This window comes from Passer domesticus, chromosome 1, assembly GCF_036417665.1.
Source record: "Passer domesticus isolate bPasDom1 chromosome 1, bPasDom1.hap1, whole genome shotgun sequence".
In the NCBI taxonomy this organism is placed as follows: domain Eukaryota; kingdom Metazoa; phylum Chordata; class Aves; order Passeriformes; family Passeridae; genus Passer; species Passer domesticus.
Genome location: NC_087474.1, coordinates 121,816,793 through 121,888,881, shown reverse-complemented (window position 1 = coordinate 121,888,881; position 72,089 = coordinate 121,816,793). Strand labels below are relative to the sequence as shown.

At 38.8% G+C, this 72,089-nt stretch overlaps 1 protein-coding gene and 1 long non-coding RNA gene across 2 annotated transcripts; both read left to right on the top strand.

The window, feature by feature from the left end:
- Positions 1-21,682: 21,682 nt before the first annotated feature.
- LOC135289420 (uncharacterized) lies at positions 21,683-27,671 on the top strand. The gene is made up of 3 exons (XR_010352169.1): positions 21,683-21,786; positions 25,485-25,565; positions 27,543-27,671. It is a non-coding gene; the product is annotated as an uncharacterized LOC135289420 (long non-coding RNA).
- A 6,521-nt stretch (positions 27,672-34,192) lies between these two features.
- Positions 34,193-64,838, top strand: OPRK1 (opioid receptor kappa 1). The gene is made up of 6 exons (XM_064386255.1): positions 34,193-34,331; positions 35,354-35,485; positions 36,733-40,463; positions 40,958-41,270; positions 54,344-54,696; positions 59,258-64,838. Exons 4-6 carry the CDS (start codon positions 41,023-41,025, stop codon positions 59,788-59,790), a joined length of 1,134 nt encoding a protein of 377 aa, XP_064242325.1. The 5' UTR covers positions 34,193-34,331; positions 35,354-35,485; positions 36,733-40,463; positions 40,958-41,022; the 3' UTR covers positions 59,791-64,838.
- The last annotated feature ends 7,251 nt before the right edge of the window (positions 64,839-72,089 follow it).

The following is a 72,089-nucleotide window of genomic DNA, read 5'->3' as shown; positions in this document are numbered from 1 at the left end:
TATATTCCATCTCATATATGTCTTTACATATAACTCCATAGCAAACAACAACCTTTTTAAAAAAGGTATTGACTTTGTGTGTTTGTGTGACAAATGTAGCCTAATTGACCAAAATTCCCTATTAGAATCACAGAATAGTTTGAGTTGGCAGGGACCTCAAAGATAATGATCATCTGTTCCCAAACACCCTGACGTGGGCAAGAGCACCTTTCACCACACCAGTTCTGCTGCTCAGAGGTCCATCCAGCCTGGCCTTGAACACCTCCAGGGATGGGAGGCAGAATAATCTTTGACCGTCTTCCAGAAAGATTTTGGAAGTTAGGATGGTGTGAGAGCTTTCCCCTTCCACTAAACCAATTATGTGAATTATTAGTAGTGTGAAAGATCAGCCTATTACTTCTAAAATTGTTCCTGTGTAGCAATTATTTTATTAATTGATATACAAACATTTTGCATTTTGGGACCCGTATTTTGAGTAGCTGAGAAAATCAATCTGTTGGTAGCACGCTGTCAAGTTGATCTATTTTGTTACAATAACATAAAAGGCTACTTTAAATGAGCTGCCTGATGTTTCAGGCAGGTATCCAAAAAGAGCTGAGCACTTTTTTGCCACAATAGGAGGAGACCTGCAGGCTGTGAAGGACTCCAGGCGCTGTCCCTGGCCCCTGTGGTGAGTGGATGCTGTTGCCTTCAGAGCTCTAGAGGTCTCTTTACCTCCAAGGTAAAGCTTGCTTGAGAGCAGAGCTGTTTGCACCAGGGAACACCTGAGCAGGGAACTATCAAGTCAATGTGGTCCAAGAGTAAAATAAACTTCATTGGTAAGTGGTATTATAATGGAATAAGTCTCTGCCCTTTGGGTGATATGAAGCTTATTCCAAGAAAATGTTCTTGAATTTAAGCAAAGAGCAAAGGATTTACCTGCATGTGCCTGCCCTCCCTCTTACACTGCTATAGTGTGGTAGAGGCCACAGTCTCTGGTGGCTTGGGCTCTCTTCAAACAAAATGTGTGTAAAATCATCAGGTTGCATTAGAGAATCTTGAATTTTGTGAATTTGCTCTATTAGCCGAACTTAGTTTGATTTTAGATAAAAAAATCTGAAATTAAAGATGGATGATTGATTTCCTCTTGTTTTCTCAGCCAGGTTAATTCTGTTATGCACCAAAATTCTCTCCCAGCGCTGATTTTCAATTGGGTCAGAATGCCATAACTGCAGGATAACATAATGTCTCATACACCCCAAGCTGCTGGCTTGGTACAGAAGTGGAGTACAAAATTAGAACTGTACCATACAGGGAATTCTCCTAGAACTTAGTTTGCATTAATTATAACTCAATATAAAAAAAAAATCAATATAAACTAACGTAGCACGGAGCTGGATCTGACAAACCCTGTCTTGAACAACATAACAAGCAATGAAGGATCAGAGCAAGATTTTCATCTCCACTCTCTGTGGTCCCTATCCCCTCTTTTATATCTGGTTTTCCATAAACAATGGCATTGATATCTGTTGGTCTGGGTTGTAGCAACTGAACTCCCTTTGAATACCCTGAAGGTGGTTGATAGGATTTTATCTAGACTTGTTTTTTGGATCCTAAACTTTGGCATGGCCTTGAATCTCAACAGTAGAATGTGTTCTACTTTATATATAATTCTATAGCAAAAGATTTCATGCATTGCATTGTTTTTCATTTTTTTCTTGATAAATTTACTGGCTTATGAGTTCCTGGGATTTGGCAATGATTTGCAGTGATGAGATGGACAGCAGTCAGAAGATGAATCTGATACGTGCAATAATTTTGGCTAGTAGGCAGGGTAGGACTCTGATTAAAGGCTTAAGATAAAAGGATGTGATTTACCCAGAATCTAATAATACCGTACTCTAAATATGGTGTTATTAAACATTTTTCATTTTTATTTGAAAGACATGGAAATAATTGCATCTTGATGAAAAGTTAAACTTATTCATATTTTCTCCTATCTTTCTGTCAAATTTTCTGTATTGTCTTTGTACACACACAGGGTTATTTTTCCTGTACTAATAATGCCCTTGTAAATTTTAATAATGATCAAATGAATAAAGGAGTTACTTTTTTGTTAACTTGATGAAAAAATTATGTGGCCTTCATCTTTAGATTACAAGAGAGTTAAGTGAAGTTAATGAAGGAAAATTACATAATACCACATTAAAAAGGAAGTTCTTAAAAGCCCAGAGCTGTCTGAACAGGAATCCAATTGAGAATTGTATGTGGACAGGAATTGCAAAGCTTATAACCAGCAACTAACTAGTGGCTTTTGGGTTGAGAGAGGTATTTCAATCCTGCTTCTCTCTACAACCTAAACCTGGAAGACATCCTGCTTTGTGTTTTCCAGTGGAAAGGTTACCACCACCAGACCATTCCCACCAGCTCTCTGCTTAGCATTCAAGCAGGAGAAACTCAGCTGGGAAGTGTTGGCAGCCTGTCATAGTGCTCTGAAGGCTGTATTGGAGTGTCTCACATTTTGGTGCTGCCTTGCTCAAAATCCTGACTGCTGGCAAAGAAGAATGACATCTATGTAAAAGTAACCCAAAAAATTATTTATTTTACATACACAGAGTCTTGGTCTTTGTCCCTTTTCTTGGGGTTATTCTCAACCTTCACGGACAAAAGGCTGGCAGCTTCACCCAGGGGTTTGGTGTGTAAAGGGCTGTTACAGCAGATTGTAATTTTTGGAGGAATATGGAGTTTGTATTGCTGGTTTCTTCTCCCACAGCCAAACTCCACCTTGGGGAACAGCCTCCTTGTCCTCCTAGAAGCAATCAAAGAAAGCAGAAATTTCACTAAGATACTAAAAATAATTGTTTATTTTGCTTATATGTTTCAAACTCTTAATCTCACAGCAAGGTTGCTACCCCAGTTTGTCAGCTCTGTGAGAGACTATTGTGCCTACCAGACCCATAAATAGATGTGGGAGAAGGGTGGGTCCTGTATCATTCAGGCATTTGCCATGTTTCACACCTGGCTTATTAACACCAGCTTCAGCTGATCAAGCTAGAACTTGAATTTCACAGACAGGGAACAATCCTGCATCTGTGCACAGCCTGCAGAGCCACTCTGCTCCCTGTGCTGCAGCTCCAGCACTGATGAGGATCTAATTAAGAAGCTGAGCTCCCAGTTGCTGGAGCTTTTCTGGCTCTGTCCCACTCCTAATGCCTCCCATCTTGAACAAAGGAGGGCTGAGAGAACTGTCTTGGAGTTGCAGTTTTTATTTAGATGTTGTCTTCCTTATTGCCAGAGTGGCTCCCAATTATAGATATATAGATTTGAGTGCACTTATACACAAACATATACACACACATACATGTATGTATCTATAAAATTTCTCGTATTCTTATTTCATTTATGTTAAGCAGACATCAAGCTCAAAACCAGAGACTTTCACCAAAAATTTTATTGGAAATGACTAAATTTTCAAAGACATTCAGAGTGCCTAAGACTAATACTGGAAAGCACCCAAACATAGTTATTGCTTTCATCCTACAGACATTGGTAGGGGTTGAATATTTTTCTATGAATGTACCTGTTATGGAATATGGCAAAATATGTGAGTTGCTGAATCTGCACTGCAGTTGGATCATTCCCACTGGCCACTATGGGTCATGCAGGATTTGGTTATGCTTTCCTGCTTATTGTCTTTATGGACAGTGGTTACAGCCTGAGGGATTTTGTCATTGACATGATTCAAATTAATTTTCTCTTGTATATGCTAAGGATAACAGATGCATTGGGAGATCTTGGTGTGATCTAAAATCCCAAGCAAGTTATTTCTAAGGGTTGCAGCACACACTATGAGCAAACTGCTGGGTAGGGACTCTAAAAGTGATATTAGAAACAGTTAAAATGCAAAATTCTTCATACAGTTTTTATTGAGTGGTATTTCAAGGGGTTTATAATTGCAGTTCTGACAGCTGTTTCTAACATTAGCAGTAATCTTTCCTTCCTCTTTTGTGCATGACATACCAGTACAATCCTCATAAAGTCTGTAATGCATCTGTTAAATTTCTAGGTGAGGTAGCACAGTATAAATAATTAATCCAGGGAGAAACAAACGTTCAACAATGTTTCCTTCCCCATTTAGAAAACCACATTTTCTCTATATAATAGAACTTCATTGGCAAGAGGCACACCAGATACTGAATCCACTTGTGAAGACAGTCCCTGTCCTCCAGGTTCAATTGAGGTGATCTTGAAGCAGGAGTAATTAATTTTGACTAGCTACTGAAATCTTTGTATTCAGAATCTTTAGCTTGCTCCTATCATCTATGGATCAAGAATTGTTTGTAAAATTCTTTTGCCATCAATATGGCTTTATTGTTGTATATTTAAAAACTTTTCTGTGAGGCCCTAAATTTCAGGATAAATTTCTCAAGTCTCTCTGCAGTCCTAGGAAAAAATAATTGAAATATATTTCTAAAATCTATGACGATACCCCTCCAACAGTGTTATGTCAAGTGTCTCCACAACCAGGTATGTTTTTTTCCCACAGCTCTTGTTTACTGGAGAAAGTTATTTTGCACTTAACAAGAGTGTAATTATTTATAGTGAGCTGGCTGCTCTGATTTAACTTCTGTGATGATCACTGATGATGCATAAGGCAGTTTTCCCCATTTTCAAAGGAGAGCAAGGTCCCTCAAAGTGTGGATTCTCTCAGAGTTCAGGTGCACAGTCAGATGATTTGTTGTAACACACTTTTTTCATCATTGAAACTCAGGTGTAATGAAAACTACATGTTCAGCCTCTCTTGGTATCAAAGTGAAAATTCTTCCAACTGTTGTTTTAAGGGGGCATAATTATTGAATAATTAAAACTTAGATACTATTTTGACATTGTAAGGTAATCAAGACACCTGTCTGTTATTTTAGGGGGTCATAATTGCTGAATCATTAAAACTTAATCAAATAATGTGATATTTTTGGGGAAAAGTTATAGTTGTCCTCTTGAAAAAAATGCAAAGAAATGAAGTATATCCATACGTGGGTGAATATGAAAGCAATATCTAATTTAATTTCAGATACCAACTACGCAAGGATCTTGCTCCTAATAACAGCTTTTCTTTATTAAGACTTTATGGTAGCATATGCTACTTATACACTTTTAAAATACAGAATAGTCTGTTGGGAAAGCCTCTGTCTTTGGGATTTGTAATGTGTTCCAGCCATACAAGAACACACAGTCCTTGCAATGACCAGACTAAATTGCTATTATTATAATAATCATTATTATAATAATTATCATCATTTTCATAATCATTACTATCACACAGTAATTGCACAAGGACTCCTGTTCCAAACAAGTGTAAGGGAAGTGAATTCTGGAAGGTCACTAGGATGGTAATTAAAATGAGAATTCCTACCAACAATTGCTGCATCATGTGGCTGCCTTGAGTCCTGTTGTGATGCACAGAGCTGTTCAGGGAGGGGCTGAATGGCTGTGAGCAGGAGCTGCCAGCCCGAGCCTGGGTGGTGTGTAACACGCTCTATTGTATCCTCTTCCAAGGACCGAATCTAACTGACGGACGTGGAATTGCAGAAATAGGTTTGAAAAGGTACATTTTCTGATGTTTATCAGAAAATTAGAAAGGATCAGCAAAAGGTATCTAAAATAAGAGAGTAATGCAAAGATGATCCTGAGAGAGATGTTTTGCTGGTTACTCTTCCTCTGGTCTGTCTGTCTTTACTCATCTGTCTGCTCAGGCTCTCTCAAACACATAAGACCTTATTAGTCCAAGAGTTACTCACCATAGAAATAATGAATGATGTCTGTGTGAGCATGACAATGTATTTTCCTTTCATCATAAAAAAAATCCCAAAATCTTTCTGATGAGATTCAAGTTTCTGCAGTATGGAGTTTGTCTTTTCAGTTATCCTTTGCTTTGTTGTCATTGTTTTTACAAAGCATATAAAGCTTATGTTTTCTTATGGGACAGAAAGAAGAGTAGATGATCAATTTCTCCAAAATAAAATGTAAAATTTCTATTGTAACGTAGGATTTGTTGCAGTCTTCCATGAACGTTCATGCTTACACAGATCTAGACTGTTACCCCTGTAAAGGTGTACAGCTTGGTGGAAAGGGATGATATTCAGCACTGGAGGGGATGATTTCCCTTCAGTTCCTCCTTTCACACCAGTAACCTAGAGTCATCTAAATGGCACCAAGGAGTCCATACCTTTTAACTGATTAAATGTGTGACACAGAGGATGTTGCTGTGAAATTGTTGGACTAGAAACAGTCAGCTTGTCTGTTTGTAGCATCAGAGAAGCAGCTGTAAGGAATAGTTTTATATTCGGTCTTTTTATATATTGATAGGAAAGAAGTATTCTGTATAATGGACAAAAAATAAGATACTTCAAAATAAGATAATTCAAAACATTATTTGATTGATTATGTTTAATATGTCATTAATATGCTTCTGGGCCAAGGCTTTAGCTAAATCTTCTGTATGTCTCTATTTCAGTCATTAAAACTGCATCCATCAATAATTACTTCTCCCAGCATTTGCATTCGAAGCACAGTCTGGACAAAACCGATGCAGGAAACCAGAAGGGCTCACAGGAGGTCACTTGTCTGTCATTAGCATTCAAATATTAGCATTTTCAAGATGAGAAACTTTTACTGCACAGTGGTAACAGACACATAATCTAGTCTTTGTACTTCATCTTGTATACTTATGATTGCTTTTATTATTGACCCAAGTTTATAAGAAAAAGCTGAACAGAGGGAAAATGTCTTAATGCTCAGTGCAGTGCTTTTTCTGCACAAAGCACTGACCAGGTGACAGGAAGGGAACATGCTATTTTTGAAACAAAGAAGCAGCAGAATTATCTATTATCTTTTTTTAATATTGAATAGGTAGGTCATCAAATCCTTCTTAATAGTTATAGAATCCTTCCTGGTAAGAAAAGGCTTCAGGAAGATCTAAGTGCAAACAGTCTCACTGAAGCTTAATCTTTCAACAGGTCAAAGGAGAGTAAAGCAGATGCTGAATATAAAAAGGAAAATAATCTCCCTTCCTTAGTGCAACATCTGCTCCTTTTTATTTGCCAGAGGCTCCTACATTGCTGCTTCCCACTTTTAATAAAATGAGCTAAATAGATTGAAAAAGTTCACTGCTATTTTTTTCAAATATGTGCATTTTATACCATTAAAACTGTATGTGAGTGACATGCTGAGAATGAATTTCAGACGGCCTATTTACATGGAGGCTGAAATTAAAAAATTCCTGTATAAAACCTTGTTTGCAAAGATGAATGTGAGTGGTCAGACAAGAGCAGGTGGATAAGGCGGAGAAGAACACGTAACACACAACAGTTTAAAAGAAATCTTCTTTGTGAACTAAGCTCTTTGAATTAACTGTTTGTAGTGAGGAGTCCATAAAATGGCAGTTTCTAAGGAATTTGTTCTTTCTCTGGCCAGTAAATCTTCACCAGTTCCATATAACAAATCCGGGAGGGAACTCGTATCCTCATAATACTAAAGGGTGAGCACTTGTACTGTGTTACTACACTGGAGACCTCCGGAAAAACTTTACATGGGAAGTTGCTATAGTTTTAGTTACTCATAACATTGGGAGTGAAGGGAGATGAAAGAGTGAGGTGAACTGGGAAAACAGGGAATTCAGTAAAAAGTTACTGGATTACAGTGAAACTCTGAGGTATGCAGCAACTTTAATTGCTGACCCCATGCATCTTTCTACAGAAAAAAGTCTGTAGATGTAAGTCTGTAGATGTACATATATACATATCTATAAACCTCCTAAATATAGAATAAACTATTAATTATTACTATATTGTTTACACATATTACTTATATCAAAATTATCTCACACTCTGTGTGTTTCTGTATACATATGTTTTTCTATTTAAATGCATGAAAGTGTAATTGAGGAATAACTTCCCCAGTTCCTACAGCTTGAATAAATTTGGGAGGTAAAGCAGGAAAGCTAAGGATATTCCTTCTGGCAAAGAAAAATGAGACTCAATAAAAGCAAGAACACAAGCTAACAACAAACATGATTTTGTTTATTGCTCACTAACCTCCTGGGTTTCTTGTACCCACAGATACAATATTTCTAGGGAAGCAGCAGCATTTTCCAGCCCCACCTGGTCTGTGCTCTAGTGTGTCAGGACAGAAAGCATTTCCTTCCCATTCCTCTTCCCCTTCTTCTTCCCCTTCCCCATCTCCCAAACAATGGTAACAAAATGAAAATGAAATTAAACAGGGCTATAGCTCTCTTTAGCTATAGTATCTTGAAATACCAATTGTATTTATAGGAAATATGTACCTTCCTCCAGAAAGATTTCTCTGGAAACCACTAACCCCTTCTGGGCTAAAGTATTGATTCACTTTATTTGATCCTATTAGAGAAAAACTCTGTTTGGGGAAAATGACAGTCCCTGTTCACGAAATCATGCTACACAATTCCTTCTTTTATGGCTTGCAATTTCTCTCCCAGAAGTTTCTCATTTTTACTGAGATAGAATAATAGAATGGTCAGACACTGGGCACTGGTTCTTTACACTTTTTTTTTCCCCCAGCTGCATCTGATCATGGAATGTCTTACTGTTCTCTGTTATTAATCTGAAGTCAGAAAGGTGCATGTGCAGCTGGCCAGACTGGGAATTAATCCATGGTTATGATGCCAGTCTAGGTTTTGCCTTTTTTTTCTATGTTCTCTGTATTCTTCTGACATGTATTTGTACCTTTGTAGCCTACTGTATTAGTGACTTGTTTTCACAGTACTTTTCCATGGCCTTTTCCTAGGCAGAAAGATAAAACAAATTCCAGAGCTCCAGGCCCTGGGGGTACAAGACCCTGTGCTATCTTGGTTCTTCCTGGGAACCAAGGCCAAGAACAACTCTTGGAGATACCTTCTCATGGACAAAGCACAACTGGTGCTGAATGAGGGGCTCCAGATAAGGGGCTGACCTGGGGGGGGAATTGCATCACCACTTGTCCTCCTAATTGGTGCTTTTTATCAATTATGCTAATTTCCTAAAATCTATAAATATGTACTCATCCTTGCCCGGGGGTTGGGGGAAGGCCTTCAAATAAAGATCCTCTTCAATCTCTCTCAGTGCCACTTTCAATTTTATGTGGCTTTTGTGTAGTCTTGTTCAAGATGGGAAGGAACAGATTTATGCTAAAATATGGAAGGAAATGCAAATATTGCAGCCACCACGAGGGTGCTGGGCCCAGACAGGACTTCCCAGATGCTGCCCCATGGAGCTGATGGTGGCAGGAAAGGTGGTGGCTGTGTGCCAGCAGGCATTTGGTGTTTGGATGGCTGTATGTGCCATTTTCACATAAGGCTACAGAATTGTTTGTGTGGCAAAAGACCTCCCCTTTGTCTACTCTGAACTCCCCTGTGCAGTCTGTCCCTTCACAAGCAGGAGTCTGGAAAACATGCATATGGGATGAATAATGCATTTATGAAAGGAAATTTGGGTGGCATTTTGTGCTTTCCCACAGCTTGAAAGGGAGTATTCCTTATCAGCAGTAAAAGGGGACAAGCTCACTGGTATCCTCTAGTGGCACACCAGGCTTCTGTCTGCCCAGCAGGGCCGAGAGCTGGGCCCCAGCGTGTGGCAAATGTGATCCTTGTGCTTCTTCGCTGTTGCCCCTGTGCTCCTTGGAGAAAGCCACTGCAGTGCAGGATGGCTTGGAGCTGGGCAAGGACAGGAGGACACTTCCACTCCAAATGGAGGCTGAGCAAGAAGTCCATTGTATGGGGAGAAGACTGAAGTAAACTCTGTGGATCATCTGATATTCAGAATGTGATACTTTGCTCAGTGCAACATAGGTATTTCTGTAAAAAAGCACTTGGAAAACTGTTTGTCCTAAAGCAAAGGCATTTTATTTATTGAGCAGGTTCTATACAAGCTGATGTTTTTACAGTAACATTGATTTTTCCAGATTCTAGCTTAATTCTCAGCGAGAATAAATCACTGTCACTTCTAAGGACCTAGTATGCTAAAGCCTCTTTGGCTCTCAAACTGTACTAAGTTACAAGTTAATATCTCAGTGATATTAATACAAATTTAGTTGAATGCTGTGCATGCTCTTATGAGTGAGAAGAATGATCTTAATTACCTTATTTCCTCCCTTTCAGCACTCTTCTGACTAGAAGCAAGCAGAAATAGTCCTGCAGAAGTGATAGGCCTATGTCTCAAATTGAATGTGGTGTTCAGTACCAATAAAGGTGGAAGCAATGGATTATGTTTAATTCTGCTCTGCGTGAGTAGATGTGGAATTTTAGAAGGAAACCCTTAAAAACAGATAAAACCCATTTTAGCAAGAGGAATCTTTCTCCTGGTAATTTATGAACCAATATATTTAATGTTTGGAAGGTTATCCATTATCACTTCTGCTTTATTCACTCAAGTGCTGGATTAAAAAAGAAGTGCTTTAGCTGAAACTGCTATGTGATATGGGAAACTTCAACCTGGTATTTATGTTTGTAGTTCTACTCCAGGTTATGGATAACGAATCTCTCAAGGGCTATTAAAGTCAGTACAAAGTTTTTAGCTTTTCAGACAAAATCTTTTTTTGTTGAGCCTTTCTACTGCACTTCTGGCTGGCAGGCTCTTCACCTATTAGTTAAAGGCACTTCTGAACTTCTCCAGAAATGCAGGCTTTACAAAAAAGATGGGTGAAAATTTTTGAAACATTATGTTGTCAAGAACCCCTTGTATGTGTCCTCCTTATCACTCAAGGAACTTTGCTGTTACTTAAATTTGGCTCTGTAGCCTAAGAACATGGACTGAACCTTACTGTGTATTTACATACAGATATGTGTGAGTAGATTTTGGTTATGTAACTGCTTGAAGTTGTATCTGTGGGACAATCAACTTGCCACAAATAAACAACACCTTATCAAATATTCATAATGAATTCTAAGTGATATGCCATGCCTATCAGAATGGGAACATTTAATTTACATTGACAGAGCTACAATGATGGAGACATGTATAAATGAATTAACCCAACTTTCTTTCCCTTCCAGAAGCCCATTTGAATAATCACAGCCCAAAAAGGTACCACAATACCCTGTGATCAGCCTGTCCAGGGTGTTGTTTGAGAACTGGAGCTGATTGTTGAGGGCTGATGCTGATGCTGCACAAAGCTCTGCTTGGAGCAAATGGACTCACTAGGGATTTGGGAGCCTGAATTGGCACTGTGGCTGCCTGCAGCCTGTTTTACCTGCTGAGAACCTCTCTGCAGGCTGTTGGACCCTGCTACAAGCTCCTGTGGAGGACATGGGAAAAATCTGTTTTCTGTGGTCAATTAAAAGCATTAACTCTATTTAGTTTCTGTGGAGAAGGCAGAAAGATGCAGCAGAAATTAAAATTAATTCACACTGACACGAGGTCTAAGCACCTGCTCTGTGTAACTGTGGGCTGAGGTGACACAGCTGCAGTGGCACCTGTAGTTTATATGACAGTTCCACAGGCTCTAAACACAGCTGCTTAATTTAAAACCCCTTTGCTATCTGAACTGAGGCATTAGATGTGTTATGGGAGTACTTTACTTTCAAGGTTTGTGGGAGATGACAGAATGACACAGTCCTAGATTGTGGAGTCTACTAACTTAAAAAAAGGTGCAGGAAGAAGCCAGCCAAGCTTATTTTTAAATTTTTATCTATATTTATATATCTGTATAAACTTAAGTCAGAGCTGGAACATACAGATCTTTGGGAAATACTCTGGTAGCAAAATAATGTCCACAGGACATTATTTTGCAAAAAATATGCAAAAAAAAAATAAATCAGAATAACTCAGTGCTACCTAGACAGATTGTTAGAGACAAAACACTCTAAAATGCATTTAAATTGAAAAAATGCAAATGGGAGTGGAAGGGAGGTTGGAAAGTTCCACACGAAGCACAAACCTTGAAAAATATAATGTCTAAAAATCTCAGTGTGACAGTAGGCAGCAGTTTATCTATGGATGGGGATATTCTTAACCCTTTGCAATCCTGTGATACTTGCTTATGACAAATCATACAAATGCAGAGGAAAGCCAGACAGATTTCTAAAGATACAGATAGCCAGTCTATCTGTAGCCAGTCTAAAGATACAGATAAATGCTATCAGAGGACATAGGTGTTTTTCTACTTAACAGATCTGCAAATGCAGTACACATGACAGTTTGAAAAGAATGCTTTTAGGAAACAGGAAGGAAAAAAGGACTAATTTGCAAGTACAAACCACCTGCATTATTACATGTTCAGCTAGACCAGAAGTTGGACTTGATGTTCCTGAGGGTCCTTTCCAACTCCACAAATTCTATAATTCCATGATTCTAAACCTTTACGATATTAGTTTTATTTTATTTAAAATTGGATTGATTCTACTGAAGGTAAAAATGCAAATGCCATCTGTAATTTGGCTGCTTATGCACTGCATTATATGGAATAGCATTTGATGATTATTTTAATTTAGGCTACAGCATGTTTTTAGCTCTCCCTGAGTCTCAGATGCTTGTAATGGCAGCACAGATGTACAATTGGAGATATGAAATGCCTGCTTTTGAAAGAATGTCTCCTCTCTTTATAGACATTTTCTCCTGAGTCTTAGCAACCTGGGGTGCTTGGGCAAAGAGCAGCTAACTGATATTTTGGCTCCAGGGAAGCAACATTTCCAATGAACAGGAATTAGGCCAGAGATGCTGTGCTCATCAATTTGGCCTTTGGGATGTCTTGAGTCTGAGGGAGGAAAGTTCTCTGAGCACCAAGGAATGCCACAGACCAGTTCCAGACTCAAACCCTTTGGTTTTGCTATTATATGTGGCTGTAAATAAAAGTGGTAGACTGTTTACCACTAAAAGAAAAAAGGTATGTTTAATTTCAAAAGAGCTGCATATGATGGAAATTGCATTGTCCAGGCTTCTAAAATCAGAGCGGTGAAATATTTCAGAGAATTATCCTGCCTGAAGAACTTTGTTGGATGGATGGATTACTGCTTGATCAATTTTGCAACTAAAAGGGCAGTTGTTCAGATTAAATCCAGGTTCTACACTAAAAAGGATAAAACTTGAGTGGTACTGAAATAAACCAAATCCAGTCCAAATCAGGAACTGCAGAGTTTTATTACAAGAGAAGGTCATTTGAGATGTTTGGATATATAAATTGCATATCGAGAGTGATGCTGAGTGAGAGATGCCACTCTATTCCAAGGAAGTCATCATGCTTATAACACCATCATACCAATTTGTTCTTTCAGCTGAGAGAAGAAAAGCCTCGTGACTGAGCATTTGGAGTGAGAACTCTGCTTGACATGAAATTTTGACATGTACAGACAGAGCTACTGATTTGTAAAGCCCTGAATTTGGCACACGTATTTTAAGAGGAATTGAAGCTGTCTGTGAGTATGGATGTCCCTCTCCCTGCTTTAGTCCAGGTACTGGTTTGTCAGGTTCCTTCCCCCCAGGCTGACAGGGACCTTTAAGGGGGGTGTTGGTGTGGTGCACTCTCTTCTAAAGCTTGGGGACTGATAAGGTCATGGAGCTAAAGGCTTTTTTTGAAGGAAAGGTCTGGACATGAGCAGCAGTACTCTCTAGAGCTGTGGTAGGTGTTAGCCTGGAGGACTGGAATACCTAATGATGCCTAATCACCACTGACACAGAGAAACTTACACTACCCAAGTTATGCTTACAGAGTTTACACAGATTACAGAATGCATAAACCATGTTGCATTGTCGTGGGAGCAGGCCTATCATCACTGTATAGTCCTACCAAAACTTATTAGGAGCAGAAAGTAGGTACTGCTCTGCTGTGATATCAGGAGGTAGCCAAGTGTTTCAACAGCAATTGACTGAAACAGTCACTGACCTCTTTAACCAGTGATCTGATGTTTCCTGTGATGAATTCCTTTTGGCCAAACTTATCTGATACACTTGTAGTGCTGTTGTTTATTCTGCTGTCGTACTTCACAGACAGCTGCAGATGCAACCAAAACTATTTTTTTTTTTCCTTTAATTTGCTGTAGAAAAACGGTAATTTAAAGACTAAAACACCAGCAGTAGAAACAGCCCAACTACTCCATAGGGTTCAGGCTGATATTTCTTTCTATTCTGTTTCTCAGTAGTCTTTCATGATTGCTGATTTGTAATACGGGTCTCCCATGGATTATTGGTCACTTGTCTCCCTTTTTTGTCTGAATGTGTATTTTATCATTTAGAGCCATGAACACTTAATGTGGCCTGGCATAATCTAAATAGTCTCATGTGAAAAAAAAGCCTGTTTAGTTTGATTTTTCTCTTTTTGTGACATCTGGAAGGTGCAGCTACTTGGACAAGCAAACTCAGTTAGGAAAAAAATCTCTCCACCAGGAATGGCCTTACATGGACAACAGCTCTGTGCTAATTTGCTGTTTATCAGACTGTTTCTCTGGCACTGCCAAACCCTAGAGACTGGTGGGATGGTTGGGCTCAGAGGTTGGTGGTTAATGGGATGTATTCCACCTGGAGACTGTGAGAAGCAGAGCATCAGAGAGGCCTGTCCTGGGACCTTTACATCTTTATCAATTATCTGGAGGATGCAACATTGCACTCATCAGATGAGCAGATGGCACCTCTTATCTGAAAGGTGTCAGTGAGAAAAACAAGTCACACCTACTTTCTTGGGAACTTGGTGTATTCAGAGACCAGGAGAAAACCCCAGCACAGTACATTTGTATATATTTCAGTTCACCTTTTCCTCTATTTATTTTATTTTATTTTATTTTATTTTATTTTATTTTATTTTATTTTATTTTATTTTATTTTATTTTATTTTATTTTATTTTATTTTATTTTATTTTATTTTATTTTATTTTAATGCAGATCAAACCAGATTCCTTGGCATAATTATTAGAAATTTGCATTACTCTCTACATCTGGATATTTTTTCCAGTGTTTGGGTTTTCTAGTCTAATGGACTCTGTGCTATGTTCAGAATTATGCCTCCTAGATTAGCAAAGACTGCATACAGCCTACATAGTGAATCTGACTTCTAAAAACTCTTTATAGGATGCTTTAAAAATAAAAAAAAAAGGATATATGGTGTACACATACATAAAAGTTTGACGATCTCTTTAGTTAGAAATTATTTTTCCATGATTTAGAAAGATTAACATTTATGCTCTATTTCTAACTCTCAGTCAACAATTCTCTTTAAAATGACGGGAAAAAATTTGCATTCTTATTGCCTCATTGCTTGTCATCTGTCTCTCTCCAAACATATTTTGCACTTCCTCAAGCAGCAAGTGCAAAAAATGTGCCCAAGTTTGTTAACAGGAAATGTATGAGTCTCTTTTGCCTGTGTGAAATGTATTCGATGTCATAAAGATCAACAGATATGTTTAATTCATACTGCAAAGTTTTAATCTGCTCATTTAACCTTTTTGATATACTGTCAATAGCACTGGTGCTTGAATAATGAATTTCATGTGTTCTAAGCACTAAACTGATTTACAGACTTCACAGTGGGTTTTAAAAAAGTGTCTTGTCATTCAAGTGGTACTGAAAGAGAACGATGAAGTGTTATGGAGGAAAATGATAAATATTGCCTTTAGTAAATGTCAAAGATACTGAGGCACATACTTTGCAAGAAGATTGATGAAATGCTTCCCTCTTTTCTATAAAATATGAAAAGAATTCTTCAGTACCTTTTTATGAACCTTCATCTTCTTTTCTTGTATTTCTCTTGAACGCACTGGAGTCTGATGTGTCCTAAAATTTGGACCTAATGTGAACTGATATTCAAATAGAGTGGGAAAGATGCAATAAAGTCTATGGGACTGTGTCTGTGTGGCAGGATGTTAGTGTTGGGGGGCAGCAGGGACAGTGCCTCTGAGAAGAGCTTAGGAGCTGTTCCCGTGTCAGTAAAAGCCAGTTCCAGTGAGACCCACCATGGATCCATCACTGTCTAGAGCTGCAGCCATCAGCTGCTGCTGTTTCTGAAAAAGATATTGAAGTAAGGGTAAAAAATGTTGTGCAGCAGCTCTGAGAGAGAAGTGAAAATATGTGACAGATACAGCTCTGCAGACACTGAAGTCAAGGTAAGGGACAATAGGAGGTGCAGCAGGTGCTGGAGCAGAGGTTCCCCTGCAGCCTGTGGTGAAGCAGGATGTGCCCCTGCAGCCCATGGAGGAGCACAGCACAGCAGATGTCCTCACTGCAGTCTGTGGAGGATCCTGTGCTGCAGCAGGTGGATGTGTCCCCTGCAGACTAGGGAGAGCCCATGCAGGAACAGGCTCCTGGTAGGAACTGCAGCACATGGAGAGGAGCCCACACAGGAGCAGGTTTTCTGGCAGTAGCTGCAGTTTGGACCACTTCGTAAGTGATCTCCTTGTTCTTACCTCAAGCCACCTGCTTTTCTGTGTTTTCTCTCCCTGTGCTCTTGAGGATGGGGAGTGAGAGAGCAGCTGGGTGAGGACCTGGCATTCAGCAAAGATCAACCCACCACAGAGATGCATGACATAAAGTTTCTGTTTAAGAATCAGTTGAGGTAAAGAATAGGCAAAAAATTTAGAAAATAAACCAAATTTCAACAGGGTTCTGAAATGAGGAATTCCTGATCTGAGCAAGGTCAGAAGTGAGTGGATGTTGAATAGATTATGAACTTAATTATGATTTGTACGCCTTTCTTCCTCACTGTGCAAATAGGTAGTTGTGATAGCTGTCAATTAAAGAGCCCGCATTGAGAGGCCACAGGCTTTGTAGTTTTATAAGTACTTCAAGATCAGAGTGAAGAGAGGTCTTGAAACATGGCCCATGCCACTTCTTTTTACTCGGCATTGAATTAAGACCTGAATAATTTATTTTACAATTGTCCAGTTGTGAGCAAATGCATGTTTGCAGCAAGATGCTATTTAATTCAACCTCATCCTTTCGTTGTGAGGTTGAAGAATATTGTTGCCTTTCCCGTAGCAAATGTGATGCCTGGCAGGGCATGTTTAACATTACAAAAAAATTTGTCTCCAAGATTAAATTGGAGAAGGATTAAACTCCTGCAGGATCCCACAGCTGCAATGATGATGTTGAGTTGTTCTTGGCATCAGCTCACATCAATCATAATGAATAAAGCTATACTGATATTTTCACTACATCTCCCTCCTGAACGGGTTCCTCTGCATGAAGCAGAAATCCTGAAGGTAATAACAAAACAGTTAATCTCCTTCAAAATCTCCATGGTAATGCATATGCACAGGAAGGAGAGTTGCACAGATACAGCCAAGTCAAAACCAAGCAATCTTCCTTCTGTCTTTTCTGGCTCTTCTGTGCCCAGCCTGGGGATCTTCCCACATTGAAAATGTTGCATTTAAATAAGTAAATTTCAACCATAGTAATTCAAGATAAATAATAGTTCCTCTGTAATTTGAAAAACGCTGCTGGAATTAAACTCAGCACAAAAAATAGCTTTCCAAATTGTTTTAAAAATGTTAATCAACTCTTATAGGTTTATATTTGCATATTTCTGTTTATGTTTACATATACATAGACCCAGACATGCACATGTATATACATGGATGATATTATGTAGTTTTAGAAGTTATGTGAGACTATTTCAGATCAAAAATACTTTATCAAATGTTTAGTGTTTGATAAATACATTCTAAAAATAGTGTCTGTTTATTGATAACATTTAAAATAGCATTTTGATACCAGAATCAAGATTAAAAATGCTATAAAAATTTCATAATAATTCAATGAGAATTAAGGATCTCTGAGATGAAATGTTTTTTTTTTTTGGTTTTCATTACAAATATGGATGGACTTTATGAGGTGTATGATGTCCTTCATGATCTATGACTTTTTTTTTCTGCTGTTTGGACTGAATGAGTCCTGTGGTAAGGTTCTGTGATAAATGTGACATCAGATGTTTGTTCAAACTGAAATTTATTTGTATAGTATGCAAATACTATACAAACTAGAATTTTTTTGTACATTTTAAAGGACAAGTTAATCTTCAATCTGGGCTTGATTTTTGAAATGTCAAGAATAAACAAAATGTTTGAAAATGCTTGGCTAGCTTTGGAAACATCCATGCAATGATAATAACATTGACATAAACTGGATCAATGTCTTACCTGTTTTATGTGAAGAAGTTGTGGTTGATAGAGTTCTGGTTTTTAATGTGAACCAGAAGATCATAACTGGCATCATTGGTGGTAAGGTGTAAAAGCATGGAAAAAAATCTAAACCCTCTTAAAAACCTTGTTCTCATTCTATGGATTTTCTTTTTTGATATCTGTCAAGATTTGCAATGCTGCCAGTTTCTGTAGCTTGGTCTTTGTGGCATACAGAAGTAAAAGTCACACTTGTGTTCCCTGAAGTATCACAGGGCTGAGGAAGTGCCTAATCCTGGCAGGGGTCTTGCTGACCACAGTAAGGGAAAACATGCTCCAGCACATGAATGTTTCAGCACACTGACTCCTGCTGGCATGACATAGTATAAAAAGAAAAAAAAGAAAAAAAAAAAGAAGATGGAAAAAACCATGACCTTCACCGCAACACACTCACTGCTCCGGTGGGTCAAAAAAAACCTCTTGTGGGGAGTTCCTCTGATGCAACCACTCCTCAACATCCTCAATGATCCAGAGGGTTGTAGGTCACTGCCCTCAGGTGTTTCCCCATAAAATTGGGGTTTCTCCTTGGGGTAATGGAACACCTGAATGCAACCTAAATCCAGTGGCCAGTGGAGATGCTTTGAAAGGAACCAACAAAGGGCCCCAACATTCAGGCACCATTTGTTGTAGCCTGGCAGAGTGGTAGAAATGCTGCAGCCTTCTTTGAAACATCTCCTTCAGAAGCTGCTCACAGTAAGGCCACAAGAACTACCATTTCAAGTCCACGCACACACACACGCCACAGATAGCTCAGCAGAGGAAAGACAGGAAGGGTCTTTGCATGATATATTCCAGGAGGGGCTTATTTCATTCACTGCGCCGAAGGGACCAGAGACAAAAGACAGAACCATGTGGTCTACGTGACTTCAGTGTGGGCCCAGTGACCAACGACCTGAGGGCACAGGGGCAGGCAAAGGGCAGGGCAAAGGGCAGCAACCTGTAGGGGGGATGGAGGATAAATAATTGGGGTAGGCAGTGTTATCTTGCCAGTGGGAGAGGCAATCTAAAATAGATTGGAGTAGTGCTGCAGAGCATCATGGGTTAACTCTACCAGCCTAGGTGGGGACAACTCTATAGTCTTCCCTGAGGGGGAGGAGACAGAGGGTTCCACAACAGCAAACTATGGGTGTCTCCAATCATGGACTTCACCTTGAGGATTGCCTTCAGAGATTAATTCAGTCCAAGCTCTAAGCTCCAAGTCCAAGCTCCAAGTCCAGTCTCTCTCTTTGAAGAAAAGCACCAATCACACTCATGGCTATAAACAGAGTGAGTGATATTAACTCATATAAAAGAATGTATTGTTGCTAAATTCAAATGTCCAGTAAAGTGTTCTCTGAACAATGTTTGACTTTCCCACACTTCACTAGCTAGGAGGTCAATAAAACTCTTCATAGCTTTTGGGATTGCTATTAGGTTTTGATAAATAAATTAGTCTATAGTCATGTAAGCAGGCTTTATTCCTTACTTTCTTTAAAATGTTAATAGCTAGTTTTAACAACCACATGATTCAAGTGGTTTGTGCCATTAAATTAGACAAGTATCTCATGCCTGCTGACTCTCCTAATGCCATTCTCTAGAATGATATTCAAGTTATTCTTAAATGCAAAGGGAAAAATTACTGAAACCTGAAATCTTCCTCCCTGAGAAATCCATCATTTATTCCGTATGTGTTAGACTCCAGTATTACATACAAAAGGTTCAGAACATTTTCACTGCTCTAAGGAGATTATAGTTCTACAGGGATATAAAAAATTATTGGAGTTTCACATACAGCTATTTTTTTATCCTGTTCTGGCTGGATTATATTCTGTCTGGAGAGAATTAAGAAAGGCCTCCTGACTTTCTAAAGATGGCTGGGATTACTGAGTTAAATTCCACTCTTATGCTTATTCAACAGCATCGAATTTTCTTTCTTGTTTCTGTTTATTTTCCCTAAATTTTCATCTTTGTATCTAAAATTGACTTTGAAATTGTTGTAACACTTAGCTTGTCCATTGTGTCAGTACATAGCTACACTACAGTGTAAAAAATTAGAATTTTAAATGAAAATTATTTTTGCCCCTAGGAGATAAAAAATATAAAATATCTCCATAGTTGTTTACTTTCATTGTGTTTGGAATATTCCTGTAATTCACTGGGTACTGCAAGGGTGCCATCATTGATTTTCATGTTTACTGTGTCTGAATGCAGTATACATCGATTTCAAAATAAAAAGGCAGTTTTCTAACCACCAGCACCTTTAACACTCATCACCACCTATAAGATAAGAGGATTTCCTGCTTTTTTAAAATTGGTATTCCATTCTGATCAGAAATTCCATTCCAATCAGAAATTTTTTAGGCCACATCTCAGCCTGTATTTCAGTAATTCTTAAGTCTTTACCACCTGCTTTTGGAGACAGCTGTAACACCATCATACTTTGTACAGTGAGATTCATCAGCCCGTGATTTCCTCCAGCAGTGGGTACATATAATTTCTTCAGTTTAGCCAGTCTTTCTTTGATGTGACACTAACTGTGGCTTTGTTGAATTGGAACAATCACACATTCAAACATCATCAAAAGGTTATTTCATCAATCAAGGTTTACCCTACAAGCTCCTGAGTTTTCTAGCACAGTGAATTTCTGAGGAAAATAAAAGGGATAATTATAAACAAATTATAGTTAATTTGTTTCCATACCACTGCCATTATAGAGGGCAAAGGCGAGGCACCTTTTAATATGCTTTAATAAAATGTGTAATCTAACTGACATTTTCTTCCTTGTTAGAAGGTCTCAGGTTGTGATCCTGGCTTCACTAACTCCAGTCTGATTGTCTCCAAAATTGTCAGTCATAGCCTGCCACTTCTGCCACTCCCTCAGCATATTAAGAATGAAAGGATGTGAGGAAACCAGGCTGTGGTTTCTCAAGCAGCCACACGAGCTTCTGGGAAGTGTTCTTTGGAGAGATTTCATAAATGTTTTCCCTTTGATATTCCCCATCTACACTTTTTAACCTTGTAAACAGCATGTCTGCAGCACCAAAAAGCCTCTTGTTCTTCAGCATTGAGCTGGTTATGCAGCCGGTCTCGAAATAAAAAGGTTTTGCACTTGTGTTGAAAAAATTATGGATAGATGCATTCAGACACACAAGGGCTGTAAAATCTCGATGACTTTACTGTGTAAAGCCAGCAGGAGCTTTCATTCCTCTGCAGTCAGTGTGCTGAAACATTCATGTGCTGGAGCATGTTTTCCCTTACTGTGGTCAGCAAGACCCCTGCCAGCAGAGGCCAGGATTAGGCACTGCCTCTGCCCTGTGGTCAGGCACTCAGTGCAGTGGCTGTCATGGCTGTGGGTGCTGAAACAGGAATGACCATGAGCTGCTACCTGTCCTGAGACTCCTGTGGCACTTTCAGCATTTATAACTCATTTGGAGCTAAAATTTAGGAATTATTTAATTCCCCTTTGTCAAGGAAGCTCTGTCTCAGTGACTTTGTGATTCCATGCTGTACAAAAACAGAGTATGCTATGACAACATAATGAATTTCCTTGCTGTTTGTGTAAGGACAACAATATGGACTGTGGATATTAAATGCTTCTAAATGCTTCTAATAAAAAAGCAGTAGGATGAATTCACACTAGCTGGATGTGATATAGTGGAAAGGTGGGTTAGGCAGAATGAATGCTCCTGTCATTTATCTGGCTGGCTGCAATGTGTTTCTTATCACTAAGTGCAACAAAAGGAACTTGTGGGTAGAGATGAGTATTCTTCATCTTCCTGTTTCCCATCCAGTAATTAGGGCCATGATGTATCAGATGCAAAATGGTCACATCTGCACATCTCACTATCAGTTTTGTTCTACCCACTTTAAGGAAGCTTTATTCCCCATACCAGAACTATCTTTAGGCTGCTAGACTGGGCTGGACTTTCCTGCTGCCCAGCTCATGGGCATCTCATGGGAATCCCTGTTTGGAATCTCCTGAACTTTACTCCTGCTCCACGTGTGGGCAAGTGGGCAGTGCTGACCTGTGCTGGTCCCCAGCTTCCTGGGAGCCCCAGGTGACTACATCTAGAAAAGCTGTGAGAAATTTGTAGGCTCTCCAGTCCAACTACTTGGATATTTTAATCCGCTTACTTGGAACCAAACAGATTTTTTGCCTCAGGACTGGATATGTCTAATAATTTACTTTTCAGAATATTGTATAAGTTTTATTTGCTCTGTTTTCTTTTGCATGCATTACCCTTTACAAAGAAAAATGTCAGTGCAAGTCAGTCATCATTCTTGACGAATATTCCCTTTCCCCTGTGATTCAAGAATACCCTCAGATTTCTGTCGGCTTTTGAAATGAGTTTTATAAAACCCCTCCAATCTGCGCTCATTTCCATAACTAGGAAAATTCTCTAGCTAATCTATTATGTCACTAATTACATTTTTATCAGTGCTGGACAAGGAAAAAACAGTAATCTATTTTTGCCAAAATTATTTCTCTGTTTCAAATCCTCACTTCCAGTTTCCTACTCATCTTGAAACAAACATTTATTTTACAAACAAAGTAAATATGCATTATTTTTTGTAAAGAATCTTTTGGAAGACTTTCAGAGATCTAGTAAATATAATGTATGAAAAATATACCTAAAGTAAAAAGTAATATGTAAGCTTAGTCCAAGTACTGCCAATCCTATTTATCGTAGAAATACAAAGATGCAAAACTAATTTAGTAGGAAGGAAAGAACTTCAACTTTTAGAAAACAAACCCATGGTGTTGAGTTTAAAAGAGGAGGCAAATATAAAACAATTGTTGACTTGAAAACCATCAACATCATGCTGGTTTAGAAAAATATGACAAAGACATGACCTCTCCTTAGGGTAGGCAATGTTTCCAATAGTTTGCACCCCTTTTTAAGTTTTAGCTTTGAATTCAGGTGAAGCCAATGGTCTGATAATTGCATGGTTTTTAACATAGTCAAAATTGTCATTTTAAATAGACTGTGACGGGATAAAATGGATGCAAATGCAAATGGTTGCTGTATGCTAGGTGGCTGCCAAAGACACGTCATACTTTGATTATGATTTTCAGCTCTTTCATGACAGCAGAATGGCCACCAGCTTTAGCCCCTCCTTGACAGCCTTTACTTAGGTTTAACCAGATTTGCACCCTCTGGGGCTCCAGTGAAACAGCACAGTCCTCCAACACTTGTGGCAAAAAGCTCCATGAAAAAATGAATTCCTGCTTCTCTCAGTCATTATCTTCTCATCCCCATCCCAAGGCACCAGCAGATTCAAAGAGGGAGCAAGCAATAAGGTAAGGAAGGTGCAGGAGCCTCTTGGGTTTTTTTTGGTCCAGGCATGTGTATGACAAAATTGCAGAAAATTTGCTCTTCCCAAAGCAGTAAGTCCAGGTGAAGAACAGGAGATACTTCCTGACTCTCCCCAAAACTGGAGCTTGTTAGCTTGTTAGTCAGAAACCACATTTTCTGCTCCATCAATAAATAGAGCAGCATTTCACACGTTTTGGTTCTCTGTGAACTGTTGAGTGCCATAAATGGACAATGTATCCTTGTGTGTGTGAAGTGACACCTTTGACTTATTTCTCCAGGCTTGTCCATGTGAGTAATTTTAATCTATAGCCAAAATAAAAATTTTTAATTTACCTCCTTGTTTTCCACATGCAGCTTTTAAGCAAACCACCAAGTTTGTAAATGTTATTTCAGCCAGTAGATAACTAACAACGCAACACACTTTTCAAGATATGGTAGGCTCTGCAAAGTCAGCTTCTTTCATTGGTAGCTTAAACGTTAGTCCAAATAAGAAACCGACAGGGAAATGAGATGATAGATGTTCAAGCAGATATATACCCCAGTAGCTTGCTTTTACTTAAATGAAAGTTTTATCCCCAGAAATGTCTCTGTGGTAAGCTTCTGTCTTTAAAATGGAGGAAAGGCTCCTCATTCTGCTTTCTCATCTATTTCAAATCACTCAGCTATGTGTCATTGACCATCATTTATTCCATTACCACAGAGACCAAAAGTATTCTCATCACTGTGCTTCCTGCTCCTGTTAAGCAATCTTCTTCCGGAAGAAAATGCATTTATTTCTAAACCCCAGTTATGTTCTGTACTTAATGCTTATTTTCTGCCTAATTTTGACCTTTTCACCCTGAGTCAACATTTCTGTTTTTTCATGAAATGTGCATTGGTTGTTCTTCAATGCTCTTGCCTTATTCCAATGTAGCTGCAATAGCTGAGGAGAGGAGTTCTTTCTTCAGTAACCACAAATAGAGCTTGGGTACAGAAACACGTCTCTTCCTGATAAATACTTCATTTTTTTATGAATAACACTTGTGGTTTTCTTCCTTTCTTCTGGAAACTGATTTTTCTAAACAAGATGTTGTTTACACTGATCTTTCCTGATTACAAGTTTTAATCTTATAAACCTTGGATAATATATTTGATTTTTATTGAACAAGTAGGTTTCATTATTAAATTAGACTGAGAAAGGATAAAAACGATAGGATTGCAGAATTATAGAATGGTTTGTGTTGGAAGGCATCTCTAAAGATCACCTAGTCCAAACTTCTTACTGTGTGTGGCAGGGACACCTTTTGCTAGACTATGCTGCTCAAAGTCCTGTCCAACCTGGCCTTGGACACTTCCAGCAATGGGGCACCCACAGCTTCTCTGGGCAACTAGTTACAGTGTCCTACCACTCCTACCATAAGAAATTCCTTCCAGTGTAAATGTACTCAGAGTTTAAACTGTTTGCCATTATATAGTTTTTATAAGCCCTGCTGGAAAGTCTTTCTCTGTCTTTCTTATAAGCCCCCTTCAAGCATGGAAATGCCACAGTGAAATCTTCTTGGAGCCCTTTCTTCTCCAGAAAAACCCCAACCCTCTCAGATGTTCTTCATAAGATCAATGTTCCAGTCCTCTGATAATTTCCTTGACCCTCCTTTGAACCTGCCCTAACAGGTACATGTCTTGTGAAAAAATTCTTTATGGACTTGTTGTCACATAGTTATTTTTTGTCAACATTTTTGCTTGTAAGGAGTTTATCTTCAAAGGTTTTATTTTGCTTGTTGTTTTGTTTTTGTCTTTTTTTTTTTTCTTATATTTGTAAAATAGATTAGACAGTCATTCATGGAAGATCATTCCTTCCTTCTGCTGCTGTTGCAACCCAGATCTCCAATGCATTTCACTATAGGTACTCATTTTTATGCACAAAATTTATCCTGAAAGAAGATATATTTCTATGCATCTTTAACTTCTCTGAGGTTGTTCCCTACTTATAAAAACCTCATCTTCATGGGACTGGAGGGTGAGATAACAGAGTTTTCAGAATCTTATCCTCTTTTAATCTCCAGCCTTAGGAACCTGGTCAGTTTTGGACGTATGCCATGACTGATATGGTGATCTTGTGCTATGTACAGAGTGCCTACAGTTCAGTAAGTATCAAATTGCATCACTTGTTTTTAGGCAAAATTAAGAAAATTAAATGTCACCTGTATCTTTCTTTCTGTTTCTTTTAAAATTATTGGCCAATTTTAACTCAGTTTGTCAAAGGATTCATCAAAAGTACTTAATTAAAGAGATGTGTTTAGTGGAGTGGTTGGATGACAAAGAGGGGGCACATGAGGAGCCCCATATGAGGCAGAGGCTAAAGAAGAAGGTTTAAAAAAGCACAGGAATTATTTTAGTACCTCTAGGACAGCTGATTTTATTTTTTAAGCATTTATGAGTTCTTAAAGGTCTCCATGGTGATCGCTGACCTGGCTTACTTTGGGTTAGCTGTCTGGGGCACAGTGCACTATTTTATTATTTATATCAGGAAAGTAGAAACCAACAGAATAGATGTAAACATAATTCCTTCCAAACCATGTACACTTAAAAATGTACTATATGATGAAGTGTTTCATAAATTTTTGTTTTCCAAATGCCAGTTTGAGCACCACTTGTCCACTAGGAACAGTGCATTTTTGACAATCTCTTAGCGTCTCTAAGTCTGGATTGAGTGGTTCTCTGGGAATAGAGTGCTAATTAACTTCAGAAACAACATGTTCTTCTACATTTTTTCTTTGACTGGAAAGATGCAATCTCTGCAAAACATACATAAATTAGATAGAATGTATATATAAACTTGATAGACTGTATATAAACTAGGTAGACAATTATGTTGGATTATAATATAATATAGTCCAACAATTATGTCAGATTATATTTTTGTGTTCTAGAGTAGCCATGAAGATTGTGTTGGTGTCATAGCAAAGCCAGTATTTGTTACTTGTATATTTTTTCTAAAATTAAAAATGCCACTTGATATCGATCCTCGGTCCCCCTTTCAAATATTAAATACTTTATTTAATTATGTTCATAATCAAAACAAGCTTGAAAAACTGCTTCCATACTATATTACTGTTATTTTTCTTAGACACTCATTCATGGTAATTTTATGTGGGTTTAATTAGAAGCACTCACATGACAACATAACTGTCCTTTCAAGTAGGTTTATTTTATTACTTAACAGCAAAGAGGCAGTTCAACAAATTCTTCTTACAAAAGCATATGCAAAATTTTCCACATAAGAACTAGATAAAAATCTGTTTAAAGATTTTAAAAGAAGGCAGGATATGTAGTTAGGAAGAATTCAGTGTAGAAAAATTCTATCCTTTGTGTGCCCAAAATTTCCTTTACTATGTTTTCTAAAACCCATGAACACTGTAAATGTCAGATACAGTCATAATGACTGTGAAGAAATCAATGGTTATTATTCTGTAATTATTCTGTAAAATGCTCAGGATTTCCCTTCTATTTTTAGTTTAGCTTTTATTACCTCAGATTTACAGCTAGTCCTATTGGAAGTACCAAAATGGTTTGTGAAATAGTATCTTTTTTTTTTCCTGTAAATACATTCTTGGATCAAAGACTACAGGGTTTTGAAAGGAGGAACTAGAAGGCAAAGGCAGAGAAATGGGGAATAAGCCTTCAACCCAGGGTAGATTTTCTGCTCTTTTGAGCACATCTTTTGTTTTTCTGATTCCAAAAAAGAAGTCAATTTCACAGCGGCAGAGGTGAAGGCAACAAATGTTTATCAGCTGATGGGCCTGCCTGAGTCTGCTCTTGTGGCTTTAGAAGGTCCTCCATATCAGACTACAGAGCAGCAGATAATAAAGGAGTCTAACAAAAGGGGAAAAAGAATTCCCACACCATCTGCAGTGTTGAGTACCTGCAGACATCAAGCAGTGAAATCACAGAACTCCAGAGGATCTGGTTTTTTCCCAAGTCTAAATTCAATTTATTTGGGTGATTTACTTCAAAGCATTTTTGAAAAAAATAACCTTAATGAATGTGATTTTAAAAAGAGCTAATTTTCACATCCATCTTGCAATGATGTGGAAAATAAGTAATTTTATGGTATTTCCTAGGGACTTCTGAAATAAAAAGGCAACATGGAGGAATGCATGAACGTAGCGATTGAATTTTGGAAGCTTGGAAGATGCCCTGCTAAACATGGCTTGTGAAAGAAAAGGATGAGCAGTAAAATAAAATGTAAAATGGTACTAGCAGTAATTCCTGCACTAGTAATTCCCCTTGGTCTGACTTGGAGAGCCATGAGTCTTATGCTTGCTGCAGGCCAGAAAAATCAAAGCTTCTGTATGTTACTGTTCTGTGGCTCTATTTTAGAAAAATATGCAGAGATATCACTCTAATCCTTGTGTTTTCAGCTGCTTTTATTCTATGTCATTCAAAGATTTGTGTGCTGATGGAAAATGTTATGGAAAAAAATGTTAAAGTGGGACAGGTAGAAAAAACTATTAAATTGCTCAGAATTATATTTACTGTCTTTGTTCAGAAGCTAAAAAATAATCACAGGCTATTTTCTTAGACTGGACTCTCTCTACAGACCTTATAAAAATATTTTTTTCCATGTAGTTTCTAGTTATTATGTTTTAGTCTAAAGGCAGAAGGCAAACAGGCATCTGCTTTTGTCTCTGCCTCTTTCTTTGTTCTGTCTCCCCAACCTTATAATATTCCTCTTTGTCCTTTCCCTCTGTGTATCCTTTTCTTTTCTTCTTTACCAATTTGTCTCAAAATCAATAAACTAAAGGCTGAAAATTAACAAGAAGGAAAAAAATTCAAGCTGATCCAGTATTAAAAGTGTGCCGAAAAACTGTAAAACAGTGTCTTAGAGAAGACAACGTTTGAGCATTCTCCTGCTGAAGCAGTAACTTAAAGGCTGATTTTAAACCCTCTGGGAATAGCCCTCCACTAAGAAATATGTTTTTCAAAGGAAGCATATTTTCTTAATGCTTATTCTGGTTTTCCAGGTTTCAGTGAAATATATTTAGGACAGGGTAGGTTGAGCAAGCTTTTCGAATATTCATTCTGGAAGTGTTTTCCTTGTTAGTCAGGCATGACCTGTCTTTTTAGAGTTTGATGATTTTTGACTACGGACAATTTGACTTTACACGAAAAGGGGAATGATAGCATTGGTAAAACTATGCAACTCTCAGAAGATGTTCAATATCATCTACCATTTTCTTTCTTTTCATATAACAGTCTTTATGCTGCTTAAATGAAATTCTTGATGGGTGTAGAACTTTTTTTTTTTAATTGAGGAAGAGTCACTAAGCTCATCAGGATAGAACGAATTTGCTATTTTATCTCACATTGCATCTTCTAATCATGTATATTTCTGTATCTCAAAATTCAAGTAGGTATGTAGTGGAAATCAAGTTTGGATCTCACAGTGAAGAGAGCAGTAGTTATGTATTCAGAATGTAGTTGCAGCAAATTTGATTGTAAAGAAAATATGTCTTTCCTGTTGAGGGAAAACTTCTGAAAGACAAAAGAAAAAATATCCTTAAAAATAATAATGGCAAAAGTTTAATACCTTAATTATTTTTCTAGGTGGATATCCACGTATAGTATTTTAGAAGCAGAAATACATGCATCTTCTATGGTAGAAGAACTATGTGGAATTAAATATTAAGTGCAATAAATTACTCTGGAGCCATTTCTGAAATCTGTTTTAATATTTAGTAGAATTTTAAAGCCCCCAAAATTGAATCCTCCCCAAGAAGAGAACATTATAATTTGGCAGATATATTTCATATCTGTGGTGGTTGCGCCTATAGATAAATTTGTCAGAATTAAATGAATCACTGGAACAGGCTTCCAAGGAAGTGGTAAAATCACCAGCTCAGGAAGTGTTTTAAAAATATGTAGATCACGTTCTTAGGAATGTGGTTTAGTGATTGATCTGGTAGTGTTAGGTTAATGGTTGAATTTAAAGTTCTCAGAAGCCTTTTCCAGCCTTAATGATACTATGTTCTATGACTTCCCATACTTTCTTGTTTTTTTCTTTTTCTTATTTCTTGGTGTTATTGAAAAGATCATAATGCTACACCACTTTGAAGATCCGGGTATCAATTCATACTTAAGAGATATTTTTCAAACCTCAGAGATGTACAAAGCTTACCAAAATGATAAGGTCGTGTGCAATTCATTTACCTTCTGGATACATAATTATAATTCAAGCTGTTTAAGTGGAGTGTACCCCAAAAATCCATTTGTACATTACTCTAAAGCAACACGGGCCAATCACTGAGAGAAAAAGCAGTAGCTGTGAATATATATGGTACATAGGTTCAAAAATGTTGAACCTGGATCCTTTCTCAAAAGCATCTTCTCTCCAGCCTTCTCTCCAGGAGGAATTATTAATCTGGAAATGGTGAAGTCTAATTTAGCCTTTCAAGTGACAGAATCTGTAAAAGAACAATATTCATTAACATAGTCTGCAAAATAATAAATAAAACTGGTGTTCAATTTGTTGAAATAAGTTGTTGCGGAAATGATGTCTGTAGAAAGCTCAGAGGATTTAGACAAGCTTACTATTTCACATGATTAACACCATCTTAATAATAATTGGGTTGCAAAAGTTAATCATTAAATATTTACTCTATTTCTTTATGTTTTTTTTCCCCTAATATATATTTGGTAAAATATACTAAGCTGTGGAGTAAACGAGCAGCTATGGAGTAAGAATTGGATGGAGAATTGGTAACCAGGAAAACCAGCAGTTTGAATGGATGGCTAACAAGTCAAGGCAAACCCCAGGTGCATAATACCAGTGTCAGCTCAAACACCCCACAGGTCTCAGATTAATCACAGTGCCAAGGGACTGGAGGCTCTCTGAGCCAAACCACCAGCTGGTAATTGCACAGCAAAGGCTTATCAGAGCTGAGTTACTAAGAAGGTTCCATAGCAACACCCCTGAAAGAGGACCTTCACATAAAAACCTGGTGTGCCTGCATGAAGCACTTCCAGGAACAGCAGGACTGACTTTTTCACAGGGTTTGGCTCAGCACCAGGGATGCCCGTGAACTCTGAAGAGACCTCATTACTTTGTTGCCATGGACATTCAAAATAAGAGAAAATCTAATTATAGGGAGAGATTATCTGCTTTTCCCTCCATGACACCTATAGAAAGCCAGGAATGTAACTCTTTGCAGCAACCTTAGGATCATTAATTTTTCTTTTCTTTTTTTTTTTTTTCCAGAGGCAACAAAGGCACAAGAGCAGGGGACTCAAATGGTTCATTCTTCTATTGTCCAGGCTACATATAAAATTCAGTGTCTCTTCTCTGTAGAATAGCTCTTGTCTCTTTTACTCTCTTCAGTACCTAGAAGCTGGTCTTATTTTGCAGCATTCCTGATAATGGAGGGAAAGTTAATTGCCAGAGGTATCCTTCATTGTTATGAAAAATATAAAGAACACCTCATCATGATCCTTTGCACTCAGTGGACCTGTCTATATAAGCCAGAGCCTCATTTTCTTGGAATGAGGATTCATCCCTGAAAATGTCTAAGGTGATCTCTGAAACTCTCCTCTGAGATGACATGTACTCTGCTTGTGAAACAGTACTGTCTGGGTCACTGATAGGCAGCATGAGAAGGATTCAGCATTTGTGTGAATTTATTGCTGATTAGCTGAAAAAATAAATCTTGTCTGAGTAGTTTTTGACACTGTCCTAACTCTTCATTAATTTAAGAGATGTATCAAGCATTCTACAGGTACCATGTGACTTTAAAGTATACAGTGTCCTATAAACACTTGGTAACACATCAAGGTAAAAACAAATCAAAATCAACAGTCAAAAGTTCAGATTTGAATTACCTAAGTAAGACACTCAGATTCACACCTAAAAATACAGTGAGATGATTTTATCACTTACATTGAAATAAGTAAGATTTATTACTAGAATTTACAGGTTAAATTGCTATTGGGAACTTAAATATGAATATTCTGGTGAAATGAAAACCATTACTGGTGGAACGCGCTCATTTGGTCAGAATGTGGGACATCAAGGCAGTTGTAGCATCTGGTTTGGAGCAAGGAGATGAGTCTGCATTTTCCACATATCTAGCAAGAGTTTTGGTTAATAGACAAGAGCAGCAATCTGTCTTTCTCCGAAAACTTGTTTATCTACAGTGGGCTGGCTCCAAGAGAAAAGGCTTAAGCCTAAAAATGCCATTTGCCAGCCTCAGCTGCTTGAGCTCCCTCTCAGTCAAACTCCCTGTAAATGTGAATGCATCCATTTTCCATCTTTGGTAGCAAAAATGCGCCGTTGAAGTAAATGGCTATTTTGTTCGGGAACGAGTTATTTGCAGATCTTAGAACCACAGAATACTTTGATTTCAAGAGACTTTTCAAGGCCATCTAGTCCAACCCCCTGCAATGAGCAAGGACATTCTGAACTAGATCAGAGTACTCAGAACCTTGTCCAACCTGACCTTGAATTTTTTCAGGGATGGGGAATTTATCATCTCTCTGGGCAACCTGGTTTTTTCTGGCTTGATGAAAACCTGCTGTACAAGACAGAGTTTTGCCAGGTGATCACAGAAAAGTCTCAAGGAATTTGTCTGGTTTTTGTGCAAAATTACTTAGTGGTGCACGTTATAAAAAGTGTTTACATTCTGATAAACCGTAGGCATAACACTGGTTTTAACTATGAAGTAGATTTTCTTAGAAACTATATATCTGCATAAGAAACAGGCAGCCCAATTCAGTTCTGCTAAGGTGAGTATTTTCTAGGACTATTTCTGTCTGTAGTATGAAAATAAAACCATGGGTTACATGCCAGGAACACGACCAGCTACCTGCATGTCCTGTGTTTTCTGAAGCTCATCAGTGACTTTTTTTTTTTTGTCATATGAATTAGGCATTTTTATGAAGCATTTTTAATGCATTGTCCTTCAATAGTGCTCATGGACGAGCCCCAGATTATTTCACTTTCTTTAACAGCCACCTGTGTAAGATGCCTGACTGCCCAACTCTCCCTGCTGGTAGAAAGCAGCAGTTTCTGTCAGTGTGTGGCACAGCAAGTATGAACTCTCAGGCAGTAAAGACACACTTGTGTCTTCACTTAAGTCATACTATTAAAACAGTGAAAATAATGCCATTTGGTAATAAAATACTTTCTATTTTTGAGACTTCAAAGAATCTTTGCATTTACTGAAGATATCCTTTGGCACGTAGAGCAATTATCAGCCTAAAGTATTTAGTAATCTTCTTTCACCACAATTGAAAAATACTTTGGAAAATTAGCTGGCATGAGATTCTAGTTTATTAAAATAAAAAGAGTCTGCCTCAGTGCCATTTACTTTATGGATATGCTGACAATTTCTAATAATAGGCACTTATACTATCAGTAAAAGAGATTAAATCAGAAAAAAGGTCAAGACAACCCAGTCACAGGGCATACTTCAGTGTAACGATTAAGTCTTTGATGATTTTCTTTGTTCTTCTTCCAAATTGTTGTTTCTCACTTGATATTTCTTCTTCGTGCCACTTGGTTGCACTAGTCAACACTTTCTCCTTCTGTAGGTTTTGTTCAGCTTGTGTTGCTTTTTCTAATTTTCTCTTATACTTCTATTGATTTTCTTTTCCTTCCCCTTCTCCTTGTCTTTTAGAGATTAAATTTTTAGCCTAGTATTTTTATTCCATGAGCAGTATCTCTGAATTTAATCATACTACATGCAGCAAGTAACGATAATAACATTTGACTTAGTATTTTATGCATCCCGCTAAGTACCTTTCTAAATGAAGCCTGAGTTTTTCAGCTTTACACACAGCTCGACTTTAAACAATTGACAAATTGATACCAGGCTGATTTTCTGCTTGCATTGCTTATTTAAACAAATGTCTCTAAAGGAGCACTTCCATATGCTGCCAATATTGGCAAGAGTTTTCACATTCATTTTCACACTTGTAACCTATGGTTTATTAACAACATCAAACAAGACAGTGTAAAATGGCCATTTTTCATCTTTGTGATGTGTATATGTGAGCTTAAATGCTGTTTTCTACTTTATCAAATATGTTGAAGCAAATGACTGCAAAAGGCTTAAAATATATCTTGCTTGACACTGCTAAGTAGCTGTGAGCATGGCTGCTCACAGCTTGGATGAATCTACTCTTTGCTGAGTAAAATCTGGCCAGCCCCAGAGAGTGGCAGTGAATGGAGTTACATCCACCTGGTGCCCAGTCACAAGTCGTGTTCCCCAGGGCTTAGTTTTGGGAACATTCCTGTTCAATACCTTTATCACTGATCTGTAAGAGGGGATTGAGTCCACCCTCTGTCAGTTTGCAGCTGACACCAAAGTGGACAGGAGTGTTGATCTGCTGGTAGGTAGGAAGGCTCTGCAGAGGGATCTGGACAGGCTGAATCCATGAGCTGAGGCCAATTGCCTGAGGTTTGAAAAAGTGAAGTTCTGGATTCTGCTCTTGAGTCACTACAACCTCAGACAGTGCTGAAGGCTTGGAGACAAGTGCCTGGGAAGCTGCCTAGCAGAAAATGACCTGGGGATGCTGGTTGAAATCTGGCTGAATGTGAGCCAGACTGTGCCCAGGTGGCCAAGAATGCCAATGGCCTCCTTGGCTTGGATCAGCAATGGTGTGGCCAGCAGGACCAGGGCAGGGATTGTCCCTCTGTACTTGGCACTGGTAAAACCACACTTGGAATCCTGCATCCAGTTTTGGGCCCCTCACTACAAGAAAGACTCCGAGTGGCTGGAGAAGGGCAGTGGAGGTGATGATGTAGCTGAGGGGTTGTTAGGCCTGGAGAATAGAAGGCCCACAGGAGACCTTATAACTCCTGCTACTACCCAAAATAAGGCTGTAGCCAGGTGGGAGTCAATATCTTCTCACAGGTAACAAATGCAGAACCCAAGGAAATGTCCTCAAGCTGCACAAGGGGAGGTTTAGATTGGATATTGAGAACCATTTCTAAAGGGTTGTCAAACACTGGAACTGCACAGAGAAGTGGTGGGGTCTCTATCCCTGGAAGTATTTATAAAACCATGTAGATGTGGCACCTGGGGACATGGCTTAATGGTAGGCTTGGCAAAGCTGGGTTAGTTGTTGGAATACATGATCTTACAGGTCTTTCCCATCCTTAATGAAGCCTTTTGTGATCCTATGAAATATAACCAGGCAGAGTAGCAGGGAAGATGGCTGTGAAGGGCCACCTCAGTCCTACTACCAGGAGCCCCACTGGGGCTCATCCCCCCTCATATACAGGCCACATGTGTTCTTTCCAGGTATGCTCTGGCTAAATGGGCTTTCTGGGAAGTTTGACAACTTTTGGACTTCACCCCGACCCTTGACTTAGAGTTACAGCTTGCCAGTTTTTAGCCCTTTGTTCAGTGTGACTTAAATAAACCCGAATAACTTCAGGGAACTGAGGGTTTGTTTTGTGAGCTTTACTGGTACACATTTAAGTAAGGTCACTCCTCCTGCACTGAGGAAAACTGTGGCATCCACGCCTTGTTTTACTTGATACTCCCCACTCTCAGCATCACTATTACTGCACTGTTCTGCAGCTCCAGGTTCTCTATAGCATTCAGTGGGTGACTAGTAGGACTTGATTAACTGCAAAAAGGGAAGGGGGAACGACTAAGTGGGGTCTAGCCTTTTCCACTCCATCTTGGAGTCAGCAGGCACTCTGTCCCAGAGTCAGCAGAGAATGGTGCAGTCACAACTCCTGTTCAGAGAGTTATGCTGAAATTCACCCACCTTTCATCACAACACTTGTCTTCAAGCCATTATGTATTTACGGAGGTGCCAAAAACAGGAGGTAGAGGAGGTGGGAGGGGCAAGGTTTAGGGCCTGTATGAAAAATTCACTTTTCTCTAGTTTCAACTACCTCATTTTTCACTCTTCCTTCTGCCAGGCACTAGAATAAATCAACAAACAGTTCTAAGTACGAAGCAAAGAAGATTAAGATTTCGGTATCATTGGCATATAATCAACAGAGTTCTTACCCTTCCTGGAAATGAATCATCCATCTTTTCTTGTTAAAAAGGTAAAGAGAAGACTTTGCAGGATCTGCTCTTTGGGGAAAAGTCAGTACTTACCCCACACAATCCACTGGGATCATCCTAAAAGGAAACAACCAGGCTAATCTTAAAGTGGTTTTTATGGATTCCCACAAAATTTTGAATGCCATTATCATCTTCTGTCTCAGAACCAAAGTTGGGGGGAAATTCAAGTTGTGTTTGCTGATCCCCGTTCCCTCCCTGGAACAGTGCAACCACTTACCAGCAGAGCTGTGCTTCCACATGCTGGGAAGCCAACTTGCTGTGAAAGATGATTAGCTGTTAATGCCCACAGGAGAAGTAGTTGTAAAAAATAATCAGAGAGACATAATTGTTTTGCTCTGTCATTGTTTCTTTTTGTTTGATTGGTTTGTGTGGGGTTTTTTTGTTTGTTTAGTTAGGATTTTTTGTTTAAAAATCTGTATCAAATGAGCCGGTCTGTAGATCAGATACCTGTATCATTATATAGATATCTGAAGAATATCACAATTTTCTCTTTAAAGAGAAGTCTTAAAAGTTGTTCTGTAGCTCACATTTGCCTGCTTTAGGCATCCTTTTGTTTCCACTGGTTTCAGAGCTCTAGCCTGCTAAAACTTCTAGCCTCTAAAACTTCCATCCAGCTGAGGATCTTGATGTGAAATGCAGGGAAGATGGCAAAGTGGTGACCTGTTTTGACAATTCTGCCTCTACTCCAGGGATGTGGCATGCGTGCCATGGCCAGCTGTGGACAGAAGTGCTGCTGGGTGAGACAGGGTGACAGCAGAGCAAGGCAGATGGCCTCCTGCTGGGATCTTCTGAACTCCTTAAACCCAACACTGACCTCCTCACTGCCAATTAGCTCTTCTCGGTATAACTCCCATAGTTTTTAAAGTTCTAGAGTCAGAAACCTTTCAATGCCTGCCCCAGTCCTCCCAGCAGCTGGCAGTTTGAGGGTGGCTGGTCTCTTCGTAACCACCCAGGGACTTTTCTGTGGAAGAAGCACCTCTATTGGGACAGAAGCTATCCCAGTGCTCAGCACTTTATTGGGCTGGTTTATGGAGGTCACAGTGCAGGTCTGCACCAGCAATTTTTTTCAATATGTAACATGAACTTCTGTTATTGACAAGTAAATGCAAAGCACAAGTCTTATGATGAATGTTTAGTCTGCTGTGAGTAAAATATGTGTACAAAAGCTGTTTGAGTAGCATTGCATATACTTTCTCATCTTTTTTTTGCCTCTTCCTCTCCCTTGCAGGTCTTTTGAAGGGCATAGAACACACCATTTCCCAAGAGCTGTGTTCACACAGAGAGCTAACATTTCTGGATGCAGAGAGACAAGAGAACTTTGTTTCCTTGGCAACTGGAGCCACCAGAAAGCATTTCCAGCATCTGTTACCTTTACACAGGCTCACTATCACTTTAGCCTTTGGTTAATCATGTAGTAAAAACAAATATTAGGTGAAGAAGCCTCTTGATAGTGTGCTCCACTTAAGTCATGTGGTCTCTTCTCCAGCCCCTAGAATAAGTGATCTCTGGAGATGATCCTGTTCCAAAGTGTTCAGTGTTATAGTTCGTGGCTGAACCTCAAGGTCTGTCCGATCCTGCACATTTGACTGAAACCCATAAAATGTCATGGTTTTCTAGAAAACAGTGTCAGGAACTAAACAGCTTTCACTCAAAGCCTGAGTGTGCTGAGGTGATGGAGCTGGTCTGTGCTGCAGCATGGTGAGCAGATGACATGGTGCTGCACAGTTATGCCTGTGATTCAAAGTGGTTCATTCTTACCTCTGAGTCAGGGCTGAATTAACGTCCCACCACATCTTTGAGGTTTTAAAATACTGTGCTGATGGGGGCAGCTCTTTAGCTTTTGGTAAGAAAAAAGACAGTGCTGAAGCCCTTCCTACCTGCTATTGTTAAATATCACATATTTCCCTCCCCCCAGGTTTCTTATTCATTCAAAGAATTTCACTAGGATTGTAAAAGAAAATGCTTCACAGACACAAAATTTCCAGTTTATGTTTGCCCTTCCATTTATATTTAGCAATATCGTATAGCTGACTTCTAATTGAGGCAGAGAGCCTGGAGAAAGTAAAAATTTGTGTAAATGCTGTAATATTGTAGTCCCTAGGTTTCAGGCAGCTGAATCTGATATTTTTTTTCAGTTTTGAGACCTGGAATTTATAACTTAAACAATTTTCTATAATTATGGAATTTGATATATAGCTTTGTATTAATTTTAAAAGTACAAGTCATTTCTGTTGTGTTTTACAGAGTCCAGTGAGGTGAGCACTTTTGTGTCCAAAGTATTACAGCAAAGACTTGGAGGGCATGCAAGACACGTGTTTGTAAGAGCATTACTGGAGGAAAATGGCAGCTTCTTCTCTAAATATTTTCTTACTTTCCTTTGAAAGCAGGGCCTTCTGTCTCATGTAGGCCCTTAGAGGGAGCAGGGGTTTCTGGCATTGATGTGTGGGCAGTCTGGGTTAGGTCACCCTGCCTTTCTCTGCCCTGTGACTCCAGGACACTCTGCCCTTTTCCACAGGACTGTTGGGAAGGGTGCAGAGGCACTGTGCAGTCAGGGGTTGAAGGAGAGGAAGATGGTGATGCACACTGGTTCTCCCTCTGTGTTTAGTTTTCCTTTCAATATCATGGCAGTTGTTCCTGGTACCTGCAGTGAGACCAGTTGCTGCTGATAATCCTGAAATTCAGGTTTTCATTTGCAAAGCCAGTGCAAGAAAGGATAAGATTATTTTTTAAAGGTGCATATGATTTTGATTTGACTTTCAAAAGACAACCCATTCCCCTTAGCCAAGAACTTTCTTTCTACTGTATCACAAGGTCCTACAGCAACCAAGAGCCAAAGTTGGGTCTCCAACATAGAACACACATAAACAAAAAGCATCCAGCAACTTAAACATTGCCTCTGGCTCAACATGTAATTTGCAGAGTGGTGGTCAAACTCCACCTCCTTCTAGTCCCATGTAGTTACATTGCAAACTCCATGAATGGCCAGTGACTACAACCGTGGGAACATCTTTTTTGTCCTTACTCTAAGATCTGTGGAGAGTTTCAGCACAGAATTTAGCTAGAGAATGAGCAGCTTACACTGTCCAACCATTGGTGCTTCAAAAAGCTGTGAGTCTGCTATTTATCTTACTTTTGTAAGATAAATACTTATCATCTGTGTTGTAGATTTACTCAGAGCAATAATAGGTTTCCTTCCCCATATAGAAGTTTTGGATCCACCTGTAGCAATTGGAGAGTGAGAAAATGATTGCTCATAAGAGCTAAATTATCAATGAGTGCTAAAACAGTGCTATCTTAAATCTGTCCTGTTTTACAGAATGTGAAAAATTCTGGGGAAGATGCTAAGAAGTTGAAAATTGCCAGTATAATTATTTATGAGAAGATACAGAAACAGTGGTTCCTTTCAGTACATGGGCAGGAGACCATGGATTGCAGAGGATAGCACCAGAAATGGAGTACATTTTATTTTAGGATCTACTTAATCTTCAAAAAATGAATTCTTCTTAGTTTTGTGTCCCTGTCTAAGGGACATTTCTGTCACACATTTATTATTTTTGATTTTTATTCATCATCATGTGGAAAAGTGAAACTTTTAGACAGCTCTATACACATGATCATGAGCAGTTACTGAAGTTCTGGAGAAAACAGTGACCACAGTCAAAGCCATTATCACATTTGAACAAGCCTTTTCCTCTAAGAGAGGGGGTTCTGTACCTTGTAAGCCTCCTACATGATTTCTCACTCAGCTGACATAATTTAGTCTCTTGATTATAGGTTTAGAAGAAAAATATTTGTTTAGAATAGAAAACAGACATATCACAGACACTCAACAAGAGGAGCATGAAGTAAGGTTTCAAGATTGGAAAAGCTTGAAGGAAACCCACAGCCCCTCTCTCCAGAGACTGTTTTTCCTGCTGCACACTTTGAGATGCAGCCAGTCTGACTGTTCCCAGCCTCTTCCAAAGGAATAGGAATAGCTCAGGCTCTGTCTCTTCTCTTCCAATTTGTCATTTAGAGAGAGTTCTGGTGGGGATTTCAAGGTCTGTGTGCAAGTTAAAAGATACTTGAACAAACATATTGGTGCCTTGCTAACTCCTGCTTGAGGGAGTATATTAGGGATAAGCTCTGAGGGATGTGATTTCTGTACACACCACCTCCCTGTTTCTAGCTGCAGCTGGGAGAATAAAACGCTGCAGGGAATTCTGGGCTTCTCACACAGTGTGGGACAGCTTGAAAAAAACTGTACAGTAATTAGGGTGCCCCTGTTTTCTTTGGTAGCCAGCTTCTGACTTTGGAGTTGCAGGTGCAAAGGATCAGGGGCACAGCTACCCAGTGAGAAATGTTTTGGACACACAGTTGTGGAGTCAAGAAAGAGCTGATGGACCAGGCAAGGCATCTAAACTTAAAATTCCTCTTTTATTCAATGTCTACTAGTCTGAAATCCTGTGGGATTCAATAAGGCAAACAGGATTATTTCTTGAGGCCTGAGAGTGCAGGGGAATTGAGGAAAGAAAACTTGGAAAAGTGTATTAAAATAAGCATTCATTCACAACAGAACTTATTTCTTGCTTTTCTTTTAATTTATCTGCATCTCAGTGTTTAGAAAGAAGTCATGTGAGCTTCTGAGCTGCGGGGACAGAGACAGCGGAGAACGTGTGCATCAGTGCAGAGTGCTGCTGGAGCCCTGGCAGAGCGAGAGGGAGGCAGAGGGAGCCTGAGAGAGAAAAGGCGAAGTGGTGGGAGCTGGAACAGCAGCAGCTGCTGCTGCTGCACGGTGCAGCTCATGCCTGGGAACCGGCTCTGCTGCCAGCACGCCTCTCTGAGGATGCAGGTGCCTCACATCCAAAAGTCCTAGGTGGTCAGTGGCACTTCCAGGGGCCAAGCACAGCGGCTTTATTCTTTCCTTTTCCTGCCAAGAGCACCTGTTTGAGGACTCCGCTTCTTTTCCTGGACTGAAAGGTATTTTTTGTCATTAATGTGTCTTTTCTATGAAAACAGGTATGGGATCAGAAAAATATAACTCAGGGTAGGATGTTAAAGCAGATGTGCAGAGATGTGGTGGGTTTCTCTGTCTCCTTCCCCTTTATAGCAGAGCTTAGGCAATCAGGAGTCCTTGCTAGGACAGAGTTTGACTTAAAATATGAAAGATGGGAAAGACAGGGTTAAAGTGTGGGGGTGGATCTGAGCTGCTCCCATCTGGCTTGCTTCACTATGCAACCTTTGAAAGTGGAGGAAAACTTTCCTTGTGCACTTGGAGAAGCAGCATTACATAGCAAGATGTAAAACTTGAAACCATTTAATATGAATGTGATTTGCTTAAATCTCTGCTTGGCAAATTACAGTTCCTATCACAGCAGAGCTCCCCTTAATACATACAAGTTTCAGAGGTCTTAATGTTCTGTGGCTGTAAAAATACTTCTCTTTATTTTTTTCTCTCTCTTCCCTCTTTCCAGCATACTTGCCTTCTGCTGTGTGCACTCCTCCTTCTCTCCCTCCTGCCCGTGGGGACTGTACCCCTATGGATGCCCCCATACAGATTTTCCGTGAGGAGCCAGACTCCACCTGCTCCCCAGGGCCCTGCCGCCCCCCCAGCACCAGCAGCAGCTGGGCAGACTATGACAGCAACGCCACTGGGCTCTTTGGGGACGGCCAGCACAACCACACCAGCATCTCCCCTGCCATTCCCATCATCATCACCGCTGTCTACTCGGTGGTCTTCGTTGTCGGCTTGGTGGGAAACTCCCTGGTCATGTTTGTCATCATAAGGTAAGAGGTTTTGGGTACCGGTGGGAAGAGGTGCAAAAGACCATTCCTAATTTTGGGGGAGTGGGTGGATTATGGAAGCCCTACCGTGAGGAGCTGGAAAAAAATCAACTGAAATGCCCAAACCTTGTCAGTCACAGTGGTTTGCCTGCACTTGTGTTAGAGAGAGAGAGGACAAGCTGGTTAAATGTGATAAATCCTGCAGCCTGAGGGAAAGCGCTTTGTGCCTGGAGCTGTGTTCATTGGCTGCCCTCTAGGGATGAGATGCTGCTGGCATCAGAGGGAAAAAAAAGCTCGAGTGAAAGAAGGAAACTTGTGCAAGGCAGCTTTTATTTCCACTGTGAGGAGACCCCAAGGGACAGCTTATGTGCCCAGTCATGTGGACACTGACCCGTTATTGCCTTGGTACCTAGTGTTTAACAAGGAGGGAAAGCCAGGAAATTATAAAGATAGGAGGAAAGGCTTCATGTAAAGCAAGGGATCTTTTTTCTCTGTTTAGCAGTGTTTAACTCCAGTTGTTGGTGTTGAATTGAAGAAAGTAGAGAAAGTGCTGAAATACCTTTTCCATGGTTTTCAGGAAAGAGGAAAAACCTTTGTGTCTGTGTTGGTGAAGGTTTCAAACTAAACCACTTGGTGAAATGCACTGCCACTTATGCTTGCACTTACACTTGTGTATGGGTGTATATTTTAGTTTGCACTGTGCTTCCTCTCTCCTTTGGTCCTTTTCATTTGCAATCTGTAAGCATGCTTGGACAGTGCTGTTTAGCAGGGTGATAATGAGCAATCCAGTGCACTGAAATTGTGCAACTTTTTGGACTCTTTCTCCACGGCCTGTTAGAATTCTGATAAAGTTTCTGGGGAAAAAATCACAGAACTGTGGAGTATTCATTGCTCCAATGAAATCAGCTTGTACATGGAAAAAAATTGAGGTATTGGAAGGGATGCTCTTTTGTAAGGGATGCATGATAAAGGTCAAGGAATTGCAGAATGCTGAAGTAGTTTTCAGACTTGATAAAAGGGGAAATTATGAGAACTACTGAAATTGTTGATAAGGTACTTCAAAAAGATGAGTTATAATAAGGTGAAGACTCTTGAACAATGAAAATAAATTTACTAATCAGTGCAATAAAAAGAGATGCCTGTGGTCAGTTTAGAAAAAGTGGTTGGCTCCAGTTTTATGATGTTGTGATTTTTATATCCTTGCATGCCCTTTTGACCTTCATTCAGGGTAGAGATTTAATTTCTTTTTGTATTTCTCCTTCAAGAAAAGAGACTCCGTACTTGACAGTCACACAGCTACAAAGGCAGAGATTTTCTAAGCCATCAGTCAGTAAAAAGGCAGCTGATTAACTGGCCTGGGCTCCAGAAATAAACCCAAACTTAGCCCTAGATGTTAGCTGGTGTGGATTATACTGGTACATATATATTTGCTTTTTTCTCTTATTCTGCTACCCTCCTATGACTATTTTTGTAAGGCTCTAGATAGCTATTGCTCACTTTCCTTCTAGTGTGAAGGAAAACATTAGCCTTTCCTTGAATTTTCTCTTGGCCCATCTCTCAATTACATGGTAAAAAAAAAAAAAAAGACAAAACATCTGTTGGGTTTTTTTTGGGGGGGGAGGGGTTTGTTTTTTTCTTTTTTAGATTTCTCTAATAAGTTTTCTGCGTGGCAAATGCTTTAAACACTGATAGAATCATCAGCTGAAATGCAGGAAAATACAAGCCAACAGTTTAATTTTCTTATGGCCTTGAAATATTTCAAATGTTCATGCAAGGGGTTTGTTTTATTCATTTCTGTCCAAACCTCTCATGTCCCTCCCTTTTTACCTCACATATACTCTCTGCATGATTGTATCTCAGGATGGATTTTAATGACCCATGAACAATGTACCCTGCAGTGATGTCCTTTTGTGAGGAAAGACAAGGTCTGTGGGAAGTTTGTGAAAGAAGATGGTAAGGGAGAGGCAGATCCTGTCCCCCAGCCATCCCACAATGGCCCCCCTCCATCTGCCACAAATCTAAAGTGGGATGGGGATATACTGAGGCTCTTTTTTAACATCCAGCTGAGTACAGACTTTGTCTGAGGCCTTTTGCTGCCGTTTCTCAACTCTGAATTCCAGATCTGCTCTCTCCCTCATAACCCCTCTAGACAGGCAGGCAAGGCAGGCACCTTCTCCCTTTGCTCATTTAAATGTCTAACATTGTTAGAAGAGTTCAGGTGCAATTATTACAATAATCATCTATCCCAAATGCCCGACACTCCAAGCCTGACACTGGGTCACTTTTTGGGTCACAAAAAAAAAGCTCCTCCCCGTGTTCTGAGGCTTTCAGTCAAAGTGTTGAAGTGTCAATGCTGTGGTAGGTTTAGGAGACTCCAGAATCTTGAAATGCCTCAGAAATAGGGTCAAATTCAGCCATAGCCTGTGGTATAGGCAGGCCTTGGCCCATTCCTTGCTTTTATACCACTACAGGACTGGTTTTGCTACTTCTGCATAAGGGATGCTAAAGAAGCTCATGGACACCAGTGAGTCAGCGCCTCAGCAACTTGTGCAGGGAGTGCTGGGTGAATGAAATCTCTTACAGGTCTGGTGGAGTGTTTTTCTGCTGAGAGGGAAATCCCAGAGTTTCCTCAGAGGAAAAAATAGGAGAATGCCACTTCAATCACATGTAAAACTCCTGACAGAAAAGTAGCTGAGCTTGATACAGCTCCTGTGAGGAAAGATTTGTGTTGAAGTCTGAATGGGAACGGTCCTCTAGGACAGTGTCAGCAACATGGCTTCTTAAAACATTTATCAGGAGACCTGGATTCTTCTCTTGGTTTTACTATCAAGCTTGAACACTTCTTCCTGTCCTGATGAGGTCGCTTCATGGTTTCCTCACATGTAAAATGGAGATGCTGGCATTCACTGTCTTTAAACACAGCAAGAGTTGGATTTAAAACCCAAAGTCTAATCACTAAAGCTTGTAACAGAGCAAGACTACATCTACTGTAAGCACCCTGGGCTCCCCAGACACACGTAGATGGTCAGTTTTAATGTGCAGAAAAGCTCTGTGTTGAGTAGACAGTGACTGGCACTCTGTTCCTGCCCATGGCACTTGGCTCCTGCAGTGTGGGTGGTTTGCAGGATCTCTCCCTGTGTTTGGATCAGCACGTGCACCATCCCAAGGGGCTCTGCTGTCAGCTGGGTGGATGGACACTCTGTGCCAAGCCATGGCATGTGGGGTGTAATGCTGTCCTGTGGCTGCTGCTTGTCCTGGGGAGAGAGTAAGAGAAAAAGAAGGCATCATATTGTCTCTTGTATTGGTGGAAATGTAGGCAGCACAATCCTCCCCTGTGGAGGAGGAGGGGAAGCATGGAATGGGTTTGCAGATACCTGGTAAAGTTGTTTGATCTCACCTGAGGAAGGTCCTACAGCTGTGTGGTTCTTGGCATTAACAGAATCTACCCCTACCCCAAACCTTTTCTTTTGAGATTAGCTTTTCCTCTGAGATCTCAGAAGACATTTTTGGAAGTAAATTGGCTGAAGAGGATGAAAAAACCTGTTTATCCTTGGAAGCAAAAAGGTTTTTTTCTCCCTCTTACCTCATGACTTTTTTCTTTCAAATTTAGTGCTGGCTGTAAGCAAGATGGTTGTTTATTGTGACAGCTGCAGGGAAGAAAAATCTCCTGACTAAAGTTACAGTTTTAACTAAGATTTGCACCATTGCATTTATCAAAACCATAAACATACTCTGACAAAACTCTGGGAGATGCTCTCTCTTTCCCTCTCCAGATGCACTTTTTCTATGTATTTATCTTACCCTCCTTGTTCCTGAAGTAATTTACTGAGACCAAATGATATCAACAGGATCCCAAAGAGCCAATCCTGTATTTCTTTTAAAATGATCTTTGAAGCTTCCAGTGAAGTGAATAATTTTCTACATTCAAGAATTTTTAAGAAGAAGTTTTGTTACAGTTATGTAGATTGATTCCTAAGGGAAAGGAAAAAAACTTATAATTTTCTGCTTAGTCTAATGTTGAAGAAAACGTTTTACCACTGATATATTTTTTGTTCTAATATTCTTTGAACTGATCAGCATTTTACATAACAGGAAGAGTGTATTAAGAAATATCATATAAAATTGACTATTTTCCAGATTGACTATTTAAAATTTCTTCTTCATTCATTCCAAACAAGAATGAAATTTTTTTTTTAAAGTACACAACAAGGAAATGGATTCAATACATTGGTTTAATTAATAATAGATTTCAATACTATCAAAAGATCACTTGTTAAATTGCTTTAAATTATTGTCCTAATTTTATCAAATTATATTTGGAAAGAATATTGTTCTGAGATGAAAATTTAAGCTCCAGGAGAGTCGACCTAACTGAATTACCTGTTCCCTATTGCTGGCAGTTTGCATGATTTAATTCTTTTATGAAATCAAGGCTTTGGCTGCTAAAGGCAGAGGGTGAACTGTACAATACTTTGTGAAGTTTAGGACTTTTAACCTTTCCTTTGCTAATCAAAAATCTGACAGCTAACTACTACAAGCAGAGAGGCATCAAATGGATTGATAGCAATTCATCACGGATTTCAAAGAGCATTTAGCCGTACCTCACTGAATGCAGGTAATTTTGATCAGTTCTGCAGCGTTAGTTCAAACGTGACATAATTTCCATCACAACTTTGAAGAGTGATCATTACCAAAAGCTTTTACAGATGGCACAAAGAACAAGGCAACAGGAAACATGAAAGAGGACAGGCTTATAGAAGAGTATCGATAGTTTGAAAACATAGATCATTTAAACAAAATGTTACTATTTCTAATACTTTTAAAACCCAGCTAGACAGTGACTAAGTGAGACCTGGGATTTATAAGCTGACAAGAAACCCAACTCATGCCCATGCTGTGATAATAAGAGCTGATACTGAAAATAGGCAGGGTGAGCAGAGGAAAGGCTTGAAAGGAATATTTACCACAGACAGTATTAAAGAGAGGCTATAGCTTATAGTGAATAATGTTTTTGGCTTCTGAAAAGTAATTTGGTATCCATCCAGACATTTCCGCTGGGCTAACAGCCAGGTAATCATTTAGTTCAGAGAAAGGTATAACTGGAATCAGTGTCTGGTAGTAAGATGAATTACAGAGAACCTTTTTGAACTGGAAGAAAGTGAAAACTTAGAAGAACTTTCTAGCTTGGCTGCTGGCAAGGTGAAAGCTTGAGATAACTTTCCTGCTGTCAGATGGGAGAGTGGTGGGTAGGTAGCTCATGATCCTGGAGGAAGCAGGGAGGGTGCACAGTGAGGAGATGGTGCTGGGGGTCACAGTCTGGCTAAGCCCTCCTAGTGAAGAGGAAGAAATGAGGGAAGAGTGGGAACCTTTCAGTTAGGTTTTTTGTTTTTTCTGAGAAAGGATTTAGAATTTGCTGAAAGGATGTTATAAAAGGAAATTCTTAACTGGGTGATTTGGATTCCGGGGAGAATTAAGGACATTAAGGACAAGGGAAGATGATCTTTCTGTCTTGCACACTCTCACTGTCTAAACTGTGATTAATTTATTCCTTTGAGTTAAATTCTCTGAAACAGATGAGTTCCCAAGAAGAGTTTTGATTCCAGTTATGTATTTCTTTCTGAAGAAAAAGCATCCAGCTACACATAACTTCCAGGAAGTACATTTCAGGTCTCCATTTTGGTCCCCTCATCTCTAAATATCAGATAATTCTCTCAAAGTGAGGAATCTGTGCTCTTCTCCTTAAGGAAGACTATGTGCTTTGATTATTGCTATCTTCTTTCGTGAATTTAGAGAGGTATTAGGAAAAGGGAATAGGAATATCATTTTGTCTACAGACAGGCATGAGTGTACAAATTGGATTAGTTGTGGGGAAAGGGTGTGAACAGATGCAACAAGGATATTGGAAGAGGGATGTCTGACCCTGCTGGCATTCCACAAAAAGTAAAAATGATATTAGTAAAGAATATGTAAAGGTGCACAGCACTTAAAAAAAAAAAGTACACAAAATTTAAATTTATTTAAGATACTGGTTGAAATTAAAACTAGATTTTGATAATACCAAAGTATTAGTTGTTTATTTGCTTTAAATTGGCAAGGTTCTATTGTGAAGTTGTCATGCCAGGCTGTGAATTACCTTTGAAATATTTATTTCTCCCAAAGCCAGAGGGTTCAGCTCTCATTAGATTCACCTTCTAATCCTCATGGAAGTTAAAATTAATTCTAGGCAGTTTCCTGTTTTCAGTTTTGGGACATTATTTTTAATGAAATCTCTATGTTCGTTTCATGAGTATGAGAAGACAGTTTTCAGTGTATGAATTTCCGCAAATTTGTGGTAAGAAAGTGAGCAGAACCTTCGTGTTTTCTCCATTTCTTATACCAATCCACCTTTGTAACATGCAGCTGCTCAAAAGTCAGCAACACATTAAGAGTGAATGTCTAGAGTTCCCAAATTTAGCTGTGCTGCATGTGGAACACAGAGGATTTTGCTAAATGCACTTCCCACTGCATTGTTGGTAGTACAGCCACTGTGGCTACTGTTGGGCAACTGGCAAAAGCCTCCTTGAGTAGTGACAGATGAGAAACTGCATGGTAGGAATAGTTTAGACAGTATATTCAATGTTCATTTAGCATTCACATTCAGAAAGTGAACATTAAATGAACATGTTTTACCATGTTACTGGATGATGGACTGCATCAGGACTTACTGTTAGATTCACCTTTCAGAATGACTGGTTTGTCAAACTGGGCAGGAGAAGAATATTTTCACCATGAAAGCTACAAGCTGTGCTCTTCTGTTGACTGTGACTTAAAGTTTTCTGCATTTCACTTGAATCATCTCCTTTAGGAATGTGTGTGTTCAGCTGGTCTGTGCTGTGCACTTCCCTGAGGCAGGTAGGGAAAGCAGATAAATGGGAGGAGTCCAGAGAAAGCCTTCCAGCTGCCTCCTAAGAGGGACTGATGACTTCTCCCTGAGCTGGCTCACTACTGATATGTGTATTTGCTGTCTTTCCACATAATCCTATACTTGTTATAGATCTCCCTTGTCTCCCATTAAACCTTATTATGGTAGTGTTGACTAGAGATTTGGGTCTTCACACATCTGAGTGTGTAGTTGTCCTATAAAACACTCCCAGCTGTGTCAGTTGTTATCCATCCCTGTGGCAAAATGGATACCAGGTTCATTGCTTTTGGAAGAAGAGTGATACCCATATCCCAAGACCCCTGAGTGAGTGGTTTCTGAGCACTTTCTTTTTTTGTGTCCTGCAGAAACAGCTAGGTGAAGCAAACATTCAACAAACTCTTGTCTGCTTCCAAAAGGAAAGAAAGACCCTGAGAAATCTTTTCCTGGAGCTATTATCCCTGTTTCCTTGAGCAAAGAGATTTGTTCTCTTTGCCTCTGTCCTACTCATTTCCCTCTCTGCATAAACGCATGGGAAGCACTTTGCCAAAGGAATTCACATCATATTATTAAAAAAAACCAAACTTCCAAGAAAAAAGAATAACAGGAAAGGTGGATGTTACCAGAGACAGAGATTCAGTGTTCACTAGAGCAATGTACTTGTGACAAGTAAAAAAAATTAGAATAGTCTATGTAACACCCTGGGAACCCCCCATGACAGGACTGGTTTCTAGGAAATATCTGCAGCAGCATGAATTTTTTCAAGGGATAGAATAAGTTGCTTGACAAGGTCAGTATTCATCTCTACTTACCAATAGAGAGCAAAAAAATCTGGTACATAGTCTAAGCTAATTGTCCAGGTTCTTTCATAATATTATTAGATATAATGGTTTTAGATAAAGTACCAATTTAGTGAAATTCTGAATTCTTACTGATTCATTTTCAGCTGCAGTGATTCACAGCACCTTGACCTCTGACCTCTCCTATCAAAGTCATGGAAGAAGAAATTTCACAGTTTTTTTTCCTACCATTTTACAGTTTCTTGCAAGAGAGGCTCTTGAGCTTACATAAAAATATTACAAGCCTTTATCATAGAAGGAGAAAGATTAGTTCATTCTTGTTAAGTAGTGTGAATTTTCTTCCACACTGACCACTATATACATAGACTTAAATTAATTCAGAGCCTGTTCGTTAGCTCAGGAAAAAAAACAAAACCTTCCACCTCCAATCTAAATCCACAAGATCTTGTTCAGGCTCAGTTTAGGGGTAGTGCAGAGAAGAAATAGTAGTGGAAAATTGTAAGGATTTTAACTATACCTTTTGACATTGCATAGATTATGCTGTCTGGGGGAAGAATAAAAGACAAATTTATGTTTTTCTTTTTTGACCTGCTTTAAAATTGGTATCTTTAGATGCTTATTAGTAAAGAGAATTCACTTTATGATATAATTTTGTCAACAACAATTTTTTGTCATGTCCTAAAAGATTTGATTAAGACAGGCAGCCATTAAATATGTGCAGTAACAAGGTTTTCCTTTATTTAAAGTGTCATCTGAAGTCCTCTACTGCTAAAATGTGGCAATTTAAAATATGATAATGTCATATAACCCGATACAAACATGACAACTACAGCATGTTAATTTTTATATTCCTTAAATGTCCTTAGCTTTCATTTATTATTGGCATAAGGTTTTATGTTGGATTATGAATATCCAAGAGAGAACTGAGCCATCCTTTTGACATGGTATGGGTTTGGAATAGATCCTCCTGGATTGGTTTTTTGTTTTTTTTCTTCCTGTTCTGACACAGTATTATAGTGAGTGTAGTCAGAATATAGCTTTGAGATTTAGAGCTTTCCTGACTAAGCTTTTCAGCTACTTGATCTCCATATACTGAATTCAGAGGAACCTGGTGGAACAGAGCCTGCATCCTGCTGATAGGTGTTTTTGCAATTTGCTTTAGATATGCTTTAGCTTTAATTTTCATTCACTTACCCAGGTATCTGTGAAAAAACCTGCGTTTGCTATTCCTCATTGTATTTTATGCTTTTGTACTTTTCCTCTGCAACTGGAGAATGTTGTAGTGGATTTGTTAGTTTTGCTTCCTTCCTCATCCCTCATTTCACACTGCAGGGAACATTTTATTACTTCATCCTATTACAGTTACAGAAAAAAAAGTTTGACCAGAGCCTCTTACTCACATTTTATCAGCTTTTCTAATGCTACAGTGTACTTTAGAATCACAATCCTCTCCTCTCTTTGAGATAATATCTTTAAGGGGCACTACTAGCAGATTTTTTTTCTGAGAGCACACCAGATCCTTAGTAGCATGCTTTCCTCTTCTGTTACCACAATTTCATTGATAGCCTAGGCTGGAGGTGTGATTTCTTCTTATTTACTGTCTTAAAAGCTTGTCTTAAAAACATGTTCTACTCCAGAGGGAAAAGAAGAGTAATGATGAGTCGACTGAGAAACACAGGGAAAATTTCTAGGGGTCACTCTAAAGTCAGTCTCAAAGAACTTTCCATTTCTGGAAAGTGAATGATGCCTAATAGTTTTAAGAATTTTACTTTTGACACGTAAGTTGACATAATTTAAAACTTGCCTCTTAAAAATTTCATAATATACCCATCAAAAAAAAAAGCATCCATATGAAAGTGTTGTGTTTCATCTTGACTGTTTTTCTGTAGTTTTGATATATATTCTAGGTTTCAGTTTATAGAGGCTTGAGGCCTGCTTATAGCTTTACAAGCAGTCTTGAGATCCACCAGCTTAAGTGATCAGAGTTTTTTTCTGCTGCTTGAAATTAGATTCTAGCACCTGGTTTAAAAGAGGGACTTTCCATTCCTACGTAGTATTAGAAATGTTGCCATTCTCTTAAGTCGCTACATCTAACAAATCATTTTTTACACGAGATTTCCCATGAGCAGATTATACAGGTATGGTTTATAAATATTATAATATTATTTGAAACTTGTACCTCAGAGAAAATGTAATTAATGGCTACTGTGCCACTTATGCTGTAATTATGTTCAGGTTTACCCTATCTGTCCTGTTAAACTAATTAAAGCAGATAGAAATATTTTTGCTTAAATGAGTTCAGATATTTGATAAAGAATTTTAATTTTGCAATGGAAGACAAGATTCCTTTCACAATCACTGTTTTGGCCTTGTTCAAGTGAGTGGATAGTATGGTGAGAAAACACCAGACCACAAAAAAATATTTCCTTCTATGTTTTGGTGCAATAAAATTAGTTGTAGGAAAGCAGGCAAATCCCTTATCTTGTGGACTTTATCAGGGTTTGCTTGAAAGGGTCTAACAGCAACAGCAGTCACTCTGCTACTTAATCTGGACTTTTGATTGAACCTGCAAGCACATATCTCCAGAGACATGTGGGCATTTAATAATTCTTAAGTTTTTAATTAAAAACATTCAAAGGAGTTTGGATGATTAAGTCCAGATTCTCAAAGGCATTTCTGAATTTTCTAAACTTCTAAATGTATGTATGACTATCTGTACTGCCTAATAACTTTAAAGGCCAATACCACATTTATACACAGGCCAATGTTTCTAGGCAAAAGTAGTCAAGCTCTTTACTAGCCCTGTTTTACAGCACTTCTTTGCTATTCTTCCACTGGAAGGCTAGGGAGGAGAAAAAGGGTAAGGGATGCTGGGATAATATGGCATATAGAGTTGTAAGGGTACACACATAAAAGAATTGAATTAAGGTTGCAAGGAATGGGAAATGTGATATATAAAGACTTTTGGATATTTGCTTTTCCAAGGCTAATAAAATCTTAGATATTTTTCCCCAGTTTTCTGATTTTCTTTAAGGAAAAAAGGTCAAGCTAATTCTTCTACACTTTGAAAGCAAACTTTCCCTATCCAAACCCTTGGCAAAGTTTTTAAAGATCTACAGATATAATGTTTCAGGAGAATGATTATTTGTGTCACCTCTGCTTATCAAAGGTCATTGCATTTCTTCTGAATGTTCCTGTGTTAAGTCTAGTAACTTGTATTTGACTGAAGCAAACCCTTTGTAAAGCAGCAGACTTTGATTTGCAGGCATCACTGGGTGGAAAAATTACTCCTTCCTTTTTCCCCATAATAATCACCTTAGGTGTTAAGGAACAGCTGTCATTGTTTCTAAGCTGAATTTGTCTTTCTTAAGAGTTTTATGTATTTGTTCTTGTTATGCTTTTCTGTGTAGTCTGAAATAACTCTTCAGTACCTGCTATTTTCTCCCTGTGAAGGTCTTCACACACTGTAATCAAGTTACCTCTTGGTGTTCTTTTTGATAAACTAAATGTGCTCAGCTCTTTAAGTTAGTCAAAGAATCTTCTCCAGTCCCTTCATTTATTTTTAGTCTTTTTTATGCAACCATTCCAACCTTCCACAGTCTTTTTATTGCAATAAAAACAGGACAGCAATTCCAAGTATCATCAGTGATGTCCATAGAAGTAAAGTTGTCCTTCTACTATTCTATTTAATTTAATGGAAATTAGTCCATTTTAGCAGAGAGTTTTGAGTGTTTATTGAACTTTTGTTTGGTCTTACAGCTGAGATACACTTGAAGATAGTATTTTTTCTTTTCTTTTTTATAACCAGGAGAGAAGTTATTTGTCTGATAATATGTCCTGTTTTTTTCTAATCATAAGGACTCATATTTGTGTTTGAAGAGTGCCTTAAGGGCTATAATGTGACCTACAGGACAAAATGCCTCCTCTCCTGGAGAGTCTGTTGAGGAGATTGATTTAGGGGGAGGCAGAAGCCCATCTCTGACTGATGGTTCAGAATGTGGGTGAGAAGGATGTATTCTCTCTTCCCTTGCTGGTTTTTTTTCCTTTTCCTTCAAAACGTTGGCATTTTTTAATTGATAATTCTTGATTAGAATGTTTTAGAAAATCCAGTGCTATTTTTAACATTTCGTATTGGTCATAAAATGAAATTTCTGCCCACTTTTTTTTTGACAACTAATTTACATATTGGGCACAATTTGACAGCACTGCTTAATTTCATTTTTAAGTATTTTTTTGTTCTACACAACAAAGTTTTGAAGGCAAATAGACACTTTGTGCTACGTGTCCATTGACTAAAGTGGTTGAATCTTATAATTCCGCTGTAAATTATTGGTGACATATAGCAAAATGTAGCTATGTGTGTTATGTGTGCACTGCTAGTTTGGACACACACTCAAAATATGGAGCTGAAGCAGTTTTGAGAAAGAAAATCTCATTAAATCCAATGATAAATTAACAGCAAGGAGGAAACACAACTATTGAGGAGAAGCACAGGAGTGATAAGTAAATTCTCATGTCAGCAGGCTCTCCATCATCCTTTGTATCCATCACAGAGAGGGAAGCAGTCCTCCACAGGCTGTCTCCCAAAAATGTCACTGGGGTCGAACAAAGCAGGGTGCTGTCTCAAAAAACAGATCCTATTTTTCTATGTAGGCTGATGTTGCTACCAGCTGGGCAAAATTTTGATGAAATTAAAGAATGCAGAAAGAAATACAGCTATGATAGTTTTTCCCCCACTGTGGTATCCTGCTTAAACAATAGTGATCTTTTACATTATCAGTCATGAAAAAGAGGATTGGGAGCAGGTGATGGTAAGAAAGGAGAAGAAATTGGCAAGGAAGGTAAATGACTAAAACTGTATCAGCTGGCACTGTAGTGAATTCAAGGAAGACAAACTATCATATAAGAAGAAAACTGGCCCAGCAAACATAGCAATTAACTTGTTTTCTTACTGGAGAATGGGATAACAGTTTCTTCCAAAAACCAAACCCAGAAATCTCACAATCACTGACAGGCAGCTATAAGAAAAAGAAACAGAAAACATTTTGATCACTTCCAAATTTAACAGTGATATTTTCTTGCAGCAGGATTTGAGAAAATAGAATTGAAAATTTGTCTAATTAGATTAAATGTATTCATATACCTGTTTTGCCTGTGGTAAATGGCTCTAACTGCTAACATTGGTGCTGCGAGATTGAATAAAATGTGCTCACTTTTAGCACAAAACCAAGGGTCTTGCGTTTGTGTGCATTTCTATCACAGCTGAGAAAAGACATAAAAAACCCCAACTATGGCAAACTTGACTGATAAACTGTTATCTATCTGAATTGAAATAATCATATCTTGTAGTAATAAAGCCTTATTTTTTTTTTCTGCAGGTACACAAAGATGAAGACAGCGACCAACATCTACATCTTCAACCTGGCTATGGCAGATGCACTTGTTACCACGACCATGCCTTTCCAAAGCACCGAGTACCTGATGAACTCCTGGCCCTTTGGTGACGTGCTGTGTAAAATAGTGATTTCTATTGACTATTACAACATGTTTACCAGCATTTTCACACTCACCATGATGAGTGTTGATCGATACATTGCTGTGTGTCACCCTGTGAAGGCTCTGGACTTTCGTACTCCTCTCAAAGCAAAGATAATCAACATCTGTATCTGGCTGCTGTCCTCATCTGTTGGTATATCAGCAATAGTTCTTGGAGGCACCAAAGTCAGGGAAGGTGAGTGTGACTATTCAAAATTCAGTCTTTTTATTTCTCAACTGACAATAAATTGTAGGTTCAAATATTGATCAAATGTTATTTATTCCTTCTTGAAAATTACATTTAAATTCCTGACATTTTGAAATAGATAGTAGAACATCTCAGTACAACATATAAATCATTTAAGCTCCGATGTCCATACCAAATAAAAGAACAAAATGCACTTTGGAGCACTGCCTGTGCTAGAATGAGATCATCAAAAACTACAAGCACACAGCAGGGGAAAATTATCAGGAGTTTAATCACAATGGGCAAATCTAGAATCAGTTTAGGTGGAATCTTGAAATGTTGGCTTAAGGTTCTTTTTGTATATGTTGTGAGAGTAGTTCCAATGAAGTCCCAAGAGCAGAAACTAGAATTCGTGGGAGTTTATTACCACCAGCCTTTTCACCGAACTTGAAGGCATGGTGAAGAAGGGAAAAATCAGTAGCTGGAGAGAGAAAATGAAGGTAAATTATATATGACAATATCTCAAGATCATATTTAAAAAATAATGGAATTTATATGGAAACCTGGAAAAGCTGAGAACAAGGATTGTCACAGTAAATGGATATTCAGGCTATGGCAGGGAAACAGCTACAAGAACACAAAGTCAATGAAAACTGTATGCAGACCATGTATAGGCTTTGTTTGAAATGCCTGTTCTGTGAAGGAATGTGGATTTAGCCCCTGACTCATTACCCTGCTATGGAGTTAATCTGATTTTGAGATCTTCCTTGAGAAGGAAGGGGAAGAAGCATTTTCTGGCACATATGCTTCTTACCCACAGGTGTAAATGCAGTGCAGGGGCATCTCGAGGTCTTCAAAAAGCTGTAGACTTCTAATAGTGTCCTTGGTAGGGATCTTTCCATTACTGGGTGGCTGGAAAAAATACAGGCATTTATTTGGTGGGAGTCTTGTTTGAGGTGTAAACAACCTTTTGAAAAATTATTCCTAATTTCCTGCACTATCAACCTTTTCTATTTAGAAAGGTTTCATTCCTCTTGAGACAAATGTTTACTTAAGGGCACTGTTTCATCTGGCAGACAATAAATGTAGTATCTTAAGCTGTTTGACATAGACCAATGTGAAAAATCATTTCAGTTACTGCTGCTCAAGGGCTGATAGATTTGGCTGAAGATATATAGATTTTGTTTTTGCTGTTAGTCTTCTGCTTTGTAGGTGACAGAGAAGTCCTCTGGAAGCTCTTCTTTCAGTGCTTTGGGGGAACGCATGTCTTGGTCTGCAGTGTTGTAGCTCTTCCCAGTAAAGTTGTGACAGGCTCCATAAAACAAGGTCTGCCTGGGGAAATATTATCTTCAGGCATATTTGGAAGAATGTCTTGCTACATATGAGATCCTGATGGCCATGGGACACTGGCACAGGCAGGTGTTTTGTTGGAGCCTGCTCAACTAAGAGAATATTCCTGTCATTCAGTGTCAGCAGCACATTTAGATCATGGCAGTCCTCTGAGGCCAGCAATGATTTAATGCCTTTTCCACACCATGTAGAAGGCAGCCTTTTTTATAACTTATGAAACAGAGACCTGTAATACAGAACACAGCTGGGCTAAATGAGGTTGGAAATATTGGCAGCTGCTTGTCATCTGCTACTGTTCCTCCCTGCTTGTCTGATCTAAGGTCTCTCTTGAGCGTTTAGTGTCAATTACCTTGTCTGGTGTGCTCATGAATTGCTCTGATAAATGCTGAAGTGGAAAGGCAAGGATGCTCCCCTTGCCTGACAGCGGGAGCTCAGGCCTGAAACTTTATGTCATGTTGGTTAAAACATTTGTTGTTTATATGCTTCAGGGCCTCTGTTGGATTCACATTTAAGCAGCAACTGAACAACAAATGGAAAGTGATTATACTTGAGGTTCCCTCACCATGCTCAGTTAATCCATTTTGTTATCGCAGCTCAGAATTGCTCCCAGGTGTGTCCTTTTAGATGAATTTTTCCTGCAGAATAAATTCTACATCTGTGTAAATTTTCCTGCTCTGGCCTTAATGGAAGATTTTTTGCTGAAGGATTGTTCAGCTGTCAAAAAAAAAAAAAGGTATAAAATTAACTCTTCATATTGCCAGTAAGGATATGAAGGGTATGAAAGTGACACAATCAATATTATATACATATATATATAAAATATGTATGTTTCCTAGACCAATATAAGATTAATCTTAAGTGGTAGTTTATCAAGCACATTATAAATTATATTTAGGCCAAATACCATATAGAATTCAGTGTTTTTCCTTAAATATATCAATGTATTTGGAATATTTGTGTTTCCAAGTGGCAAATGTCAGTATGAAATCTGAAGATTATGACACTATCCATAAGTTCTGCACCTTTTAAGGCAGTAAAAATAGAATATAAATAATAAATATTTATAAATAATAGATCTAATAAATATAGTGGATTTTATTATGTTCCACTTCCAAAGTTCCAGAAAATTAATATTGTGTTGTGCCTTATGACCAGAATTACTATTAACTGTTTCCTACTTGTAAACTGGGAAAATGTAAACAGATTCCATAAAGTACTATGCTATGGCAACACATATATCAAGTGTAATACGTTAATAATAATGAATTTAGAATAAGATTTTCCATAGAAAGTAAATTGCAATGAGCTGTAAGATAATAATTAAGTTTGTATTTGATGATTTGGAATTCTAAAATAACATTGCCAACCACAAATTATAGCAAAATACAGTGACGATGACATAATAATTTTGATAAATATATGAAATTATATCAGTAGATCTGAAGAGGCCATGTCTTCTGTGAGTGAGTTTCGTTTGAGTAGCTGGATGTGGTCTGGAGCAGCCATCCCTGATCACTCTTTTTCATCCCACACATCTGGAGGCAGCTTTACTAATTTAGATAATACAGTTGCATCCTGATTTTATGTCATGGCTGCTAAGCCATGCTCTACTAAAAATAACAGTAATAATTGACAGGAAAACTTATTTGAAAATGATTATTGGCATTTCTAGAATGAAATGAGGTAAAAGCAAGTATGCTTATGAAAACTTACATCACAAAGGATTTAGATAAATTCACTGAGTGTCAAGTCACTTGTGCTGTCATCTGAGTATCCTGCATCAGCCTAGAAAAGATGTCCTTTCCATTTTCAGAATCATACATATTAGTTAAAATAAAACCTCAAAATGGTTAGCTTTTTTACTTGTAAATGCTTTCTATTAAAATGTTTCTGTATTTAATATTTCCCAGTAACAGCTTTCTGATATCTAACCATGCAAATGTGTGTATGGCACTACATGATAACTTTCTCCCTTAACTGTTTTTTCAAATAAATTCTCTGCAATATCTTTTTGATTTGGGAAGCATTTTTATAGCAGGGCAATGCGCCCTGATTTTTTTCTGACACATCCTGATGGAGACAGATATAAAAAAGTGATGTGCAGGAGTATATGGAATCACTCCACTCTTAGATCTGAATCAGTGAAAAACAATACATAATAGTTTGTAGTGGAATGACAAACTCAGTAGGGAAAATTATAAAAAATCCAAATAACTTTACAGGATAAAATCTAGGCTACAATTCAGAGTGAAAAATCCCTGTGTTACCCTGACTTATCTTCAGTAGAGTTGAACTACTGATAGTAGTTGTAAATTTACACCTTCTCTTGCCTTTTCATTTATTTATTACTTATTTTTCCATATGTTTTATATGCTGGAAGACTCCAATGAGGTCAGCAAATTAAACCTCAAATATTTCATTCCTTAGCTGCCTCCTGTCAGATGAAATATTTCTGCTAAATAAATTCAAGTGACAGCCTGTGGCTCTGAATCCTGGCATGGGCAATGGAAAGGGGCTGGACCCTGGATCTCTGTGGCCCAGAAGCTGCAGTGTCTGCACAGGCTGCATTTCCAATGGCATGATCTGCAAAAAGATTAACTCCCATTTGACTCCATGCACACATGTATTTAATTTGCTTCTATTTAACAGAAAAGAAGATGTTTCCATGGGTTTTTCTGAATGTAAGCATTTGTATGTACTCTATTTGTGATGTAAAAGGCATATGGGAAAAGATTATTACACAATTATCATATTTTGGCAAAATTTTCTTACTATCAAAGCCTCCTTCAGCTTCTACCATTCATATAAAAATCTTTTTCCACCCACAGACAAAAATATATGTAGTTTGATAATAATGATGAGATTTCTACTTCGCTGAACATGGTACTCAGTCTCATTTTAAATCTCAGTGAAATTCAAATAGAAACAACTTTACAGATTTTGTTTTTGTGCTCTGATTTTTTTGATCCTCCCATGGGAAAGAAATTTTGTACAACATTTTGCATGTGAAAAAGCTCAAAACTCAGTAATTTCTAGACACAGCTGCATAAAACATGTTTGAATGGTAACTGAAAGCTTCCTTGGAGTAATTTAATGATAACTCCATTTATTAATAGCACAGTACATGCTAATCACTTTTCATAGGTTATGCTATGATAATGACATTGTTTAGAATATCTAATAACAAAGCAATTTTCTTCTTGCTTCCTTCATTTTTTAGATACTGCTAGCACTGAATGCTCCTTGCAGTTTCCAGACAGAGATTATGTGTGGTGGGACATCTTCATGAAAATCTGTGTCTTTGTCTTTGCGTTTGTTATTCCGGTTCTCATTATCATTGTTTGCTATACTCTGATGATTCTGCGCCTGAAAAGCGTACGGCTTCTCTCCGGGTCTCGCGAAAAAGATCGAAACCTGCGCCGCATCACCAGGTTGGTGCTCGTGGTTGTGGCAGTCTTTATCATCTGCTGGACTCCTATTCACATTTTCGTGCTCGTTGAGGCCTTAGGGGACGTGTCCCACAGCACTGCTGCCATATCCAGCTATTACTTCTGCATTGCTTTGGGTTACACCAACAGCAGCCTCAACCCAATCCTTTATGCATTTTTGGATGAAAACTTCAAGAGATGCTTCAAGGACTTCTGCTTCCCCTTCAAGATGAGGATGGACAGGCAGAGCACCAGCAGAGTCAGAAACACTGTGCAGGACCCAGCTTACATGAGGGAAGCAGGTGGGGCAAACAAACCTGTATGACTAGTCGTGGAAATGTCCTCTTACTGTCCTCAGGAGAGAGAGGAGTCCAATGACCTAGGACTGACACAGATTACAACTGCAGTTTGAGATTGACTCACCCAGACAGACATTTCTGGAATATTTAAGAAATCCCAGCAGTTTGAACTAAAGCAAGTTTATTATTGATAAACAAGAATCTCCTGAAAATCGGCTCAAATGAAAAGGACCTGGATGATGGTCAGGTTTTGGCACCATATCTGCTGTACTTGAGCCAACACTAAAACACACTTTTGAAGAGTGAAGAGATAGTGTTGCACCAGGTGATTCCGGATAAGAATAGTTCTCACTCTTCTCTTTACAATAGGTAACATCTTAAAAGGCAACAATTGGTCATAAAACTGAACTATACCAGAAACTTCTGCCCCAACAGTGATTGCTTCTAAAGTATGGAGTTTGACAACTTGATCCTCTTTAACAGTAAAGGGTGTTAGGTTTCTGTGAACAATGCCACAGCTATAATCAATATTGTCTTCAATTAATATATCTGTAACCCTTGTTTGTGCTGTGAAAATCCAATTTGAGCATGATCTACCCACACACCAAAGTAGATTTTATTGTGTCTGTGTATGGTAAAGCCTTTTGGCATTCAAAGATACTGTAACTTAATGGGAATTGTTATCACATGTTTAATCACCTTTGTGTAATGTTTTGTACGTGTGATTTTCCAAGGTGGTTGTTTCTTTATTGAGTCTGAATAATATAATATGCATTTTCAGAGTGTATATTGAACAAAAGGCTAGAAAACTTCAAATGCTTCACTTGTTACAAAATTGATGAAAAGTCGTGTTACATTCATTACATGGAGGAGACACTCTCATATGTAACTTGTTTTCCTGGACAATATGTAAGCAGACTGAAATAAATATTTGACAAATTAGAAAAAAGGGAAGTAGCACATGAACTAACTGTGTTGATACAATGGAAATTAAATATTACTGAATGCTTTAATGGCATTTGATGGAAAAAGATCATGGTTTATTGATGCTGATATATTTTCTTTGATACAGTCCTATGACTTCAGTAATTTTCTCTGCTTTCCTGTGAAGGTGGAGGTATCAAGACACAGATAAATAAGTTACTAGCTTGCTGAAGGTAAGTTTATGGTGAAATGGAGCTTAACTCCCAGTCTGTAGACTTTTGTCTTCCTGATGTTATATATTGCAAATCCCACTACTGCTGTTGCTGAAATATGGAGGAATGCGCTCATTATCTTTACCCTGAACAGATACACCATACATCTTCTTGTTAATTTTGTTCTTTATACAAAAGAAAGAATAATGTGGGTGCCTTCCTTTTTCCTGGAAAATTTTCGCAGAAACACAATCTGGTTTGGTCCTATCAGACCAAAAATGCTTTATGCACACCAGTACAAATAATGAATTTTTTATTTAGCTGGCAGTCCAGTTCCTATGGAAGTGCTATAGAAAGTCAGCCTTCTGCAGGACTTATAATATACTTTATTGTTAATACAGTCATGATGTAAAATATTTTTGATATCAATTTGATAAATGCTGTTGTTGAAATAACCAAGACAACTCTTTCTGGACAAGTCTAGCACTTTCTGATTGTTTCTACATGAAGAATGATTAGCTGACCTCAGGATGCTTGCTTTACCTGGGGAAGTGAACGATGCTTTCACAGCTGCTGAGTCTCACCTCCTATTCTGTCATTCATCCATTTTTTTAATATGCAACCACCTTTCTAAACTAAGTCCTGACCTTTAAATAGCCACAAAAAGAGAATGTTTAAAGTAAAATTTGAAAATCCAAGGCATTTATCGAGTTAGGAGCAAGTGAAATGGGAAAGAACTAGAATTTAATTAACTATTTTCATTCAAAATAACCTATTTTCTTGTTAATGACTTACCATTTGCATATGTAAGTCTGTGCTTGAATAGGGTTTTTGTTCTACACATTATGTGCAATGCTTTGCATTGTAATGAAAAATCAATGCTCTTAATTTGCAAAAAGGAGGCTTCTAATAATATTTTTGAGGTTTATGTTTTTAAGAAGGAGTTCATAATTTCTATCACAGTAGGAGGAAATTATAACTTCCTAACAATTAAGCTTGCAAAATGTTATAGCAATGTGTCCTTAAGGTTTATTTCTGTAATTGAACATTAACAGGCAAATTAGTTTGAATACACTAGAAAGGTGTCTTGGAAGTTTTCTTGTCAAATTGAGCAGCTTACTGCACTTCACTGAAAAACAGCAGAAAACTGGCCAAGATATCTTTCACACATGAGAAAGTACATTAAAAATGATACTGTGGTTTTGCTCACAGAGTCTGCTTCTAGATGATGGAATTCCCATTGCAAAGCACTTCACTTTCTTTGTAACTCCAAGCCAATGACTTGCCTTCTCTCTTGTGCTGGCTCCAGGATGCTGCAAGAGGTGAAGGCAGGGTAGGAGCTGCCTGGCCCAGGAGTAGGTCTGGGTGGGGAATGGGGCAGCAAGGACAGGCTGTGCTGTCCCATGTGGGGCAGACACATGCAGGCAGTCTGGGAATTGGTTGTACTTGCTGCTACCACTCTTATCTCCCTTTCTTTTAGGAGGTTCCAAAAATTCAATACTGCAAAAGCATGGTTATGGACCTGCTTGTGGGGCCAAATTCCAATCAATCAACTAGTGTGGATAGCTAATATGTCACTTTCTGTGTTTCTGCTTCTTTTAACTGAGAAATCTTTTATTTGGAAAATACATTTGATATTCTGGTTCAGGACAGACCAACACATGGCAGAGAAATGATACTCAGATGCTGAGAAACCCCAAGTTTAGTTAATGAGCAATATATCAACAAGATGAGAAATTCACAGGAAAACTGAGAATGAAATTTCTGTCCTGTGAAAGGCAAAGGGAAAATACACCATTTTGAGCCAGAATTCTTCTTGGTTCTGCTAAATTAGTGTAGTCTTTGCAAAGAAGACAGGAAGATTGTGCTGGGATTTTATTTTCCTCAATTGTTTATCGATTCTTAATCAAACATAATCATTGTAAATATGGCTCTGTTCTTCCCAGTGAAGTTTTTTTCTTCAGAAGAAAATGTGGATTCAGCAAAATTGATTGAGTTTGTGATAACTTATGTAATCTGGCAAATAAGAAACATAGTTGTGCCTGGCTATTTTTTAACTGGATCTCACAGGTGTGCCATACAATATAGTGAGTACATCTATTCAATGCCAGAGTGATAGACTGAAAGATATTTCAACTGACTGAATCAAAGTGTTTTGGCTTGGGTTTTTCTTTTTGTTGGACTGCATGTGGCTTGGGAACTGTTGGTGCATAAAGCTCTGACATGCAAGGTGGAATGACTTCAGACCGCAGATTTTGATCATTTAGTTAAAAGTGTTTTGATGTGCAGCTGTGTGGCTGATGCAAGAGAGTGTGCAAGCACTGGGAGCTGCTTGCTGAAGGGAAGGGCTGTATGCAAGGGCTGCTTAGTTTTAAGCTACACCACTGTGATTTAACCCCAGCTGGCAACAAAGAGCAATGGAGTTACTTTCTCACTGCCTGTTCCTGCCCCTCCAAAAACTTGTGGGTTGGGATAAAAGCAGTTAAATAATGGAAACAAAGTAAAAAATACTAATATGGATGCTAATGTTAATGCTATTATTAATAAAAAGGAGACAAAAAAAAATAAAACCCAAGACACACACCTGATGCCCAATACAATCACTCACCACCCACTGGCCAATGCCCAGCCCATCCTCCACAGTGCCTGGCTCCTCTTGGCCAGCTCCTCCCAATTTATACTCTGAGCATGAAATCTTGTGGCATGGAATTCTCTTTTGACAAGACTGGGTCAGCTTTCTGTTTGTGCTCCATCCTGTCCTCTTGTGCACCTGCCTGCTGGCAGAGCATGGGAAATAGAAAGTTCTTGACTCAGGGTAAGCCATGCTTAGCCACAACTAAAACATTGGTGTGTTATCAACATATTTATTCTCTTACTAAATCCAAAACGCAGCACTGTACCTGCTGCTCAGAAGAAAATTAACTATAACCCAGCTGAAATCAGGACAAATATTTCTGGAAAATAATCATGGAAGTTACCAGCCTGTTCAGTCAGCTTTCCTTCCAATGTTGATTTTTAGTTGGCTGCAAATACAAGTCCTCCTATTCAGTTTCCTATTCTGTTAATACCAATGGCAACATCTCAGATGGGCTTAGGGATCTACAGAAGGGAAATAGTCTCCTCCTTCCTCAGTAAACAAATCCTGGGGCAGACTGATGGCTCTAGGAATCTAGGTTGCTACTTCCCTGCTGAAAGAAATACCAAAAATACCTACAGCTTTGTACTCCCCTGCAAATTTGCACCAAACCCTGTAGTAAGCCTCCTGGAGGTATTATTGTCTATTAGAGATTTAATGGTGTGAAGACTTGATAGTGGGTACATAGTATGAGAGAAAATTCTATTGACAGTGACAGCAGTTGCTTAGGAAAAGTGTATAGAGGTTATGGAGACATGAAAAATAGAGGTTGTGAGCACTTGTGTACCAAGGTATGGGTGTACAAGATTTCTTTGTGCTTTTAATTTATAAACTCTGATTTTACATATTTTACTTCTCTTTGTTACAAAGCAACCAATTTATCTTCAAATTAGCTGAAATATGTTCTAAAAGCTTTGAAAACACAATCTAGACAGTATTGATGTATGGAGGTAAAGCAGACAACCCTGGTACTGATGTACAAAACATTTGGCAGAGTGGGAGAATGGTGCAAGGTAAAAGGAGAGTTTGGAAACTACTGTGAAATACAGCAGACTTTCTTGGTAGAGGCCACAATGTCCAGGAAGAAAAGTACTTATTACTGCTAATGCATTTTCTCCCAAACTGTCTCTCATTAAAGTAAATACTTAGCTGTCTGTCTCCAAAACAGCCCCTATCATTTTTTAAATCCTTTCCTGTACAAGAAGCTTTTCAGAAAGCAGCACCAGGAAACAGTCATGAAGGCAGTCTAATGATAGACCTGCAACTATATCTTGCTCTTCAGTCAAAGCTTAGTATGGACAAAATAAAAAAAAAAGCAGTTGACTGTATTTATCTTTCAAAGCTGTCTTTCAGATATCTATTTCCAGATATCTGAAAGACAGCTTTGAAAGTCTGCATCTGTTGGACAAATATTTGATTAATCAGTGAAAAGACCCTTGCATTGTACCTGGAAAAAACACAGTTAATTATCCCTGGGACTGGCAGGGTGCACTTTAGAGATATGTACCTCCTTCTGTCTTCCCTGAAGAAGAATTTTTTATGGTCAAAACTGCTCTAATTGAAAAATTAAGCCAAAAACTAGCGTTAATATGCTGCCATTTGTAGCAGGTAAGCTGGTGTTTTGTGCTCTTGGAGCACTTTTTCCTCAGTCTGATGTTCTTTATCTCTGTTTTGTGTCATGGTGCAAGAGGAGTCTGGAGTGGACAGCATAGAAATTAGGCTTACCTAGTGTATCCTTCCCCTTCTTCTTTCAACTCCTGCTTGAGTTACAGCCTTTTTTGGTGAAAAGAATGATTAAAAAAAATACATAGACATTATGTAGGCATAAAACTGCTATCTGTAAATCCATATTATGTTTTTTCTTTTTTTTTTCCTTCCATTTTGTTAACTCCTATATATATACGCCTGAAACTCAGAGATTATATGAATCACAATAAAATATGGTGGTTTTCCCTATGGGAGCTGTCAGGTGTTACAATTTTGCCCCATAGGTAAGTATGCACACACAGTGCTCCCTCATATGGCGTTTCTCTTTTCTTGTCTGACATGGCAAAGTGACATTTAGCCACTCTACTGCATTTTGCACTTGGTTCTTAATTGTGTTTTTGCATTTTAAAAGTGCTTTGTTGCTGATAGTGCCATAACCCAAATGTACATACAAATTAATTCCTCAGAGTGGCAGCCATAAAAGTGAGAAGTAATTATAATGATAATAATAGGATCACATAGAATGATATGAAAATAATATTTTTCTTCACAAAATAAGACTTTAGTGTCATTTCATTCACTTAATGAAAATAAAAGCATGTACTGTCTCTGGGATCAGGGAGAGAACAGAAGCCTTCTCATACCAGGAGAACACTTCAGTTAGAGCTATGGGCTTTATTTGGTTTTATACAGTGAAAAACAAAAGCCTTTCTATTGAAAACTGAAATTTCCATATTCAACAGATCTTCTGCAACACAGAGGATTTGCCATGTGCATTTTCACAGTGCTTTCAGTTGAGAAATCAATACAAATATGAACCTTATGTGGCAGGACTCAGATCAGGATTCAAGCATGGTGTATGTGTACTGTGTCCCCATGTTAATGCTTTTACTCCAACGCTGTTTTCATCTGCTTGGGCACCAAATGGTAGCAGCTGCAACTGCTCTTGATGTTGAAGCCCAAGAAGCTTGTGGGAGAGGTTTCTAGAACACAACTCTCAGGCAAAAGAATGAGCTAAGCAAGGAGTTTGGGTTTGGCACATAAAAAAAGCTTAAAAAATTTGGGCATGTATAGTGTATAGATTTCTGTAAATGGCAGCTAGGCAAAAACCAGAAAGTGTGCTACTGCTAAATTCTATCTATTCTTTAAAGAACAGCAGACCTTTCTCTCCACAGGCTTTGTACTAAAGGTAATTGCTCTATATGTGACATAAACCACATTTCTGATTTCACTCTGATAGATGAATTTTAAACAGAGAATAAAATACAGTTAAGTCACATAGGCCTAATGACAACCCCATGAAGATCACAGCTGCACTCAAATCCCATTAGCATCAGATGAGTAATACAGAGCTCTTTTCATGACCTCACCTGCTAACTCTTCATACCAGTTCTGGACAGAAGCAAACAAATTTGGAATCCTACATATGACATATATGTCATAGACCAGAGTAGGTTCCCTCACACAACCACTGTACAGCATGTATAACATTTTTTTTCTTAATTTGTATAGGAAAAGGTAGTACAGTTTTATAGTGTGATATTTCTCATTTATGTGGCTTACAAAAAAATGGACAAGCATTATGTTGTTCTGTAGCAAGTATTTCTCATTATCTTACTTGGATTTGATATGCAATATAATTAATTCCCCTGAGTCAAATCTGTTTTGCCCATGCCAATAATTGCTGAGTGTTCCTTCCCTGTCCTTATCTTGACCCACAAGCCTTTTGTTACATTTTGTCTGCCCTGCCCAGTAGAGGAGAATGATAGAGTAGCTTTGGTGGGCACCTGCCAGGGTCAACCCACCATGGGAGATTTGGCTGTCTGCTCTTGTTTGGGAGCATAGGCCATGCCAGAAGACACTATAGGAAAGTTTGGAACAGGCCACAGGCTTTGTATATCTCTTCTGTTGATGTATATCCACTATATGCTAGAACTTTTTTCAGAAGAAAACATAAAATATATTTTATTTTAGCTCTACCACCTACTTTTATTTCTCTTAAAGGCTTGGGAAAAATTCAGGCAGGGCCTAGAGAGTAATTTTTTTAAAGCGATTGCTGGGGAAAGAGGTCTTCAAGAGATGAACATTGTGGAATGAATTTCCTCTCCCCTATAAACAGAAAAATGCGTGAAAGTCTGCCAGAGAGAAAAATATTTATGGATTACTATGGTATTAGCAGCTCTTTATGAATTAGTGAGCTGTCTTGTGTCTTGATTTGATATTAACATTTCACACATCCTAGGTATTTCAGCCTTGGAAGAACCCTCTGAGTCATTGCTTTAAGAAATGGAAGAAAGGAATGGAAATTTGCTACTTAGCAGGGAAGAAGTAGGGAGCTGGGAAAAGTTGCCTTGTTTATTAATAGAGCTGATCTGGATATGAATTTCTTTCCAGAAAAACATCATGATGGATGGAGTGGAAAAAAAGAGGATATGAAAACACAGTCTTTTTCTCTTATTTTCTGGAGGAAAATGGCTTCTTGCTGGTGGCCTGACATTCTCAGCCTCTGAGATGAGGAATCTATCCTTGCTGTGCCTTTGGAAACCTCAATATTATCTGTCTCTTAAAAGATATATCTGAAAACCATTCAATCTGGCCTCTGAGGAATCACAATATTATTTTTAAGGACAGAGAAGAACACATATATTAACAGGCTGAGATAACCAGTCTTTTCCCTGTTGTTGTTTTCCACAAATAGCATCCAAACTGCAAACTGAATGCACTACTTAGGACATTTCTGCTTTATGGTGTCAGTCTTGCCAGATGGTTCCCTCCTTACCTTCTGGCTGTACTTGCAACCCAGAAAACCAACTGGATCCAGGGCCGAATCAGAAAGAGAGGGGTCAGCAGGTTGAGGGCGGTGATTCTGCCCCTCTGGAGAGTGATTCTAGCCCCTCTCCCCCACCTGAAGTGCTGCATCCTCATCTAGGGTCCCCAGCAAGAGAAGGATGTGGACCTGTTGGAGCGACTCCAGAGGAGAGTCATGGCTATGATGAGAAAGCTGGAGCACCTCTCCCATGAGGACAGGCTGAGAGAGTTGGGGCTGTTCAGCCTGGGGAAAAGAAGGCTCTGGGGCAGCTTTCCAGCACCTAAAGTGAGCCTCCTAGAGAGCTGAGGAGGGCCTTCTTACAAGGACATGGGGAATGGCTACAGAAAAGGAGCTGGTTTATGTTAGATATTGGGAAGGAGGGTGTCGAGGTCAGCTGTTACTTGTCTCTGCCCCAGCACGGGAAAAGGTGGTTCTGGGCAGGCCGTGCTTTGAAGAAGGAGTCTGGACTCTTGCTTTTGGTCTTCAGTTGTGTTTATTGTTCCTTATCTACAGAGTTTTTCTGTCTGTCCAGCTGAGGTCTGATCAACAAGACAGCCAAGGGCACTCTCTCCAGCTCACGGGGTGGTTGTCTCTTTTATAGTGAAAACTACGTATTAGATATTTACCTTCAATTTCCAATACTTTTCACCCTTGTTAGCAAGTGTACCTTCACCATGAACCAATCCACACATGCCAACATCATCCTGAACATGGATGCCAAGGAGAAGAAAGAAGGACAGGGCAGGCCCTAATCCCTCCATCTTGGGACTCCTGACCCCCATGTACAGAATTTCAAACCCCCCTGTACAAGGTTCAAAACCCCCCTGTACAGTGCTCCAAAATTTTTCCCTTCACCCTGTGATTGCTACTACTATGCTACTTAAACTTTTGTGACCTGTAATTCTTCATATAAGGTTGGCAATTTGCTCCATGAATTAAGATCGAATTTCCAGGTGTCTTTGGCTTCCTGCCAGGTCTCCGAGCCCATCCAGGGCATCCAGAGAGATGTGGTGGTGAGGCATTGGAACATGTTGTCCAGAGAAGCTGTGGATGTCCCATCCCTGGATGTGTTTAAGGCCAGGTTGGATAGGGCTCTGAGCAACCTGATCTAGTGGAAGGTGTCCCTGCCCATGGCAGAAGGGTTGGATACAGATGATTTTTAAGGTTCCTTCCAGCCCAAGCCATTCTAAGATACTGTGTTTCTATGGCATTAAAGAAGGATTCATATGGGAATAAATGAATTGTTCCTTAAGTGGTCTTAGATTCCTTTCATCTGGATTGTCATTTGTAAACCTCACATATACTCCTAATATGTCCCGTGCTCTCAGTCTGAAGGCTCTTTCTATCTGTTTTCCTCAGTACATGTTCCTGCTAGTTACCAATTCTAGAAAACTATTTTCTGATGTCATGCTTCAAAATGTAACAGGTGTTGAAAGTCAGTGAGAAATTAGGAGGTTAAATGTGCTGTTTGATATGTATGATGGTTCAGAAGTGTGATGATTTTCCACATGCAGAGTCACTGCCTCTATGGTAGGACATTTCTTTTGTTAGAGCAACACTCCAATTTGATATGATGACTACTACAAACTTTTGTGGGTTTTAAGGAAATATTTTCCAGTTCAACATTCTTCATTGTCCTCAGTGGAGACAAATACACTTGTGTAGCAAGTGTAAGGTGAATTTCCTTGTAGATATGCAAAAAAGGCAGATGAAAAAGGGCTTTGACTAGGACCTATATCCAGAATTTCCCAACTTAATAAACAAGTTAAACTGCATGTGTTAGACCTTCCTGCAAATTCCCTCAGCACTTTCCCTCTTATCAGCTGATCCCTTCTTTCTCTCCCAAGAAGACAGAAGTTTTTGTTTGTATCCACTCTACATAGATGAGCTGTATGCAGTGAAACCAAGCCTTCCATTAAGCATGTGCTTACATGCTACACTTGTTTTTCACGTCTGATAAATGTTCTCTTTCTGATTTTCAATTTTCTGGTTGACAGCTTGCCAGAAACTTTCTTCACTGAAAACTAGCTTATTGCTAATTTTGACAGCTGACAGAAAAAAGTTCCTGCCTGTGCTTTTATTTTTGTAAACAGCAAGCAGAGCTCACCACATCCCAGTAACTAGGATACAATGATGCCCTAGGATGCTCCTGTGAGAACTCTACTCATGACTGGGAAGTATGGTTTTGTCAAAACTGAAATTCTTTTTCAATGACTTTGCTTTAATAAAACTTTCCCAAGGGAGATTTCTTAGGGTGAATTTTTAGTGAAAACAAACAACAACCTCCAGAAGGGCTGAGTTTAGGTCCTCACAAGGGATGAGTAAGAGGAGGAGGAGAGGGAGTTTAATATGGCTGAGAGGGGTGTTCACACACTGAAATGTGGATCTCCCATGTCCTACATAGTGGCTTCATCTCTGGTTGAAACAAAACATTTTGGCACTCATTTTGAGTTGTACAGACCTCACTTCTGGACAGATGTGAGACCGAGGAATGGCTCATGACTTGGTAGAGATGACCTGCATGGAAAGCTTGAGGCAAGATGTGTCCTTGCAAGAGGCTGTGAAGGCAGGACAGGCTCTTAGCTGGGCTCTCAGAAAATGGGCCCTGCCCAGGCAGCGTCAGAGCTGCTGTGTTAGACCCAACACCAAGGCCATGAATGGTACAAAGCAGGAGAGAAGCCATGACAGCACTACCAAAAAGTGTCCTACAGCTCTGCTGGAGAAGGAATTCAAGTAGGCAACCAGCTGGATGAGTGTCTCTCCAAGCATGGGAGGCTTTTCAGGTTTGCGTTTCAAGATTTTTCCTTACCTCCCTGAACATGGTCTCGCTTTTGTTGTTACAAATTGAATTATTGTTTTCCAGGCAGCCTGAGCAGCTGCTTTCAGATGAAAAGAGCTATCCTCTTTTTACTGTTCTTAATTTCCTTACCCTCTGCTTTGTTAATAAGAGTTCATGTAGGCAATATTTTGATTGAGCTGAGGCTTGGTGTAAGAGTTCATGTTTCAAGGTGTCATATGCCAAACCTCAAGGTGTTGGGCATAAGTGAATGTGCAGATGCTAGCTCTGTTCCACACCATATTGTTAATTTGCTTTAACAAATTTAAGTGAAGATAAATAGTATCCATGGGAAACTTGCACTGGTGGAAACTGGCTGTGAAAACAATAAAAAGCTGGTTATTTTTTGCTCCCTTACAAAACTTACAGTATAACTCTTCAATTAACAGCTCCAAGAGTGAAAGATGATCCTGCAGGTACCTGAACCAGCATTTGGAAAACTGGAGCTTGCTCCCAGAAACTGTCCCAGGTATCTGTTTTGAGATCAAAAAGATCAGGTGGGCAAAATTTGCAATGTAGTTTCAAGCAAGATTAATGTGGAAATGCTAAGGCAGCTGACTCCCTGAAGGAGTTGGGTGCCAGTATATTTTAAAAGCATCACTTAAGGCTTATCTGCTTCTTCAGATGTTTTTACAAAGATGGTCTGTAGGACTAAAGTAATTTCACAGCTGTAACTGTGGCTGAAGAAACTGCCCGAGTACAGGTCTGAGCAGGCTAGAGCAGGTTGGAACAGGAATTCTCTGCCTGGGGTATATGGTTCCTCCATCACAGTCAGAAGTATGAACCAGGACCTAATGTGAGAGACATGTAGAGAAAAAGTGTGTTAAAGCCCCTTTCTGCACATGGCAGTTGTGTGTGACTCAGGTACTGCAGTGATGGGGTTCAGGTAAGTGAGTTCCTAGAACACAGATCTGATGATTTAAAGTCTGATGGTTCTTTTGTAAGCAATCCAAGAACTTTTGTTAGAAGTGAGTGTAAGGATATATCTATCATATGATGGGAGAAAATATGGTAAATGATGTGTTTGTATAACCTTACTTCTGCTCAGAAAACTTAGGGAGCATATATTCTGTATGTGGACTGTGATACAAGAACACTTGAAAAAACAACTGAAATTCACCTCCGTAATCCATATTTGAGACTGAAATGGTGTTAGAAAATAGGATGGCAACTTATGCAACTTTGGTACTTGAGATAAACAA

What these genes read in the sequence shown, in the direction of transcription:
- OPRK1 (XM_064386255.1), top strand. Translation starts at nt 41,023, where the DNA reads ATGGATGCCCCCATACAGATTTTCCGTGAGGAGCCAGACTCCACCTGC. An exon ending in GTCATGTTTGTCATCATAAG is followed by an intron (nt 41,271 to 54,343) that starts GTAAGAGGTTTT and finishes TTTTTTCTGCAG; the next exon opens with GTACACAAAGATGAAGACAG. An exon ending in AGGCACCAAAGTCAGGGAAG is followed by an intron (nt 54,697 to 59,257) that starts GTGAGTGTGACT and finishes TTCATTTTTTAG; the next exon opens with ATACTGCTAGCACTGAATGC.